At 52.6% G+C, this 67,899-nt stretch overlaps 15 protein-coding genes across 15 annotated transcripts; 10 read left to right on the plus strand and 5 right to left on the minus strand.

Annotated features, from left to right (window-relative positions):
• Positions 1-2,642: 2,642 nt before the first annotated feature.
• MIND_00559300 (Fungal-trans domain-containing protein) lies at positions 2,643-5,504 on the plus strand (the record flags this gene model as incomplete). The annotated part of the gene is made up of 14 exons (XM_037362367.1): positions 2,643-2,708; positions 2,758-2,763; positions 2,813-3,412; positions 3,459-3,806; positions 3,855-4,078; positions 4,127-4,238; positions 4,284-4,333; positions 4,378-4,418; positions 4,462-4,532; positions 4,578-4,688; positions 4,739-4,849; positions 4,899-5,322; positions 5,371-5,413; positions 5,468-5,504. The coding sequence occupies 14 exons, from the start codon at positions 2,643-2,645 to the stop codon at positions 5,502-5,504; spliced, it is 2,244 nt and encodes a 747-aa protein (XP_037222659.1).
• A 1,292-nt stretch (positions 5,505-6,796) lies between these two features.
• Positions 6,797-8,071, plus strand: MIND_00559400 (uncharacterized protein; the record flags this gene model as incomplete). Its single annotated transcript, XM_037362368.1, has 2 exons — positions 6,797-7,568; positions 7,620-8,071. The coding sequence occupies exons 1-2, from the start codon at positions 6,815-6,817 to the stop codon at positions 8,069-8,071; spliced, it is 1,206 nt and encodes a 401-aa protein (XP_037222660.1). The 5' UTR covers positions 6,797-6,814.
• A 156-nt stretch (positions 8,072-8,227) lies between these two features.
• On the minus strand, positions 8,228-9,468 carry MIND_00559500 (uncharacterized protein; the record flags this gene model as incomplete). Its single annotated transcript, XM_037362369.1, has 2 exons — positions 8,691-9,468; positions 8,228-8,640 (listed from the first exon to the last, which is right to left on the minus strand). Exons 1-2 carry the CDS (start codon positions 9,106-9,108, stop codon positions 8,228-8,230), a joined length of 831 nt encoding a protein of 276 aa, XP_037222661.1. The 5' UTR covers positions 9,109-9,468.
• A 1,367-nt stretch (positions 9,469-10,835) lies between these two features.
• On the minus strand, positions 10,836-12,302 carry MIND_00559600 (Membrane metallo-endopeptidase-like 1; the record flags this gene model as incomplete). Its single annotated transcript, XM_037362370.1, has 7 exons — positions 10,836-10,866; positions 10,919-11,228; positions 11,278-11,360; positions 11,783-11,878; positions 11,940-12,064; positions 12,120-12,227; positions 12,276-12,302. 7 exons carry the CDS (start codon positions 12,300-12,302, stop codon positions 10,836-10,838), a joined length of 780 nt encoding a protein of 259 aa, XP_037222662.1.
• Positions 12,303-12,645: 343 nt separating this feature from the next.
• On the plus strand, positions 12,646-13,921 carry MIND_00559700 (uncharacterized protein; the record flags this gene model as incomplete). Its single annotated transcript, XM_037362371.1, has 2 exons — positions 12,646-13,414; positions 13,464-13,921. 2 exons carry the CDS (start codon positions 12,646-12,648, stop codon positions 13,919-13,921), a joined length of 1,227 nt encoding a protein of 408 aa, XP_037222663.1.
• Positions 13,922-14,743: 822 nt separating this feature from the next.
• Positions 14,744-16,093, plus strand: MIND_00559800 (uncharacterized protein; the record flags this gene model as incomplete). Its single annotated transcript, XM_037362372.1, has 2 exons — positions 14,744-15,512; positions 15,564-16,093. 2 exons carry the CDS (start codon positions 14,744-14,746, stop codon positions 16,091-16,093), a joined length of 1,299 nt encoding a protein of 432 aa, XP_037222664.1.
• A 187-nt stretch (positions 16,094-16,280) lies between these two features.
• MIND_00559900 (uncharacterized protein) lies at positions 16,281-16,666 on the minus strand (the record flags this gene model as incomplete). Its single annotated transcript, XM_037362373.1, has 2 exons — positions 16,281-16,320; positions 16,374-16,666. 2 exons carry the CDS (start codon positions 16,664-16,666, stop codon positions 16,281-16,283), a joined length of 333 nt encoding a protein of 110 aa, XP_037222665.1.
• A 2,433-nt stretch (positions 16,667-19,099) lies between these two features.
• MIND_00560000 (uncharacterized protein) lies at positions 19,100-22,213 on the minus strand (the record flags this gene model as incomplete). Its single annotated transcript, XM_037362374.1, has 16 exons — positions 22,136-22,213; positions 21,675-22,085; positions 21,280-21,627; positions 21,005-21,231; positions 20,764-20,956; positions 20,664-20,713; positions 20,571-20,611; positions 20,493-20,521; positions 20,423-20,448; positions 20,352-20,371; positions 20,248-20,306; positions 20,087-20,197; positions 19,886-20,037; positions 19,346-19,839; positions 19,218-19,293; positions 19,100-19,163 (listed from the first exon to the last, which is right to left on the minus strand). Exons 1-16 carry the CDS (start codon positions 22,199-22,201, stop codon positions 19,100-19,102), a joined length of 2,367 nt encoding a protein of 788 aa, XP_037222666.1. The 5' UTR covers positions 22,202-22,213.
• Positions 22,214-22,558: 345 nt separating this feature from the next.
• On the plus strand, positions 22,559-24,581 carry MIND_00560100 (Leucine aminopeptidase; the record flags this gene model as incomplete). Its single annotated transcript, XM_037362375.1, has 13 exons — positions 22,559-22,847; positions 22,894-23,042; positions 23,141-23,198; positions 23,244-23,322; positions 23,375-23,474; positions 23,521-23,648; positions 23,702-23,773; positions 23,821-23,891; positions 23,940-24,006; positions 24,057-24,102; positions 24,150-24,275; positions 24,320-24,486; positions 24,536-24,581. The coding sequence occupies 13 exons, from the start codon at positions 22,559-22,561 to the stop codon at positions 24,579-24,581; spliced, it is 1,398 nt and encodes a 465-aa protein (XP_037222667.1).
• A 2,162-nt stretch (positions 24,582-26,743) lies between these two features.
• On the plus strand, positions 26,744-27,204 carry MIND_00560200 (uncharacterized protein; the record flags this gene model as incomplete). Its single annotated transcript, XM_037362376.1, has 3 exons — positions 26,744-26,797; positions 26,852-27,070; positions 27,118-27,204. The coding sequence occupies 3 exons, from the start codon at positions 26,744-26,746 to the stop codon at positions 27,202-27,204; spliced, it is 360 nt and encodes a 119-aa protein (XP_037222668.1).
• A 927-nt stretch (positions 27,205-28,131) lies between these two features.
• Positions 28,132-28,683, plus strand: MIND_00560300 (uncharacterized protein; the record flags this gene model as incomplete). The annotated part of the gene is made up of 1 exon (XM_037362377.1): positions 28,132-28,683. One exon carries the CDS (start codon positions 28,132-28,134, stop codon positions 28,681-28,683), a length of 552 nt encoding a protein of 183 aa, XP_037222669.1.
• Positions 28,684-40,710: 12,027 nt separating this feature from the next.
• MIND_00560400 (uncharacterized protein) lies at positions 40,711-41,237 on the minus strand (the record flags this gene model as incomplete). Its single annotated transcript, XM_037362378.1, has 4 exons — positions 40,711-40,798; positions 40,851-41,017; positions 41,063-41,148; positions 41,186-41,237. The coding sequence occupies 4 exons, from the start codon at positions 41,235-41,237 to the stop codon at positions 40,711-40,713; spliced, it is 393 nt and encodes a 130-aa protein (XP_037222670.1).
• A 283-nt stretch (positions 41,238-41,520) lies between these two features.
• On the plus strand, positions 41,521-43,933 carry MIND_00560500 (uncharacterized protein; the record flags this gene model as incomplete). Its single annotated transcript, XM_037362379.1, has 5 exons — positions 41,521-41,853; positions 41,903-42,334; positions 42,387-42,408; positions 43,273-43,433; positions 43,487-43,933. The coding sequence occupies 5 exons, from the start codon at positions 41,521-41,523 to the stop codon at positions 43,931-43,933; spliced, it is 1,395 nt and encodes a 464-aa protein (XP_037222671.1).
• Positions 43,934-54,505: 10,572 nt separating this feature from the next.
• Positions 54,506-55,969, plus strand: MIND_00560600 (F-box domain-containing protein; the record flags this gene model as incomplete). Its single annotated transcript, XM_037362380.1, has 1 exon — positions 54,506-55,969. One exon carries the CDS (start codon positions 54,506-54,508, stop codon positions 55,967-55,969), a length of 1,464 nt encoding a protein of 487 aa, XP_037222672.1.
• A 1,506-nt stretch (positions 55,970-57,475) lies between these two features.
• On the plus strand, positions 57,476-58,321 carry MIND_00560700 (uncharacterized protein; the record flags this gene model as incomplete). Its single annotated transcript, XM_037362381.1, has 4 exons — positions 57,476-57,697; positions 57,745-57,890; positions 57,942-58,000; positions 58,050-58,321. The coding sequence occupies exons 1-4, from the start codon at positions 57,578-57,580 to the stop codon at positions 58,319-58,321; spliced, it is 597 nt and encodes a 198-aa protein (XP_037222673.1). The 5' UTR covers positions 57,476-57,577.
• Positions 58,322-67,899: the final 9,578 nt, after the last annotated feature.

A 67,899-nucleotide genomic window follows, 5' to 3' on the forward strand; every position in this document is an offset into this window, starting at 1 on the left:
GTCACTTCGGCGATCTCCAATTGGATTGAGCAACTTTCTGGAGCACTGGACACTCTTGTGCTGCTGCGACTGAGGATGATCCCATTCCCGATCATGCTGCGGATGGTCACAATGACCCGCTCATTATCTATCGTGGACAGCAGTTTGGAAACCCCCAAATCAGCCCCTTCCTTACCGGATGTCAAAACCGACCTCCATCATCTTAACTTTGTGCGGAGCCCAAGTTTTGCAACGTTCATCCTCCGACGAGAATATCGAACGCTTGCCAATCATATTCGCTCTCTCGTTGTCCAACCGGAGGATAATGACACTGCAATTCTGTGCTCACTCGTGGCCCCGAATATTGAACGCCTTCGCATTACATTTATGGGCAAGTTTGAACTCCACCATTCTAATCCTATTTCTGATACTTTCGGTAGAGGTCAACAAAGTGCCGCCCTCCATTTTTCCCTCCCATTGCCCGAATCTGACCCATCTTCGACTGACCATCCATTCCCACCTAATGAATGACAATCTCGTCTCCAACTTTTCGTTCTCTCCGCTCCTCCGTGTCGCCTTAGACCCTGCTTCCACCCGCGGGTTCCGGTCCTTGACCTTCTATATCATAACGCATGTCGATGCTCACTACCGCTCCCGACGATTTGCGCGCTACACGTTTCCCAAAGCCATCGCGATGATGCGCCTGGACAGTCTCCTTGAGCGGCATCCAACGGTCAAGTCTGTCAAGTGTTTTGCTGCGTTCGACTCCCGCGACGACCCAATCTAATGCTTTGAGCCCTTCGCCGCAGCCGTGAGGCAACAGCTCCCTGGGGTCTCGGCAAAGGGAATGCTTGACATTGTCTCAGGTGAGAAGTACTTGATCCGGTTGTTTTCTGTGCTCAACAATATGATAGCAATAACAGCACCGACTCGGGTTTGAATGGGTTGGCTCGTGCCTAGTTGGCCAATACAGAAACGAGCGTGCAGGGAACAAAATCATTCGATTTTTCTACCAAGCGGAGTGTTCTTCAGCGGCGCTAAAAACTACGCTACTCGTACAGTATCTGCATGTCGTCGGCGACTTTTGTTAAGAGACATATTATAGCTGGTCACGGAAGGAGGGAAAAAAGGATGAGAATGAACTATTAGTCTTTCATCCACTATCACACTCGACTACCAGCAATCCTTTGGCTACGGTCTTGGGTAAGGCGCTCTGTAAAGCTGCTAAAAACGCGCTTTCGGCCGAGGCCGCCTCTTCTCCAAGCAACCATATGCTCGCAACCCAGAGTATGGTGGGTGACTGGGGGTGAGCGTCGATAAAAGCATCTAGCTCCGACAAAGCTGATGTCGTCAAGCTATCAGAGCGTTCATTGGGATCTTCCATGAAGCGGACCTTGATTGTGATGTGAGCGAGCGATGGGGCTTTTATGGGGGGGAAAGATCGCGCAATAGTAGTGCAGCCATGATCAAATTGCGAACGGAAGGTGCCTGCATCAATATATGCCACTGAACCAAGTTGACATTCGATTCGAACTGTGAGCTGACGCAAATGTGGCAATGAGTCTAGATCTGGGAGTACAAGTGGTTGACGTTGGTCTGCTATGCTCTATGTGAGTCATGGTCGCCAGCGGTCCGTTTTCTCTGGGACTTACAGGTGATATCAAGGTCCAGACGCTGAAGAGTATTACCAACGGCGAGGCATAGATGTACGACATCGCGGGGAATGTTGAAAACGGTGTCGATGGAAAGATGGCGTAGAGTGGGAATGCACCGTTTGAGCTCCGGTTGCAGCAGGATTTTAGCCACACCGTTGCTTTGGTCCAAGCCCAAGTGTCGGAGGAGGGAATTTTCCACGAATTGTGCCTTCGTCTGACGGTCCGCCAAATTTGTAGATGAAAACGTAGCGGAAGAGACGAATGGCAGGATGTGGTAGATGATTGAAGGCGGGACCTCTACCAGGAGCGACATTCGAATATAGCGAAGAGATCCTCGTATATGGAGTAACCATTCGAAGAGTACCTTTTGCATGCTTTGAGGAAGAGCGCCCCAAGAGGCGTCATGATTGAACGATGGACCCCCTCCTTCCATACGGAGAGTCGCCACACGAGTGAATTTGTCTAATACTAAGCCCATAGCCAGCGCACATTCTTCCGGAGATTCAGATTGTCCCTTCCGAGTGTATGGAGATATTTGGAGCAAGACTTCCCGAACATAGCCGCCCAGATGAGGGGACTTTGAAAAATGGGCTACAGCGTCTATCCACTGGTTAGAGTTGACACTGAATTTGAAGACGCATTCCCCGTAGAGCCTCTCTTGGCAGGGGGAGCAGAATTTGGAGCATACAAGGGATGTCGTCTTCAGAGATTTCCTGCCCTCAATGTTACTAACGATGAGCCGCGTGAGTTCCGGAGGGAGTTGGTCCATGCCTTTGCCCTTGCTGAAACCCGCCGAGACCGATGGCACTGTCTGGCTACGGGAGCGGCAACGGGGATCGAGGATGAGCAAAAGGAGCGTGAGGAATTCTAAAAACTAGAACGTGACTGACGATCGGCGCTGGATTACGTCACCATACCTCGGATTTCTTTCCTCCGCCATGCCGGTCGACCCTGAAGCTCAACCAATCTCCTCGTCATCCAAGGCATCCAAGGCAACAAATTCAGCTCATGGTCCACCCAAGACTAAACGTCGACGCCTTCCGAATGCCTGTGATATATGTAGAAGGCAAAAAGGTCGGCGCTCCTTAAATAGCTCACAACAACTGGACTGAATGGCATCCAGCTCGATGTACCACGACATCTTAAACTTTCTTATTGCGCACTAAAGCTCCCTGTAGGCGATAGCGCGGAGATGCCAGGTGGACGATGTTCGAACTGCATTGCTTTTGGGTCAGAGTGCACACATTCGTATTTGGGGAAAGAGGCACGTTAATTCTCCCAGTCTGACTCTAAGATTCACCTTGTCCTTTCAGATTGGAGCTAGAACTATCGCGAGCTCCATCCCCCAACGATCTGCCAAAGACCACATCTCTGCCATCCTCTCGGGCTCCCAAGAATATACGACAGGAGACTACCAAGTCCTGGTTGCCATCGCGCAATATGCAAGGAGGCTTGAAGAGGCCTTTAGTATCAAGACAACTCTCGCAACACCCGAAGATGCAGCTGCTTCACCAGCCTATCCATCACCAGAATCATCCTCCGGCGAAACCGACGGCGACGGCTCGTTGGACAGCGACGATGAGGGAGTGCTTCTGGACGAGAATGTACCCGACAGATTGCGCGAAGTTGCGCGAAATGCGTCTACCAATCGATTCTATGGACGGTCAAGTAGCATCAACTTCGTCAAAGCATTAATGCGGGTCAAAATTGAAGCAACCGGTGAGGGAATAGCTCCTCGGGTCCAGTGGGCGCGTCCTCAGTTTTGGGGAATAAAGCCTGTTCGTGTTCTTGATTCACTCGACCTGACTCTGACTCAGTCGCTAGTGGGAGCGACCTACCGAGATTTACGTGCCTCAAATCTTCCCCGAACCCGACCTCTTCGACTCCCTCGTGAAGCTTTATTTCCTTCATGTCAACCCTCTCACGTATATTCTCCACGCTGCTACTTTCCATCGCGCTGTTGCTGCCGGTCTTCATCTGGTCGATCAGAAGTTCGGCTCTGTCGTGCTCGCTGTGTGTGCGATTGGAGCTAAGCTGTCTAACGACCCACGAGCGCTATTGGAAGGAACCGATGACTGGAACAGTGCTGGATGGAGATGGTGGAGCCAAGTCCGACCCATACCAAAGAGTTTTGTTCAATGCGCGACTTTGCATGATTTGCAGCTTATCAGTGTTTGTGAACACTGTCTCCGTTGATTTGTCTTAATCATGTTCTTATAGCTCGCCGCGTTCTATTTAGGCTCATCCTCGACACCGGAAGTTTGCTGGACAACAATCGGTGCAGGGCTTCGAATGGCAACAGACGTTGGAGCTCATAAACGTATGCGGTCCAGTGGAGACACCATTCGATCCGAGCTCTACAAACGAACATTCTGGACGCTGCTCTGGTCGGACGCTATCATGTGTAACCTGTTGGGACGGCCGCGAGGCGCTTCTTGGAAGGAGTCGGTCATATTGGTTGCCTTCTAACGGTTTGATTGACGGTTTCCCAGTATCGATCTGGACTATCATGCTGTTCTCGAAGGAGAAAATCCACTGGTTCGACCATATGCCGCGTGCCTTATCAAGTTGCTCAATATCCAGGCCCAAGTCCAAGACATCATCGTAAGACTTTCCTTTCGCCGTTTTGTCTATTTACCATTGCCGCAGTATGGGTCGAAGGACGCGCAATATCGCCAAGGAATGGTTTCTGAACTCGAGTAGGTGTTTTCGATTGCGGTTTTCTCTGGATAACTTGGTGTAGCTCCGCTCTAAATCAATGGGCCGATACTATTCCTCAAGACTGTGTGTCTCCATCCGCTTCAATGCGTCGTCTCACTTTCTTCAGTACGATGGGACCCGAGTCAACCGGATCCAGTCCAAATGAATCAATCTGCCGTTCTCTATACTATCTATTATGTGAGTGGTACAACCTTCTTTTGCAAGCATTGACCGTCGTCGCAGCACAGTAACGGTTTTCCTTCCTGCTATGGTATCATCGTCTTTGACCAAGTTACAGCTCAAATCCATCTCCATCGCCCGTTCATCCAACCGAAAAGCCCTTCGTTATCGGCTGTCAGCGAATATTTTACAACTTTTTTAGCCAAAGACTGACCCGACGACAGACCTCATTCCCCTCACTGGCCATATGCTGGAACGCAGCAAGATCGTGCGGGCATGTGATGGAAATGCAGTGCAAGAACGGTCTGGGGTTGCTTTGGAGCCCGCATGTCATGGTATTGTATCTTTTCATTTGGGCTTGGGAGACTGATTTGACACAACCAGGGTGCCATGTTCGACTCCGCAACCGTCTTGCTCATGAGTGGCTTCCATCAATCGCGGCCGACGACGGACGAAAATCTCTTGCGATGCCTGAAGGTTTTGCGGCAGTACGAATCGCGTTGGCACACAGCTGGTCAGATGGTGGACATCCTCCAAGGGATGCTGGAGGTCGACAAGATGCCTGCCTCCCTCAAGCGCTCGCGAAGCACTGAAGACGAAGCAGACTATGTCGAGGCGACCCCGATCAACGCGCCGACCCAGCTTGGCCCTATTCCGGCCATCGAGGAGCAGTTTTACATGCCCTTGCGAACAGAAGACCTGGGGCGACTGCCTACATACCCGCAGTATGACGTGGACTCGTTTTTGTTCTACCCGGACGCGTTTAATGCGCTGCAAGTCATGAACGCCAATAGCCCGGAGCAGAATGGTCAGCACGATTGCGAGAATGGCTTTGTTTTTGGCTAACGATGGGCAGATTATGGGTTAAGCGGGGCGTCTGCGGGTGTGGATACTAATGGGTTAGCTTTCTTTGTTTTTTGTATTTCGAAAGCGCTGACGAATGGGTTGGTTAGGTGGGACGGCTGGACTACGTATCCGAATGGCTATTGAAATGAGTATTAGACATAGAAGTGTTGTGGATGTAAACGGAGGACCATTAATGTTAGCTTTATCACTCAGACTGGCCCTAGTGCTTGACAGTCGGAGAATGGTTATGGCCGCAAGGCGCGCCAAGGACTTGAGTTTACAGTCGTGGTGCTTATCTGATCCTCATTGTTTGCACGAGGCTTCACGGAAATGAAACGATGCCGACAAATGAGGCTGTTTGGGAACTTGAGTCAGAAGCGGAGACCCTCGAGGGAACGTTAACGAACGAGAACGGTAGAGTCAAGTATTCACACTGGCAGACGGAACTGAATCGACGGGTATAGAATATTTTCCTTTGCTCACTGACAAGTTTTACGGGTGATAACCTTGGAATTCTTGGATCTCAGCGCCCACCTGTCAAGAATTAAGGGCCAAACGTCACGAATCGGCATCGCCCTACATGCAGGAAACATAAAGGAGAAACCTTGTCGACTTCACGACACTACTAGTAGCAGTAACCCCCTCGAAGCTATTCTGCGTTAGAGCCAATGCTGACGAGGATTCTCCTGTGAGCTTCCCCTGCTCCACAAGCTGGTTTCGTCAGTGACGTGGACTGCAGTATAGTGGGTCTTCTGGTGCTCGTGATTGTCGCGTTCGTGGTTCTGGTGGTCGCTTCTTCCGAACGACGAAAGCGGAACGACAATAACGAGGTGCTGGTTTCCGTCTGGAGGAATGAACGAAGCTGACAACACACACAGGTGCTTCCAACAGTTCGGTTGGAGGTCAAGCTGAGTTCGGAGGCTCGTCTTCCGGTTATTTGGCTCCAATTGTTATTCACGACTCGAACAGTTGGATGAGAAACGAGTAGCAAGCACGACCGCGTCGAAAACAGACTATTCGGCGCCGCACGTAGCGTTGCCAACACCCGCAGTCGCCTATGGCATCCGTCGATGATGAGAAAGCATTTCTTGGAATTCGTCCACGGAGAAGACTCAGATTCCGTCAATACCTGCCGATTGGGAGAGTATGGTCGAGGGCATCGTGATGAGAAAGAGTACTAGTTCAAGAGAATAGGATACATCGTACTGAAGGTGTTTCAGTCAGTGTCAAACGAAACGAGCAGTTTCGAGCTATTTAAGGAGTCTCCCTGTTTGTTCTCGACATATATCGCAGGCATTCGGAAGACGACGACGTTTAGTTTTGGATGGGCCAAGAGCTGTTGCTTTAGAGATGAGGCAACTGGTTCGTTGACTGGCAATTGCGGAAGAAAGAAACCCGAAGTCTGATGACGTAACGAGATCACTGCCCTTTTGACTCGACTCCTCCCTCATCTCATGGACCAGCTTCCTCTGGAACTACTTGTGCTCATCATCGATGACATTCGGGGTATCAAATCCTTGAAAGCAGCATCCCTTCTGTGCTCCAGATTTCGCGACCCTTGTCAGAAAAAACTCTACGAGGAACACACCATCAGATTTGGCGTGCATACCAACGACTGGATCGACGCTGCTACTCATTTCTCGAAGGCTCCTCATTTGGGCCGCTATGTCCGGCAAGTCTTACTTCAAATATCTCCCGTTGGGAAGCCCGACTCTGTGGAGGAATGTGCATCTGCCATGAGCTCGGTATTGGACAGATTCACTCGTGTCGTGACCGTTCGCATGGAAGGAGGGAACCAGTCGCTTGCCCAGGAAGCCTATTGGAGTATCCCTGAATGCCTGCAGAACAGAATCTTCAAATGGCTACTCGGTCTACGAGGGTCTCTTCGCCATGTTCGGATGTCGCTCCTTTCACGGGTCCCGCCTTCGATTCTTTGCTGCATATTGTCAGTCGTCTCGTCCCTCGTACTCAATCATATCGACTTGGCGGATGGTCAACCGGTTGGAGAATTATCACAGGACACCCATCTCCGACATCTATGCCTGAACAGCAGTAGTGTGGCGAGTTTCTTGCTTCTTCCAGAGCTCAAACATTACACTCACGCTCTACGCCATCTCTCTATCGACACTTTCTACATGCCGACCGTGTTCACGTCCTTTTGCCGCCTCGTTGCGGGTACTCTTAAACGTCTGGATCTTAATGTCCCCCGTCAGTTCTCACGAAAAACGAGCAGTATTTCGTCACTCACATTAACCATAGCATACACTCGTTATTCGCACAAGATTCGAGTCGCGCCCTGGTTCCCAAAGTTACGCAAGCTTGCGATTCGGATTGAGTATTACGGTGCTTCATTGGCATTTACCGACACAGCAAACAATGACATTCTCCGGTCGCAGTTTGACAGGGGCTGCCTCGCTATCACAAAATCGTTCTCCCCTGCACGCGCTCCACTACTCTCCCGCATTACATTTAAGTTCAGCTTCAATGAACTGCAACCAAATACGCCGCCCTATAGCCTCACCACAACCGCTATGTCAGAGCTAGACGACTTCATCGACACCCATCCTGGCTCGCCGACCGTGATTTGGGTTGCGAAGATATGGGTGCGTGGGGGGGACGCTGCTCAAGTCCAGGCCACGTTTTCAGCAGCTTTACATGGAGCTTTGCCAAAGATTGTAGCCAAAGGGTTGCTTGTCATCAAGTACAAATAATAACTTTTCGTATCCGAGTCCCGCTAGAACTGGCTATGTCCTGCTCATCAAGTTTCAGCTACCCAAGAAATATTTCGTGTTAAAGTACTACCTCGAACAAGACGACACTCTGCAGCCCAAGGCCACTTTTCAATCCTCCTTCCAATACCCTAGTGCTCAATAATCGTCTTCGGAGGGTATCACCACTTCATTCCATCTGACAAGCCGGTGCTCCGCAGCCCACGGCATACTCTGCAGTACCCGTTCTCCAATTGTCTCCACTGGTTCGAATCCAAAGTCGATTTCCCAAAGGCAGAGCGGTGGTTTCGGATGGACCTTCAGTTTGCGGTCCACTGCCTTGGCGACCTGCGCTAGTAACATCAGGTCTTGAGTATTTATGAACAGATGCCATCGCAGCTCAATGACGAGCGTTTCCAGGACCGGGCAGGTAGCGGGGGAAAGAACGGTGGGGAGCAGGGAGGACGTAGATTGGGTGAAGTGGACACACGCCGCTTGGTTGAGCATCATGGACAGCCGCACCTCCCGAAGGCGAGGGAAAGAGGAGGGAAAACGAGCATTTATATCGGTGTCTGTAGCTTGGTTAAGTGCTGATTGACTCAGAGTCATGGGAACGACTGACCAACAAGATTGAGAGTCAAGTGTTCAAGAGTGGGGGCGGTCATCGAGGTCAAAGCAATGTCGTCCTCCGTTCTGAGTGCCAAAGACAGTCGGCGAACGGCGCGTATATGGGAGACAAATTCCGGTAGGCAGAGCAGCTGGCATGCTATGATGGACTTGTGAACCTCCAACTCCTCTAACGCAGGTGTTTCCGCAGTCTTTTCTTGTTCAAGCTCACGGAGGATGTCGCGCGTGAGTCTTGTGAATGAATATGAGAGACAGACGCGTGGGGAACCGGAGAGAAGGGTCCGAATGACGGAGAGTGGTGCAGCTTCGAGGTATCGCGCCGTTATGCGGACCAGACTGCCCTTCTGGCTGTTGAGAAAAGACTGGACAAGCAGAAGGCGCTCGAGTGCACTATTCTCTGGATGCCCCAGCATAAGGTGGGTTCCAGACAAAGTCACTGAATGGACAGACGAGAAGAGGCCCAAAATCTGCTTCACCGTGGCATGGACCGCTTGCGGATTCGAAAGATGCCAACTTGAAGTCGGATTTCCGACGTGGATATTAAGCCGCGTTATGAATGATGCAAGTCTACCCCCACTGGACTGGAAGTGTTGTAGAATCTGTTCAGCAGTGCGTTTCCTTGGATGGTTGTCCTCATCATATGCAACAGTTATCGTTCGAAGGCAAGCGCGTTGGCTCGATTCACGGAATCTTGTGTGAGTGAGGGAGAAGTTGCGGAGGGTAGGGAGATCGGCGTGCACAGCGATATTGTCAAAGAGCTCGAGTGGTAAGTTGAAGATATAGGCCATGATCAAGGCTTTTTGGATCACGTGCTGCATAGTATCTTGACCTTGACGTCCCCATCCACCACCCTTAATTCGCCTCATCTACCTCGAAAAAGAACAAAGGAGAAGAGCCCCAAGCCCTGATAAATGTTTCATACTCGCCGGGGCAGATAGCAGCGCTCGCGTTTTGGTCTATTGTGCGTCCTTTGAGTCAAGGCTCGTTTTGTCGGTTAATTAACGCAGTATGATACACCCTGGTAGCACTCAACCAAACAGTGGCTTCTTAAATCCACCCGAAGACGCACACAAACATCCTCGACCCGTTCGTCGCCAAACTCAAGCCACCACCAGGCGTCGTTTTTCTCAAACGCTGACCATCATCCTCGACCAGGACAGCGAGAAGGGAACGGGGCTTATTGTTGTCAATGCGCATGTGTTCAAGCCGTATGACCTCATTGCGCTCATGTCACCCTCACAGAACACTGTCGCATATCATGGCTTCAGCACTTCAAGCCCATATAATCGCCATCCCACTCACGCTCCGCATGGACTATCGATTAAGACGCACGCTGGTTCGAAGGGCATTGGAGGACGGGGCCGTCTTCGACGACTGGTGGGCGATAGAGAAAGAGATTGTGAGGGTTACAAAGGGGAAAGCCTTGTTGTCAGCGGTGGGGACGTCGCTGAGACTACCGAAAGATGTGGCCAACTTGTGCGTGGTGTTTCTTTCTGTGCCTCTATCTAACTTCTGCGAAGAGTATATGTGCTCCCTCAAAATATTGCTCAAGCTGCATCGACTAAAATACTCTGTTGTTCTGGGGAACTGTACCTACTACGCACTTCAAGTTCATGTCTACCACTACTTATAAGTACTCTTCCAATCGGCACGTATTGGTCTGAAGCTGAATCTCTTCCGCCGGCGTGGACGAATGACAGGATTGAAGACTTAACCTCCGGACTCTTGACCCCAGTCGAACTGTTGAAAGTTTGTGTTGTCGGCTTCGTTTACCTCTCCAAAGGAGAACCAGCACATCGCGCGTGTCCCTCCGCCTTTGTCGCTCGGAAGCAACGACCACCAGGACAACGAATGCGACAATTACTAGTACGAGGACCAGAAGACTCACTAGTCTGCAGTCTACTCGCGAAGTCAATGTGTGGAACAGGGAAGCTCTGAAGTACCAACTTTGGTATAACGTGACCATGAGAAGACGCGAAGGAGGAAACGCAAATGGCGGGCTATGGCCCGCTTTGGACACAGATGAATTAACACGAAAAAAATGGCGGGAAAAGGCACGAGTCTTGTCGCAAACACTTGTATTTCAAGACAATTTCCTCAAACTTCTACTTATCGCTTTCTCTAATCGACGTTCCAAGCTTTAGGTGAGCTTGACACTCTCCCAGTTGTGGCTAAGTTGCGTGCATCAGCAAAGCTCCTGGTAGGAAATAATGGGACACCCACCCGGTAGGCGCAGTCGAGCAGCCCGAGCTCTTAGAGCTGGTGAACTGGGGCTTGCCCTTGCACTTGTCACTCCCCCCGCCGGACTGGAAGAACTGGATTTCGTGGGGGACACCGCTCCACGAGATGCTACGCGCGCTGCCTCCGTTTGTGAGGAAGATACAGTCGCCTGAGCCCGCGCCGTTACTGGTGGTGAGAAGAGTGCCGGTGCAGTCCGCGCCTTCGAACCACTTGACGGTCGCAGCGTTGGCCGACGCGACAAGCATGACGGAAGTCAAAAGGGTGAAGAGTTGCATGGTTGGGTTGGATGTTTCTGCACCGAGTTAGTTTGAGTTGGGCTGGTGAATGAGATGTCGACCCACCTGCTTGTTTCAGGAGGAGGAACTGGGGAAATATCGTCGAAGCTGCGAGGTATTTATCCAAGTGGGTGAAAAGGGCAGTGTAGCTGGAGAACAAAGCAAGTCCGTTGTCTGCGGGCTCGCTCCCGCGAAACCAAGCTCATCCCGTGGCCAGAGTTGTGGTTTCCCGCAAGCGGAGACGTAAACACGCCTGCTGATCCAAGCCAGCTCCAACGTTGAATAGCAGCATCGAGTTATGCCCGCATGTTGTCTTTATTGCAGACCTCAGAAACCAAACAATGTCGGGAACAACCCCACATGCTCTCTTCTACCGCATTTAGAGTTCTTGAAACTTTTGGGGAAGCGGGAGAGTTTCCACACGCCGCGGCGAGCCAAGCAGATTGAATTGCTGGTGCTTAAACTCGCTGTGGATGACCGTCAGCAAGTATTTCCGAGAAGCATGCATGTTCGCTGACCGACTTGACAATCGTCACACGAGGACAGCAATCAGGGTCGGAAATACGATTACAGTCTCTTTGTTATGCCAACGATGACTACGATTAGCACGATTGAATACGCTCTCAGAGCTGCGACAAGATTGGGAGTTGCAATGGCACAACTTGAGCTGTGAACGATTGGGTCAGTAGTTGCGAGGAGCGAACGAGACTACAAACACTGGCACGCACCGGTAACTGTAACCGAGAGGCGGGAAACCAACGGTGTTGCTCTCCAACAGCCAACTCCATACTATGCTTGCCAGGACTAAGAGGTCATCCCGATGACTCCACATAGAAGTAACGCTACACGGCGCCTGGTAAATGGTTAACAATGAGATGACAGACATGAGCACGCGTATTAGGGCACACCAGAAGACCTGGTGACGAAAACCAGAGACTTGATTCTCGAGCGGCTGGATGTTTGTCTGAAGTCGGTGAGTATTGCTTCTGTTGGTATTGCTCGCGGGTGTCGACGGCCTGTATTACAGGGAGGGGTGGGAATGAAGCAGAAATAAGAACACATACCCGTCTATGCCGACATACTAACAGCATCTCGATTCCGCAAACGTGTTGAGCACCTCGCTTTCTTGAGGTATGAGACTAGCCAGAAGGAAATGGCCTTGTCATTTATCTGCAGCAAATTCCTCTGTTAGACATGGAATAACCACGCGATACCCAACTTGAAACTTGAAGGACATACCAGAATCGCATTTCTCATTTCCTCTCAGTCTGCTAGTGCCGCAGCAGGTACCGCGTGTTTTCGTACAGTGAGACTCCGGATAGTCACCCGAAAGGATGCCCGCAGCGGGTTCATTTGGATGGGGTTGTGGTGGTGGTTGGTGAGAGCAAAGATCCGAGGTCTCGTGACCGCAGCTTTTCTTGCACAACAACTACCATGTTGCCCCCCGAACTTGTCGACACCATCGTGGAAAAGATTGGGGGCATGTCCGACCTCAAATCATGCTCTTTGGCTGCCTCAGTCTTCCGTTACGCTTGCCAAAAGCGTCTCCTGGCCACACTTTCACTCGGGGGCCCGGACATGTACGCACGCGCAAAAGGTTATGACGAGGCAGCGGCGCGTTTCGAGGCAACACCTTCTCTAGCGCTGCTCGTCGTAAACCTTAATATCTGGCTTTCGACCAAACCCATCGCAGCCCCCGTGGTCAACGCGCTTTTCTCCGCCTTGGTGCGAGTTAGCTCGTGTACTATTTCTGGTCAGGGCAATACATATGGTCGCCCCTTTAAATGGAAAGCTATCACCAATGGTCTTTCTCTGGCAGTAAGCCACTGGCTCTCTGCTGTTCCAGACGGCACCATGCGCTACTTCCACGTCTCTAACCTTGCCAACGTTCCCCAACGCTTCCTTCATGACATTTTCAGGGTGTTAGGGCCACGTTGCTTCCTGTCCTTCACGATGATGTCGGTAGACCAGGCGAGATCTGTGGTCTCGCCTCCGCATACTCCGCCGCCATTCCACTTCCTTTTCTCTGGCCACACCAACGTTCATCAACTATTGACCACACCCGACTCGGGCTTCGTCCAGTACTCGCAATCCATTCGCAAGCTCACTGCATTAGTCAACTTTGACACAGAACTCGACGCGGCTCTGCTCATTTGTGCTGCTGCGACACACAGCCTTGAGCACCTCCAGCTCACCCTCTCCGGTATGTATTATCCACCCATTTGTACTATTGCTTATGCTTTTTTTTTCAGCGCAAAGACTCCGCCAGCGCGACACGATAAATGAAGATGCTATCCCACGCCTTTTCTCTCTTCGACTCCTGGAGGTTGTCTGCACTGGATTCGACAACCAGCTCGAACACGACCACAGCTTTTCCTGGTTCCTCTCCCAGGTCCTCGCTCCGATGCTGCGCCCCGGGGCCACGCCATGCCTCGCGCAAATCCAATTGACACTAGCCGTAGACACGCTGGAGCAAGCGGTCAACGTGTACGTTCCATCAATCCGAGGCCTGCGAAAAGCCCATCTATTGCTTCATCACCTGGATAAGCTCCTGGCGGGACATAATATTCTTCTCCGCTTCATGTTCCGGACCGGTCACCTTCAGGCCGGGGCGGCAGAGCATCTGGAGGCGATTTTCAATGCGTTGAAGGAGAAGCTACCGAGTCAGGCGCGGAAGAATTTGCTCAAGGTTGTGGCAGAGCCCTCGTAGGACTAAATGTAAATTTTCATTGTTGCCCGTATTAGCCTGAACGGACTCTTGGAACAACGAGGACTGTGTGTGTGTGGACCCGATTACCCGACGCATCCCCATAGCTCAAGGCCCAGTTGCTAAAATGAGAGCCCATCTTCTTCGCAGCATTACAGAGGTTAACCGCATAGCATCTAGTAAATGGTTAACGATGACAAGTCCTGGTGCGAATTTGAGCCCACCAGAACAATAGCAACAAGATCGAGCATGATGGCGCTGGCGGGCTTGACTTTTGCTTGGTCTTTGAGGCCGCTACAGCCGAACGAGAGATTCTTAAAAAACTTTGCTGACCGCTGGGTTGACAAGGCCGTGTCGAGGAGAACGGGGAGGCTGGCCAAGTCGGTGAGTATTGCGGCCCAGAAAAGTGCGTTGCTAGAGCCTGAGAGCAGCAGCAGTCAGGCAATGAAGCGTTTGACAAGAAGTTATAACGCACAATTGTATTCCAACAGCCTTCTCGTAGACGACTCTTGTCGAGCATGGTGGCCCTGTGGCTTTGAGTTCGCTTGAAGAAGTCCATTGCGTAGGAGACTGTGGGCATTAGACAGGAAATAACCACACGAAGAGGACACACCAAGGTCCACCGTCCAATCGTGGATTTCAAAGACCACCCCCCTCTCCCTGCATCAGGTTAAGACCGCCGCTGTTCGTTTGTTGCCGGCATCTCTGGTAAGCATGCGTAGATAGTTCCATCCGGACAGGTTGAGCAATGTGTTGTGGTGGTCGAGGTCTGAGTCAAAGCTTTGAAGATCTCGTGATCGTACATACTCTCAAACAACTACGACCATGTTTCCACCCGAACTCATCGACACCATCGTGGATAAGGTAGAGGTAATGGCTGACCTCAAGTCATGCTGTCTGGCAGCCTCAGTCTTCCGCTACGCATCCCAATCGCGTCTACTCGCCAATCTCTCGCTCGGCTTTGAACATTATACAGGCACTGGGAAGCGTTATGACGAAGCAGTAGCCCGTTTTGAAGCGGCTCCGCATTTAGCCTCGCTTGTTGTCAACCTCACCATTTTTGTTTCCAAGTCGAGTGGGACCAGCGAGGTTATTACCGCCACCCCAACGCAGCTCAAGTCGCTTTTCGCCGCCTTGACACGAGTTGGCTCATGCACGATGGCGAGTTTCAATCATAGATGGGAAGATATACCTGAGAGGCTTTCTGTTGCTGTCGGCCACTGGATTTCGCTCGTTCCAAGCGGCACATTTCACCGCTTCCACATTGAAGGCATTAACAATGTTCCACAACAGCTCATTCACGATATTTTCAAGGCCATAGCGCTGCATTGTTCGCTCTCCTTCACGATGACCTCCACAACCTCGCTTGCATGCGTCAAAATGCCTTCATATACTCCCCCACCATTTCACCTCCGGCTCTGCTCCCGTTATGCTGACCCTCACCTCCTATTGACCGAACCAAGCTTCCTTCGATATGCACAATGTGTTTCCCGGCTCACTGTGTCTGCAGCTCACTCCACGGAAATTGAAACAGCTTTCCGCATTTGTGACGCTGCAACCCGCCGTCTGGAGCACATTCGACTGATACTTTCTAGTATGTGGTAACTGCGCTCGTGTACTTCTGTGCGATTCAAGCCCTTTTCAGATGGAATGAGGCCGCCCCAAAACGACGTCCATATCAAAACCCCACCATGCCTCCCTTCCCTCAGACTGTTGGAGGTTAACTGGACTCGAACCGACAAGCAACTCAAATTTGACCATAATTTCTCTTGGTTCCTCTCCGAGATTCTGGCTCCGATCCTACGCCCCGAAGTTACGCCAAACCTCGCTCAGGTCAACTTGGAGATAGTACTATATCCAGCAGAGCTCGACCGAGCTTTCCCTGTGCTCATCCAGGTCAAAATGTTCCCCTCCCCAATCGATCTCGCGTTGCTTCGCCAGCTGGACGATATTCTTGCAGGACGGGATGTCCTTCTCTGTTTCGTTTTTAGCACCAACTGTGTGGAGGGGGTTGCAAGAGATGTTGGAGACCTTCTCGAGGCGCTGAAGGACAAACTACCCAATCACGCTCGTAGGAATTTACTCTCTGTTGTTGCTCAGTCGTTGTGTGAGAGTAGCTCTGCGTTGCTAACTCTCAATATGCTGAAAAAGCTTCAGGCCTCGAGGACTGAATAAGCGCAACGGAAGAAGGAATTTCTCGGGGAAGTCGAATGCATACGGAAGAATGCCCACAACATTTCGGAAGAGGTGCAGATAGCAGGCAGAGAGGGTGGCTCGGGCAACTTCGTGAACACATAAAACATATATTTCTCAATTGTACCAATCGTGTTCTGTCTCTCGTTTCCGATTCAGTCTTCCCAGTTTATGCTCGTTTGACTACCTTGACACTTCGCCAATCGAAGCTGCAGTAGAAGCATCAGCAAACACCCCCAAGGTACGACGTTACCCCACTCACCCAGTTGGAGCGGTTGTGCATCCAGAGCTGTCCAAACTGACGAGAGGCTTGTTGCCACAGAGGAGGTTGGATCCTCCCGTCGAGAAGAACTCGATCTTCATGTTGTTCTTGACACCAGTCCACGCGATGCTCCGCGCGCCTCCTTTGAATTGGGTAATGCATTCGTCGGAAGGGACGTCGCTGCTCGTCTCGATGAGAGCGCCAGTGCAGTTCTCCCCGGCGAACCATTTGAGTGTGGTCGCGTTGGCGGACACGATGAGTATGAGAGGGGCGAAGAGGTGGAGGAATTGCATGGTTGTGAGTCTGTGTTCAAGTGAATGGGGTGGTAGATGGAAAAGTACTTTGACCCACTGGTTAAGTACTAATAGGCCTCAGAGCGAGGCTTGACATTCATCGAGAGCGGGAGACGCCACAGCCGATCTCATCTCGTTTCCCGAAATCGTGGAGTTCCCGTACTGAGAACTATTTGAGACGACTCCACATAGAACACCTGGTAAATGGTTAACAATAGCAACCCCGAGTAGAATTGTAAACCCACAACAGCCAATACCCCGCTTGCCTCCAGCTTGCCTCCCGTAATACCAGCCGAGAAGTTGGGTGGATGGCGGGCAAATGACGATTGACGAAATCGGAAAGCAATGATGTTTGTCGAGTTAGGTCGAGTAGTATTTCCCCCGGTGGAATCTAGCGTTAGCCCGCGCTCGATATCATCCTTGGAAAGAGGTCAGGGCACTGAGCGCAGGAGGTTTCGACGATACGCACGGCTCGATGCGCTGGTCCAAACTGCCTCTCATGATACCAGCCGGGAAAGACCGAGAAGTTGGTGGGATAGCGGGTACATTGGCATGACGATTGAATGAAATTGGGGGGAAACCAATTTCGTCCAGTTAACTTGAGCGGTAAGCATCCTCCTCCCAGGGAAATCTAGCGTAAGACACACATTGCTAGCTGCGAGAGGGTTCAGGTGACGAGAATATTGTCTGAAAGTGAGAACATACGACAATGCCAATAGCTATGGGGATCTTGTCGTCCTTCGATGACCTCTCTCGTTTTCTTCATTAGTACCACCGGTATTCGATTGAGCCAGTATGTTGCGAGTTGCTGAGGACCGCTTAGAAGTAGATTCCTCTCAGTGTTCATCTGGATGAAACGTCGTGCGAGGTGGTCGTGGTCAAAAAGATTTGGAGTCTCGTGACTAACCACGGCATTTCTGAATCTTGCAAAAAACAGCAATGATGTTTCCTCCTGAACTAATCGACCTCATCGTGGATAACATCCAGAGCGCATCCGACCTCAAATCATGCTGCCTGGCTGCCTCATTCTTCCGTTATGCATGTCAAAAGCGGCTCCTAGCCACACTCTCACTCGGCTACGATTTGGACAGAGGGGGAAAATGTTACGAACAAGCAGTAGCCCGTTTTGCAGCGAGTCCCCGTCTCGCGTTGTTTGTGATCAGAGTTGAAATCCAGCTTTCCACTGCGAAACTTTTCGCCACTGCTACGCAGCTCAATTCGCTTTTTGCCGCGTTGTCGCGAGTTCGCTCATTCACTATTCAAGATCGTGGTCACAACAAGGAATGGGAAGACATACCCAACGAACTTTCTGGCGCAATGAGCCACTGGCTGTCTTCCCTTCCAAGGCGCACAATACGCCACTTCCACATCAGCGGCATTCAAAACATCCCACAACGCCTTATTCACGATATCTTTCGAGCCATAGAGCCGTGTTGCTCTCTGGGCTTCACGGTGATGTCTGTAGATGATTCTAGTCTTATCTTAGAGTCAGGCTCCTCCTGGCCTCTATTTACTCTGCCACCCTTTGAGTTGTTTTGCTTTTTCAGCACCAAGCTTTCTCAGCTATTGACTCAGCCCAACTTTATCCAATATTCCAAGTCCATTCGCAAACTCACCGCGGTTGCAAATCACAAAGCGGAGGTCGTCGCGGCGCTGAAAATCTGTGCCGCTGCGAGCCGTAGTCTCAAGCAACTCTCGTTCATACTTTACGGTATGTCACGACTCCGCTCAAGTGTTCGTTATTCAACTCTCTTTAGCAGGGAGAACTAACTCCCAGCCCGACGTGCACTGTGCACAACCACATTCCCCAGGCTCTTCCCTGCCTTACCGTGTTGGAGGTCCACTGCAGTCGATTTTATCGTCAGCTCGAACACTTGTCTGATTTCTCCTGCAGCTGGTTTCTCTCCAAACTGCTGGCCCCGCTACTGTGTCCGGGGGTCACACCAAACCTCGCGCGCATCAACCTGCAACTGCGTGAAGAGCAGTCAGCTAGTGAATTCCTGGGCTCCCTCTCCTATGCGGCCAATCTGCAGGCGTTGCTTCGTCAATTGGACAATCTCGCAGCAAGGCATGAGACGAAGAATGTTGCTATCACCTTCGTCTTGCGGGTCGGTGCTGCAGATCCACGCACCATGGCGGCGATTCTCAAGAAATTGAGCGCGGGACTGCCGCGGCAGGCGCGAAAGAATCTGCTGAGCGTTGTTACCGAGCCGTTGTAAACATGCCAATGGCTCCGAGGCGTCCCGATTTTCACCATTGAATCTGAATTTTCTGAACAACTCCACTCTGAAATACTGATTTGACAAGGCGGAACCCATTTTCGCTCATTGCTCAATTGCTCCCTAGATGTGATGTAAAAAAAGTCAATTGCTACTAGTATGCTATAGTGTCTTTCTTGAACTGTGCAATCTGCGCTTGAAAGCAAAAAATGCCTCAAAAATGCAGGCCCTCGCTCATTCCGCCGACGTTCTCCAAATACGAGCTCCACTGCTCCCAGCTAATATCCCGAATCAACACACAGTCTGATAACAAGAGGCAGAACGGGACATACTAAGGGTTTATCGGAACGTCAAACGCTTTCGCGGCAGGCGCGCGTGGCACGGGAGTCATCGGGTCATTCAAAGCCGCTGTGTGAGCGCTTAGTCGGAGAGAACAAGTAACAGCTGCCGAAACACACACCTTGTGCGAGATAGACAATTTCTAGGGGCAATGTCCCGGGAACCTCGTCGAACTGGGCGTCAAGATGAGACGATGGCTGGTACAGCGACTGTTGCTCTCGAGACACGGCAAAATGCGGGTGAATTGGCGTGTTGCTGTTTTCGAATTGCGGATGGACAGGGAGGCTGCCCAGTTCTGTGGCGTAAAGCGGCATGCGACCCATATACGTGTCGGCAAAGTCCAGCGAGATATGTTCGTTGGAGGGGTTAGCTGTGGCAGGCGAGAACAAGTGCGTTGTCTCCGCAAGGGATCGTTCTAGCGCCTCCATTTGCTCGTCCACGAACTGAGGCGAAGAACCTTCGGAGCCAACCGACAATGACGGAGGTGAATCTGCTGGACGTTCCGGCTGCATTTGCTGGTCTTCTTCGTCCTGCTCCCGTGGTCGCTTCGACTTGTGCTTGCTCAAGTTGAGCATGGCATCGATAATGTCACAGGAGCGACCGGCAAGTCTCCATCTAAACTCCCAATCAGCACCGTTGACCACCAAGAAAAGCTCCATACCGCCGCTCATACAACCGCAGTACCATGACGCAGTTCTTCACATCTGCTGTCGCGCGATCAAAGTTATCATGGCCGTCTGTCCTTGACCTCCCCGAATCCCCCAAACGCCAGACATTGATGAGGAGAATAACCGCTGCATCGAACAAGATGCTCTGTGCCGTATGATGAGAACGAGTCGATAGATCGGCAAAGAGGCCTCACAATCATGCTTGCGGCGCAGATTACGCCCCGGCCCCGCCTCGCTTGAACCTCCAGCACATGTCCGATGGAACGAGCAGCGTTGGCGCAAATTGCCATGGACGGGAAAGAGATCTATGGCCTGCATTAGCTCGAGTCACAAGCAACAAAGGAAAAGATCAAACGGTTGTTGGGGACTCCTTGCCTGGCGCGGTAATAAACGGTCGATGGATCAGTATTTGCGCTGGTGGTAGGTCAATCCAAGATATTGGGTCCTCGGAGCACTTACAGTGGTAATACGACGCATATCTGAAGGGCCCAGTTAGAGTATGCTTCTAACACAAAGTGGAAAGCACAAACAACACGGCTGACTGGTCCAAGAAAATCTGCAAAAAGTGAGCGCCAAGCGGAACGGGCTTCAAGACGTTACCTGGTTCTCCTGTTGCGGATTCCATTTCACTACCTCCATTTCGTTAGATTTGTCCTCAAAAGATGGTCCGCAACACACGATGCACTGGAATGGCATCGATCCATTGGTTGACTGCCGAGCTAATAATATGTCAGCAAAACCGAAGACAAGGACACCATTGAGAAAACACACTCCAAAGCGATGATATCGTCATTACTCGGCTCCCTTCGGTCCACAGGATACTGTTGAAAAGAGTTGTGATAAAGTTTCCCCAGCAGAAGAAAACACTAACCACACGAGTTTGAATGTTCACATAAAGGTCGACCAGCTTGAAGTACGGGTGGAAAAAGGCGTGAATAGACGGTTTGGATGATGATGATGTATTTCCTAGTTCAAGCTGCTGTTGTTCCTGGATTGTTGCGGATTTGCTTGGAGACACAGTCCAGTATTGGTCGTCGAGCGGGGTAGGAAGAGGGGCTTTGAAACTTTTCAGGCTTGTAAGTTTTGGTTTCGTGTGAGTAGATCGAACAGACCTCGCCACGGAGCGGACTCGTCCCTTAAACGCCGACATGAGCGTTTCCCAGAAAACGAAGATCCAGAACACGCGTTTGTATAGCTCGACATCCAGCGGCTCAAGCTGCGTGTTGTAATACCACGCTTCGTGTTGGGCCGCTACCGCATGGAGGAAACGGAGTCCGACACCGATATGGAACCAGCATTCGTCTGGAGTGGAGGACGCGGAGAAGTACAAGACACCGAGCTGTAGAAGTTGAGCTGAACAGTGGTGAGAGACAAGGGAAAAACGCACCGCCAGTCGTTGCAGCCGCAATAAGGACTTAGTAGCATCGAATGACGCACTGGTTGGCCGAATTTGGGAGAAGTATTTCCAGCCTGCACTGTGCTCTGAATCTTTCTCCTCAAGAAAGACGCGCCGGTCATCGCTATACTTGCTCGCGACAGCACAGACGGCAAGCACCACTTCCCCAAACGCCCGCTCGCTCAGATGTCGTTTCGAATCTAGCGACCGTTCAAACGAAGTTCGGTGGAGGATGCCGATAATAGGATTAATTTGTTCGAAGTAGATGTGGACAAGTGTTTTGAGGAGATCAGGTTCGGGGAATTCCAGCGGGGGATACTTGATGGTACATATTTCCCACTATAGACAATCGTTATGAGGGACAAGAGCAAGGACACGAAACACACTGAGGGCGGGGTCCAGAATTCTGTTCGTTGGAGACCAAGGACGTAGACTTGCCCGTGGTGGATATGCTTAATCGCCGTCTTGACGAAGTTGGAGGCATCGGATTTGCTGCCGTGCTTCTGGTAAGGGTCGAAGAGGTTGTTGACGCAGCTGGTAATAAGAGGGTTATGATATTCGACCCCCGCATCGTCGGGAGAAGGAGATTCCGATTCTTTTGGGCTGGAATGGTTCCGCAGCTTGGCCTCAGCTTCCGCTAATCTTTCCTCCAGGTCGCGAGCGTAGTGGCAGACCTCCAACAGCATATGATTTGACGCGGTTAGGTCGATTGGTGGGGCGTAGGATGGGGACACAGCGCCAGCCACGTAGTTCTGGGCCGACTTCACTCGGTCGGCAGACATCCTTCTTTGGTTTCCCTGTAGGCAAGATGAGAACCAGCCCATAATCCAGGCTGTTGCTAACGCACCTTGGTCCTCAAATGCATACAAGCAATGCCTGCTGATATGCAGTTCGTACATCGGTTGTTGGGCATTTCCCCGCTGTCGCCTGAGATTGGTGAGTGTCGATTTCAGCAAAAGAAGGCGTTGGGTACATCGAACTACGGCGTTTAGAAGTTTGAGCGAGGGATGGTCAGAAAGACGCACTTTTCTTCCTCCTGCAAGCATCACAGCTGCCCTGCAGCCTGCGCCGTTTGTTGGAGCCATTCTCTTCAGCATTTGGCATGGGGGTCAGCGGCGATCATGGGTTACCAAATCGACGTCACAGGCTTTTTCCTAACCTCAAGCTTCAAGCTTGACACGGCGAACGTTGGGTGAGCCAGCTGTCTCTCAAACCCATCCAACACATGCTGCAGCGCACCCTCCTCAACGCGCGAAACATATCCCGCTCCATGTCTACCGCAACAATCCATCTTTTCGACCCTACCGCGCCAACCGAGCCCGCTAGAAAGCTCTGGCCAAATCCATCCCCAAAAGCAGGCTCATCGCGCGTCTTCCACAACGGAGAGCAAGACTCTATCACTGCGCTGGCATCGCTGGGCCCGGACTTCGCCTCGAAAACGGCTAATGAGCGGAGGGAGGCAGTGAGGCGGCAAGTCGGGGGTTTGGTGAAAGAGCTAGCGTCGAAGGACTACGTTGAGCGGGTGGTGGTTGATACAACGCATGACGCGCATGCCTCAGGTACGTTGTCGCTGCCTTTTTCTTGCTTCTCTAACCTGTTCAATAGCCGTTGCCGCCCATTTAGCGACCTACAAGTTCACCCTCAAAACAGAGCCTGCTCATCGGCTCAAAGCGAACGGTTTAAAGCCGCTTGATGCGTCCGCCGAATGGGACCGTGGGGTTGTTTACGCAGAGGCCCAAAATTTGGCCCGGACTGTGCGTGCTTTTTTTCTTCCTGCTCGTCCTCGACTAATCGGTTTTGCAGCTCATGGAACTCCCTGCAAATATGCTTACGCCAACGCCTCTTCGCGCAGCGAATACAAGCCGAGTTTTCTGAAGTCGAAAAGACAGAGGTGATAGTAAGGGACGAAGGTGTGTTCTCCGTTGCTTTCAATTCCCAAAACTGATAGTTTCAAGCTTGGGCGAAGGAAAAGGGCATGCGGACATTCTTGTCTGTCTGCGGCGGGACTTCTGAACCGGGAAAAATTGTCGAAATGTACGCCAATCCATCATAATCCTTCAGTGTTCACCGTCCCGCTTTCAATCAGTCACTATAACGGTGCTTCCTCTAAAGACGCCGCCCCATTAGTTCTCGTTGGTAAAGGCATTACTTTCGATAGTGGGGGAATCAGCCTCAAGCCTTCTGCTGTGAGTTTCATTCGCTCTTATCGACAGTATCTGACAATCGTTGCAGGATATGAAGCTTATGCGTGGAGATATGGGTAAGGGCACGCATCCATTTTTCCTCGCGGCTCACGTTGCACCAGGCGGAGCCGCATCCGTAGTTTCTGCCATCCTCGCCATCGCCAAACTCAAGCTCCCGTTTGTACACCTTTCCGAGTTCTTTTAACCCACTTTTCTGACTTTGCGTGCAGTATCAACGTTGTAGCGCTCACACCGTTAGCGGAGAACATGCCGAGTGGAACTGCTACTAGACCAGGCGATGTGTCAGTTGTCCAGCAGCTCTGGGTGGATGTTGCTCATATGGTTATAGAATCTACGCGATGAACGGCAAGTCCGTCGAAGTCGACAACACGGATGCTGAAGGTCGATTGGTGTTGGCTGGTGAGTTTCGACTATCTTGAAGGAATGAGTTGCTAACGCACACACAAGACGCTATTTACTATGGTTCAACCGAATTTAAGGCTCACACATTGATTGATGTCGCGACGTTGACTTAGTAAGTGCTTCTTTCGGTCATTAAATTTCAGTCCTTGACCTTTTTCTTAGTGCTATGGATATAGCCTTGGGCGAAGTCTTCACCGGCGTCTTCTCCGTGAGTTGCCCGGTTTGTTAAACGGCTGGTTTCTCACATCTCTCAAGTCCTCCGATGCGCTCTGGGAAAAGCTCCACGCCGCTGGCGAGACCGAATACGACCGGTTCTGGCGGATGCCCCTCGACGAAGATTACGGCCCGCAGATCTACAGCAGCAACGCGGATCTCTGCAATGTCCTCCCTTCTCCGTTGTTGATACCTACCTGACACGAATCCAGACCGGCGGTAAACCCGGAGGAAGCGCGACTGCTGCACTTTTCCTGAAACATTTCGTTCATGGCCTGGGCACGACGATCGAGTGGGCCCACATCGATATCGCGGGCACGATGGAGGCGACGCGGGAGAAGCCGTACTTGCTGACGGGGATGACGGGGTCGTCTGTGCGGTATGTAATCTCGCTCTTTCATGGATTTGGCCTGAAGTAAAGTCTTTAGTGGGCTGATTGAGTATGCGAGGAATTTGGGGCAGAGGACAACTTGATCAGCATGAGCTCGTTAGTGGAGAGGAGTGTCAAATGAACTGAATGCATTCAGGACTCGCGCGGTCAATTCGTTCAGCGTCCATTTCTGCGTTTGCATTAGATGTCTTGGAACAAATTCTGCGTTGTTTCAAGACCTTCGAAGTGTATTCGAATTACGGAACGTTACAATGGTTCAAGCAACAACATTGAGTAAATCTTTGCGGGCCTGATTCGGTAGTTTATCACGCAATACCCCGCGAATCGCCTCGACATATGCATGCTCCTCGGACGCTTTCATGGCGACATTCCGAAAAGCAAAGGTAAGGAGGACATCATGACCGTGTCCTGCTACAGTATCGTCCAATTGGCGGAGTAGAGTGTGCGCACTTGCGGAGCGTAACAGCCGAATCAAAGCTCGGATGCTCGTTCCTTGCTCAGTATTTAGCTGTATTTTGAGCTGCGCCAGGTTTGGGGTAACTCCGGGCCGCATGAGCGGACACAAGAGTTTGAAGAGGAGCCACGAAAAAGTTAAAACCATAGTCGTGCGAAATGGTGATCATAGGACAGCGGACCCCCAACAGTTGAAGTGACAAAAGGGGCGGGATAAACTCAGCATCATGGTCGGGCTGCCAGTGAGAGAGTGATTCAGAGGCTAAAAAGCACTTGAATTATGAGAATCCGGGTATGATAGAGTCTGGGTCACATACCGTACATTGATAACTGGAGATGCTCGAGAGTGCGGGTTGCAGTGGCGCAAGTCTGGAGAGCCGCAACAAGTTCCGCCTGGTAGTTGACGGTCACAGTAACTGTGCGAATACCATGGGAGTATTGTACGAAGTTGGGCTTCGTCAATAAAGGAAAAAAGTTGGCGTTAGAGCAAGATAAATTGAAGGGCGGTGGAGTATGTGAAGGCCAGTCGATGGGATTAGCCTCGTCTACCGACATTAAGGTGAAAGACAATGAACAGCGTGGCGCTATGACCCTGAAGATATCATGGATGAACTGCTGTGGGACCTTGTAAATACCATGCAGACTGATTTTCTGCATTGCGCTGCCGGGAATGGAAGAGATCCAGTGGCTGAGAGCGAAGGAAAGGTCGCGTGGTATTTTTTCCCATTGACGATCGTCACAACAAATAGTGAATGAGCAAATTTGCGTCAAGGCGGCAAAAAGCGAATGGAGCTGCGCAGGGGTGGCTAAAAGTTTCGCAGTGGAAGGGTAGATTCTGAGTGTGATAACAAACAACGCGAGACGGGGGTTGGCTTCAAAACGGGCTGCTGCTTGTTCGTAACATTTTTCCCCTCTGTCTGGATAAGAACATCCGAGTGAGAGTGTGGCCAGGAGCCGCTTTTGACATGCATAACGGAAGGACAAGGCAGCCAGCCTCATGATTTGAGGTCGGATACGCTCTCGATGTCATGCACGATGATGTCGACAAGTTCGGGAGGAAGCATGGTCGCGGTTTCCTGCGAGAAATATTGTGGTCACGAGACTCCAAATCTTCAAGTCGTTGACCACGACCAACAGTCACTGGCACGACGCATGAACCTACTCACGAGCGGTTATCAGCAACTCGCAACATACTGGTGGTACTAATGAAGAAACCGAGCTAGAAGTCATCGAAGGACGGCAAAATCCCCGTAGCCAACCCATAGCTATGCTTGGCATTGTCGAGTATGTCCTAACTTTTTGACCTGAGCTGTCTCACAGCCAGAAAGCGTGTCTAGTGCTACATTTCACTGGGGGGAGGATACTGCTCAAGCCTCATGGTTAACTGGACGAAATTCAAGTTGCTTCAAGTTCCCCCAGGGGCCCAACTTCATTTAATCGTTATGTACCCGCCATCCAACCAACGTTTTGCTGGCATTATGGGAGTCAGGTTGGGACCAGCGGACCGAACCGTGCGTATCATCGAAACCTTCTGCGTTCGGTGCCCTGACTTCTTTCCAAGGATGATATCGAGAGCCGCTCAGAGCGCTGACTTCTCTTTCGTCAGGGAACCTACCTATGTACCTATTGCATCAAGGGCCTGTGTTTCTCCCGAATGCCGAGGGTGCGGACCTTTGACCTTGGTGTGTTGACGTCCTCTTCGTGTGGTTATTTCATGTCTGACAGAATACCATCCCCACAGTCTCCTACGCAATGAACTTCTTCAAGCAAATTCAAAGCCACAGACGGCGATATGGGCCACTTGAAAAGAGTCGTCTACGAGAACGCTGTTGACGTTGAAATGCGAGTGCGTTATAACTTCTGGTCAAACGCTTCATTGCCTGACTGCTGCTGCTCTCAGGCTCTAGCAACACACTTTGCTGGGCCGCAATACGCATCGGCTTGCTTCGTCAGCCGAAAATGGCCTGTTCTCCTCGACACGGTGTTGTCAAGCCCGCATGTACCCAGCTGTCAGCAACAAGAATCTCTCGTTCGGCTTTGGCTGAACGGCCTCAAAGACCAAGCAAACGTCAAGCCCGCCAGCGCCATGCCCGACAACATCCTTGTTGCTGTTGTTCCGGTGGGCTCAAATTCGCGCAAGGACGTGTTATCGTTAACATTTACCAGATGACATGCGGCGGTTTATGTTTGGTGATATCTAGCATTGTTTGCAGCGAGGGCGGCGTGAGCACTAGTGCGAGTACTACAGTATAGCTAGTACTACAGTAGGTGGACAAGACAATCGCGAAGGAAGAATCAAAAATGACGCGTGACCTTCTCTTCTTTCGTCGACCGCCACAAACATCCACTCTGCCCTCCCATCCTCCGTAATCTACCCTTTCTAACCCCGAAGCACCTAAGCCGTCATACATGAGCCCCCCGCACGGTCCGGTGTGTTGGACAACCAGCAGCACGACGGCTTACTGACTACCCTCCTCCAGGCCAGCGGTTGCCTCCTGGCTCATGCGACGTGGCAATCGTGCCAAAGCGTCGAAAACGGTGCACTCCGAGAAGAATGGGCCCTGTGAGACTCAGAGGGATGAGGAGATAATGGTCTTTTTGGTGCGTCAAACGCGACATTTTCCCTTCCCTGCGTCTGACGTGTTCTCGCCGCAGATACTCCCCTGTAACTCTCTTCCGGCCCTTCAAGCGCTCGATACTACGCCCTCAGCTCATTCTTGAGCGGTATATTGCTACTCGCCCAGCCAGCTGTTGGACGATATCGGCAACAGAGCCAAAGATAGAGCAGGGCTGAAGGCCCACCTGAGGTTGACCATATAGTGCGTGGTCTCGCAATACATTAACCCTATCCACTCACATCTGTTCTGCAGCGGCTGTCTCCTCACGAGGAATCAAGTGGGGGGCAAGATGACTGACGCCAGAGTCATTCGTTCTCGCGGGTCTTTTCGTCTCCCCGCAATGTCTGGTACTTCCAGGCAAGCATAGAATGCTAGTATTGAGACAGTTCAAGAGCTGAATGGTGTCAATGAGCGGCAAAGGTCGCAAGGCACAAATCGTGTCAACGTCGCCGATACATGAAGTGAATATATGGCTGGAGTCATCACGGATGTCTGAACCGCGGCAGGTGTGTTCTTCGTCTGCCTTTCGAGTAATTTTGCTTATTCTTGTAGCTACCGCGGAATGCCGCGCCAACCCCGTCTCTCCAAGTCGATATCGTTTCTTTGTCTCCCAGAACTGCCGCCTGACCACAACCATACCGCCTCATCTTCGCTGTCGCAAAAACGACTTCCGCACACCATCACCACTTTTTTCGCGCATATAGCACCACCAAAAACCTTCTGCTCGACCGCACTCAGGAGAAGACCATCATCGTCAACTCGAGACACCAACAACTCGCCTGTGTTATCCTCCAACATCCATAGACATCCCCAAGTGTCATTCCTTACTGTTCGAAGCCTTTGCGCATGCACCGCCGACACCAGCGACACTTCTCGTTCCCTTCTTCCGCATGCCACATCTGTCACGCCGAAACGACTTTGCAGGTCTGCCCATGCACCACATACGCATCTGTCGAGTTTATCTCGTGGTGCAGTACCATTCCGTTGCGCCACCCAATTCTTTCTGGGCGACGATATGCCTGGGAAGGCCTTCGTTGACACCGTTTTCTCCGACGTCGCCTTAAAGACTGTCGAAGACTTTTTACACCAGACCTGGACAATACGCGGCGTATAACCTATATCTAGTCATGCGCGGGCGTCTTCTCCCCCGTCTTTCGTTGTCATGGGGAGGATTTGGGCCTCCCCTCGTTCCTTCGTCGTCGTTTGGGGCTGGGTCTCGTTATTCGTCGGCCCGAAGTCGTAAGCGAGCAGGGGCGCTGGCCTGTTGGTTGTCCCTGCGTCACGAGCGACGCAGCATTGTGTTCCTTGGCCCTTTGGAGACTCGTAGGCTCGGCGGGCGTGTCATACCCGTCAAGCAGGCTTTTGCTACTTCTCTCTTTCTTTGCTACTTGTCTCTTATTGGTTTCATCCTGTACTATGGCAAGCCTTCGGTGTATCATGGTAGATGTAGGAAATGAGATACAGAGACAGAACGAGACTGGTATGATAGAGAAATATATAATTCTGGGGGCACTCTTCCATTGGAACTCCCGGCAAAAATCAGTTGCCATTCAGATTTCAAGGCCTCAAGCTACTTATCCAGCAACGCATAGCTACCAGTACTCTGACCACAGTGGCCACGACTCTGCGACAACAGAGAGCAAATTCCGACGAGCCTGGTTGGGTAGTTTGTTCCTCAATGCCTCGAGAAGCGCATCGACATGCTTTGCAAACTCCCTCACACGGGCACTGTTTGTCCTGAATACGAAGCAGAGAGCGACACCACTGCCAGTGGCACGTCCTGCCAGAATATCGTCGAGCTGGCGAAGCAATGCAAGATCGGTTGTAGAGGGGAACAGCCCTAGGACAACTTGGTCGACTTTTTCTAAGGATAGTAGTAGGGATATGTCCAAGTTAATCTGAGCTAGGTTTGGCGTAACTCCGGGGCGTAGCAGTGGAGCCAGAACCTCGGAGAGGATCCAAGAGAAATTATGGTCAAATTTGAGGTGCACGTCTAATCGAGTCCAACGAAGCTCCAACAGTGTGAGGGAAAGGAGGCGCAGTGGAGTTTCAATAGTAGCGTCGTTCCGGGGCGACTTCATTGCGTCTGAAAAAGGCTCGGAGAGCACACATCCAAGCGCAGTGATGACGTACCGAGAAATATTAGCCGAAGCTGTTCCAAAGTGCGGGTTGCAGCGGCACAAATACGGAGAGCTGTAAAAATCTCCTTGTAGTGAGCCACATATGCAGTGAGCTGGGCAACGCATTCTGCATATCGAAGGAAACTCGGTTCGGTCAATAGCAGGTGAGGGTCGGTGTGACTGGAGAAGAGTCGGAGGTGAAATGGTGGGGGAGTATATGAATGCCCGTTCGCCGACTCGGATTCCGCTATTGAAATGTCCGTGAAGGAGAGCGAACAATGCGGCGCTATGGCCTTGAAGATATCATGAATGAGCTGTTGTGGAACGTTGTGAATGTATTCAATGCGGAAGCGATGGATTGTGCCGCTTGGAATGAGGGAAACCCAGTGGCCGACAGCAACAGAAAGCTTCTGAGGTATTTCTCCCCATCTACCATTGTAACTCGAAATCGTGCAGGAGTCAACTCGTGTCAATACGGCGAAAAGCGAATTGAGCTGCGGTGGGGTGGCAGCGATAACGTCGGTGGTCAAAATATTGATGCGGAGGTTGACAACAAGCGATGCTAGATGAGGGGCCGCCCCGAAATGAGCCACCGCTTCGTCGTAAGTTCTGCGAGTCGTGTCCAGATGAGAGCCCAGTGAAAGGGTGGCGAGGAGACGCTTCTGGCATGCGTAGCGGAAGACCGAGGCAGCCAAAGAGCATGACTTGAGGTCTTCGGTGTCCTCTATCTCTTCCACAATGGTGTCGACAAGTTCGGGAGGAAGCATGGTTGTTGTGTGAGAAAAGAATTGTCCGAGTCACGAGACCTCTCAGGCTGATCTTTACCCACAACAACGCAAGACCCCTTCACTCAACCGATCTCGCTGTGAGCATCCTTGCCGGCGACTCTTCCTCACTGGCAGTGGTAAGGGAAGACCGGAGTAGCTGCCGCGGTACTAGCAGACTGAGAGGGAGAGGAAATGAGATTATGAGAAATGCGATTCGGTCCTTGCTGCTGGTATGTCCTTTGGGTATCGCGTGGTTACTACATGACTAACAGGAGAATTTGCTGCAGATAAGTGCCAAGGCCACTCCCTTCCAGCGAGTCTCATAGCTCAAGAACGTTTGCGGAATTGAGATGATTCCTAGTGTACTATGTCGGCATAGACGGGTATGTGTTCTTACTTCTGGGCCATTCCGTTTTCACTGACTTGTGTTGAAAGCCGACAACTCCCGCTGGTAATACCAAGGGGAATACTCGCCGACTTCAAGATTCCACCGTGACAAACGTCCAGCTGCTTGATAATAGTCTCTTGTTTTCGTCACCAGGTCTTTTGGTGTGCTTATACTAGTACGAGGGTTAATGCCATTTCATTGTTGACCATTTACCAGGTGCCGTGTGGCGTTACTTCTATGCGGAGTCGTGGAAGGTTACGGTGACCTCTTAGTCCGGGCACCATTGTGTGGAGTTGGCTGTTGGGGAGCAACAGCGTTAGCTTCCCGCCTCTCGATTACAGCGCTTTTGCATTGGTCACCGTGTACGTGGGCTCTCCCGGTGCGTACTTGTAGTCTCGTCCGCTCCTTACAACCACTAACCTAATCGCAAGTTGTGCCATTCCAGTCATGCGACCACTCTCGTCGCTCTTGAAGGGAATTTTGTGCTAATCGGACCCTGTTTTGGCATAACAAAGAGACCGGAACCGTATTGGCTTTCTGATCCTCAATTTCTACTAATTGCTGTCCGAGTCCTCGTGTGACGATTGTCAAGTCGGTCAGCGAACGTGCATGCTTTTCAGAAATACTTGCTGATCGTTTGTGAAGGTCACTCACAGCGGGTTGGAGCACCAAAAGCGGAATCTTCTTGGCTCGCCGCGGCATGCAGGAACTCTCCCGCTTCGGTATAACCTCCGACTCTAACTGCGGGAGAAGTCAGAGTTGAGAACGATATTTTGTTGACCGACTTCAACTTGAAGTTTGGCTGCACGAACGCTAGCGGCGGCTTCCTCGATGCTCTGCTCACAGTGCGAGCCCACGACTTTGACTGCATTTCCCACAAGCCCTTTACGATTACCCTTCCAACACTGTACGCTTGATTTCGTTCTTGAACTTCAAGTTGCTATTGATAACCGTTTAAAATTTGCCGGGCGTGACTTCGACGTGCCATACTTGGAAAGTTGGAACAAAAATAGCGATGACGATGTCTTGTTAGTCCCAACCTGCAAAAAAAAGTAGCTTGGGGAGCGATGATGTTGCCTTCCCGGCGACGCCTCGTCCCTCACTCGCTCATATTATGAGCTTGACCGGCGTGGTGCTATTTCGCCCTTGGGCCCGGGGGCCTCTGGTGGAATAACCTGGACACGTGCTTGCGCGCGGACGGGAGAACATCCGTTGGGCCATAGGGCACGAGCGTAGCCCTCGATGGCGTCCCCGACCCTTTTGTCAGGCCCCGGGTCGGCAAATATCCATGTTCTTAGACGTATTTACTGACAATTTTTGAAGGCCGTAGCCATGCAAAGCGAATATACGGCTAGCAGCATGGACTTCGCCGCGGCGTCGCGATCACCTTAGCATCCACATTCACGGACGCTTCCACTTCGATTGAACATTCATGCGCATGCATGCGAGCGCTGAACGGTGTCCCAATATACCCCGCAGGCGGACTTAACGAGGTCTTATGAAGTAAACTTGGAATATCTGAGATTCTGAGGTGAGGACGTCTATACCTATCCCAATGTGGTCCGGTTGCTCCACGACTCACGAGTCACGAGCATCATAGTGCGCGGACATTATTGTTTGGCGCTAACTGGTGCAGCTGGCCCGGGAACGAATCAGCGCGCGAGGCTTTCGACTCTCTGCCTGCTGGAAGATGTATTGTTAACCACAGGATGAGGTTGACTTTTGTGGGAGCAAGTCCGCGCTAAAGCGCGGACCCACTTTTTCTCTTTTCTCTGTCTACACCGCCATTGCGGACCCCAGCTGGATAAATACCCCCAGTTCCTCTTCCTGCAACGAATAGGTGGGTGAATAAGTACTGAACAGGCCATCTACTTTCTAACTTGACTCGGTACAGAAACTATTACCAACGCACTGGCAGTATGCAATTTTCCACACTCTTCACCACTATCGCACTCATCGTGACTGCCTATGCGGTCACGATTGAGGGATTCGCTGGCGCCGATTGCACTGGCGCGGTGATTGGGACGAGCACCGGCGACGGGGCGGGCGACTGTGTTTTCTTCACTAACGGAGGCAGCTCTCGCAGCATGTCATGGAGCGGCATCACCGGCCAGATCCAGTTCTTCGAGTCGGGCGGGCAGCACGACATATGCACGGGGAGTCCCCAGTTCACCAGCTCCAGCAGCTCGGGCTGTTCCACCGCGCCAGACGGGTTGGTTCCGTGCTATTTTGTCCAACGAATATTGCTGATGTGGACTTAGCTTCAACTGGGAGAGTGTTAGACTCACCTAGGATAGCCTGGCCCCGGGCCCTAGGACAACAAAGGTCGTTTATCGAGAGAAAGACACTAGGAAAGGCACAGAAACTATATTAAAATATAAACATTCGAGTTTTTGGGAATACTGAATTGTGAGATGAACTGGTAAGTAAAGTCTAGTCCTACGAGGGCTTTGTAACAACCTCGAGCAAATTCTTGCGCGCCTGATTCGGGAGCTTTTCTTTCAAAGCAATGCGAATTGCATTCACATGCTCTGCCGATTCGAGGGTCTTCACAAGATCTGCCTCGAAGACGAAGCTGAAAAGGACATTGCACCCCGCCAGAATCCCGTCCAACTGATGAAGTAGCAGATATGCAGTTGGAGATCTCAACGATCTAAGCATTCTTTCGGCCGCTCGCTTGAGTGGCAATAACCTGATTGATAGTTTGATATGAGCAAGATTTGGCGTGGTGCCAGATTGCAACAGTGGTGTTAGGACTTTGGAGAGGAACCCGGAAAAGCTGATGTCCTTATCCAACTGAGCGTCGAATTGATTACAGACAATATCCAGTAGGCGAAGGGAGAGCAGGGGCGGGAAGTTTGGGGCGCTCAAGCCGGACTTCAAGGGCAGGTGGTGGACTGAAAACATCAACAACACTTGTGAATGGAAACTTGAATCTGAACAGGCATACCAAAGAGTAATAGCTCGAGGTGGTCGAGGCTGTGTGTTACAGCGGAACAGATGTGCACCACCGCAGAGAGGTCCATGTAGTAGTCGACGAGCACGGCGAGTCGGTACACGCGCTGTGAATATTGGATAAAGTTGGGGGAAGTCAAAATTCGATGAAGGTTGGTGTTGCCGGAGGAAAATAACCTGAATGGTGGCGGCGTATGTGCGGGCGTGACGACATGCTCAGTCTTGTCCACTGACATCGTGCTGAAGCCCAAGTAGCCCCGCGGCCCTATCACCCGGAAAATGTCATGCATGAAGGGCTGGGGGACGTTCTCGATGTCGTTGAGGCTGAAGCGGCGCATTGTATCGCTTGGAACAAGAGACAGCCAGCGGGTTAATGCCACAGAGAGGCCATGCGGGACATCCTCCCATCCATAGCGCCCACTCTCCATGGAGCCGGAAATGGTGCATGAGCTCACCTGTGGCATGGCGGCAAAAAGCGAGTTCAGGACGTGAGTCGGGATGGGCAAGCTGGTGGCCGACAGGGAGATGTTAAGGTGGACGACTAGTAACCCCAGAGACGGCGTCGCTTCGAAACGGGCTGCCGCTTCGTGGTAACCTTTCCCATTGACTGGGTGACCCATGCTCCCGTGACGAGTCCCGTCGAGTGAAAGTCTGGCCAGGAGGCGCTTTTGGCAAGCGTAGCGAAAGACTGAGGCGGCCAAGCAGCATGACTTGAGGTCGGACTTTCTCTTAATCTTTTTGACGATGGCGTCGATGAGTTCCGGGGGAAGCATGGTTGTTGCCTGCGAGAAGCAGCGGCTGCGGCGATCCGAGTCACGAGACCTCCGATCTTTGCCCATGGCCACCACGATACTTCGCGCATCCGATTGGATGTTCGACTTCGAGCAACCCTCTCAGTACATTCGACAGTGCAAAGGATTGGAGGCTTTGTCACGGAGTACTTGGGTGTCGCGGTGCAAAAAGTAGAGGAACTTGAAGGGGGCGGAATTGACATCGTCAAGTGTGGTCCTGGTCTGTCTTTGTCGCGCTAGTTATCCGTCTAAGCCTCAAAACACCATGCTACAGATTGCTTTCCGACTCATGACTTGCGCCTTCCCGTTCAACTCCAGGATCCAGAAGCGAGGATATGGTTTTCAATGTTTGCGGAGATTCTGCCAGTGCCACTGGCTGGCGGCATAGTGGTAGACGGGTATTTGTTTTTGCGTCTGGTTCATTCCTTGTCTCTTGACCCTTTTCAAGAGCGGGAACAGCCTATGTCCTACTGGAAAACACACTCTTCGACTTCCAGTTGATCAGCGACAACTTGAAAGCTGCGCGATTGGGCTCGTGCTGAGGGACCACTCTGATGTTTGGCGCGGCGGAGAAAGAGCATGCTGTCGGTGAGTGTGGGCAGTCCGAGTCCGCTTCTATACTCGCTAAACCTCACACAGCGCTTTGCACATTTGACGCTTGAGGCGTAAAAATGCAGTGGCTAAAGATTCGAGCGGCATGCGTTCGCCCCAACTTATCGTTTCAACTCAGAGCTGCTGCTGCTCTTCCTTTCCTATCTTGGGTTGTAGCGGACCCTCAAGGTACACATCTATCCGCAGCGGCTCATACCTGCTCTAACAACTTGTTTGCTGCAGCATCTATACCTCGCCGTGGTACCAAGCAACTGCTTACCGGGCGTGGATACGAGTAGCCAAAGCGAGTGAACTGGCGAGTTGGAAGGAAATTTTAGGATGATGCTAGATCTCGGGTGAGTCCTCTTCTCGTATACTTTCCTTCAGTTTGACTGGACTCGACCATCGCAGCGTCAGAGTCGGACAGACGTTTGCCCGCTGCTGAATATGTGGCCTTCTTCAAAACTGGAGACTCTGGATACCTGCAACCGACCAATATCTCCTTCTTTGTCTGCGTTTCACGCAGCCTCACCAAACCCACATCGCAGTCCCTTTGGTCTGGGTGCCCAACGAGTCAACGACGAGCTTTTCCATCTCCGAGTCAACTTTTCATGATCGATTTTCCGGACTCGGTTTCGGTATCTGTTTACGCCCTGAACTCCTTCAACACCGCCTATGGCCCTCTCAACTCGTTCTTACACCACTCGTCTGCCCACCGATCGCGTTACCTCTGCCACGCCTTCCAAGACGGCAATAAAGACGATCTCGCGCCTTGCGGCTCTATTAACGCGCCGTCGAGCTGCCCGCATAGATAGACATGACACCTATTTAATATTTCATGGGATATATGCGGCCAGACGCCCCGCGTTGGTCGCACTTTCGCTCGCAATTGGACTTGGTCGCGGAGGTGGTCGCAAAGTTGGGGGCAGGCTGTAGCGCGGAACCGCGGGGACCTTGTCGTGGGTGCGGTGTAGGGGAACATGTTTGTGCGGCTTCCAAGGGCTAGGGGTGCCTGGCCCAAGACCGAGGATGTGCAGAACTTTTGCGGTGCCCGTGCATAATACCCCGCTGTGTTTCTCTGGAAGTGGCTCGATATTCTGAGAAGAATCAGTGTCAAAGCGGACTGTCTCCGGAAGGGTTAGGATGACGGTCATGACCTTTCAGATTCCGGGCAAGCATACTATAACACTTGGTCGCCCGCTGGGTAAAGAGGTTTCAAGTTTGGATTGGTCACCGTGTTAGTCTGTGTGCTCTCCCGCCGATGCGTATCTGCAGTCTCGTTCGCTCCTTACAACTACTAAATCGTTCACAGCTCAAGTTGTGCCATTTCCGTGGCGCAACCCTCGATCTCGTCGCAGCTCTTCCAGTTAACGGACATTTGTTTGTGCTAACCGGAGCTGGCGCTGGCATAACGAAGAGACTGGAACCATACATGGATTTCTGACCTTCAATTTCGATCGATTGCTGTCCGCGTGTGACGATTGTCAAGACGGTCAGCGAACGTGCATGCTTGTCGGAAATACCTGCTGACCATTTGCGAAGGTCACTCACAGCGGGTTGGAGCACCAACAATGCAGTCTTCTTGGCTCGCCGCAGCATGCAGGAACTCTCCCACTTCGATGCATCCTCCGAAATGTGAAAAACTCTAACTGCGGGAGAATTAAGAGTCCGAGTCAAGAACTACATTTTGTTGACCGACTTTGGCTGCACAAACGCTAGCGGCGGCTTCCTCGATGCTTTGCTTTGCCCACAGTGCGAGCAGCAGCCAGCTCCGGCCCACGACTTTGACTGCATTTCCGACAAGACCTTTACGATTACCATCCCGACACTGTACGCTCGAATTTGTTCTTTACCTTGCTATTGATAACCGTTTAAATTTGCCGGGCGTCTTTTCGACGTGCGATACTTGGAAAGTCGGAACAAAAATAGCGATGACGATGTCTTGTCCCAAGCTGCGAAAAATAGCTTGAGGAGCGATGATGTTGCCTTCCCGGCGCCGCCTCGTCCCTCACTGGCTCGTATTATGAGCCTGACTGGCTGGTGCAGTTATCTCCCCCCTGGGCCCGGGGACTGCTAGCGGGAGAACATTCATTGGAATGGTGGGGCCTGCCATGCTAGCGGTGAATATGCACGTTGGCAGAAGAATTTGCTGATAATTTTTGAAGGCCGTGTTGGAATCAATATTGGCTCGCCGCGGCATCGCGGCCACCTCTAGTAGGTGTCTACGGTGCGGAGACGCTTCCCCTTTGATTGAACATTCATGCGCTCGCATCCGAGTGCTGGACGGTGTTTTAACTCACCCCCGCAGGCTGAGCCGGGCTTAATTGGGACATACGAATTGAATTTGGACTATTTGAGGTGAGCAAATCTATTCCTGCCTTGCATCACCGTTTCTCCACGAGCATTATAGTGTGCCCATATTGTTTGGTGCTAACTGGTGAAGCTGGCCCGGGCACGAATCAGCGAGCGAGTTTTTGGACTCCGCTTATGGTAAGACATATTGTTAACGACGGGATGAGGTTGGCTTTTGCGGGAACGAGCCCGCAGAGCGCGGACCCCCTTGTTCTTTTTCTCTAGCTACACCGCCATCGCACCCACTACTCGTTGGATAAATACCCCCCAGCTTGGACGATATTTCCCCAGTTCCTCTTCCTGCAACGAATAGGTGGGCGGCGACAATACTAGGCCATGTACTTTTGACCTGACTCGGTACAGAAACTACCAACACAAACATGCAGTTCAAGTTCTCCACCCTCTTGACTTCCGTCATGCTTGTCGCGTCGGCCAACGCCGCGACGCTGCAGTGGTTCGCTGGCGCGGGCTGCAGCGGCTCTATTATCGACACGAGCAACGGCGCTGGATCGGGCGAGTGCATTTTCCTCACCAACGGAGGCAGCGCACGCAGCATCTCGTGGAGCGGCATCACCGGCCAGATCCAGTTCTTCGAGTCGGGCGGGCAGAACGACATATGCACGGGAAGTCCCCAGTTCACCAGTTCCAGCGGCTCGGGCTGCTCCACCGCGCCGGACGGGTGGGTTGTCGTGCTGTTTTGTCTGATGGGTATTGCTGATGCAGACTTATTAGCTTTAACTGGGAGAGCGCATCAGGAAAATAAAAATGGGCTGGGGGCACTGGGCGAGCTGGAGAGCTGGGGCACTGGGCCCAGAGTTTCCAGAATCAAAAATTTACTCACCTGAGTCTAGGATGCCAAAGGTCGTTGATCAAGAAAGAAACAAGTAAAGGCACGAATATACTGAAATATAAGCGTTTTGAAATCTTTCATTGTGAGATGCTTCCGAGTCGATATATTGGCACTCTACAAGTAGAGCAAGTCCGATCTGTGAAGGGGCTACTAACTTCAAGTTTTATTTGAGTTGTGCAGTTGAACTTGAAATCGGGATCCCTCTCTTCGCGGCTCTGATGGATTGTCATTCTATGGGTTCTCTGTTCAGCATATACACGTTGGATCTAGTCTAGCCCAACTTCGAGGGCTCTGTAACAACCTCGAGCAAATTCTTGCGCGCCTGATTCGGTAGCCTCTCTTTCAACGCAGTGAGAATCGCCTGCACATACTCTGCCGATTCGGCGAGATCGACAGGACCCCCCTCGAAGACGAAGCTGAGAAGGACATCATGGTCACGCCCCGCCAAAATTTCATCCAGCCGGTGGAGTAGTCGTTGTGCGGTCCGATCGCGAGAGCCCAGCGAGGCAGGGAATATTTCGGCTGCTTGCGTGAGCGGCGAAAAACCGAGAGGTTTGGCGTGGTCCCAGATTGCAGTAATGGAGTCAGAACGTCGGAAAGGAACCAGGAAAAGCTGATATCCCGAGCAAGCTGGAAGGCGAGTTGATTACAGAAAATGTTCAATAGTCGAAGGGAGGGAAGGGGCGGGAAATTTAGGTTGTTTGGGTCGGATTGCGAGCGCCTTCGTTCGGCTAAAAACATCAACAACATTGTCAAAACTAGTGTATATGTGGACGGGCATACCGAAGAGTATGAGCTCGAGGTGCTCAAGACTATGCGTTGCAGCGGAACAAATCCGTAGAGCTGCGGAGATGTCCTCGTTGTGAGTGAGATCCACAAGGAGTTGGTAAACGCGACGTGAATAGTGGACAAAGTTGGGGGAAGTCAAAACGAGATCAAGGTTGGCGTTGCGAGAGGAATACAAGCCAAAGGGTGGCGGAGTATGTGCAGGCGGAATGACAAGGGCAGTCTCATCGACGGACATCCTACTGAAGTCCAAGAAGCCACGTGGCGCTATTACCCCGAAAATATCGTGGATGAAGCTTTGGGGAACATTGAGTTCTGTGGCTGGTCTACTGTACTATTACGATGCTAAGTTCAGAGCGTCTTACGCATTACACAATTAACTTACCAAGTTAGAAGTTCAGAGCCGGGTCTTACGCATTACGCATTTGTTGGAGTTCAGTTCAGTCAGGCGTAGTCGAAGGTTTCGATGGAGAAAGTTGACATTGAATGGGGGTATTATTTCAAAGATTTTCATACGTCTTTGATTGTAGATCAGACTAAGATCGAGTACCTGAATCAATGTGAAAATTTCTGCAGTCCCAAGCTACTCCCCACCTTGCGCCCATGTCTGACTCGTCCGACTCCGAAGCCGAGTCCCTTCAGCTCGACATTGAAGACTTCCGTGGTTGTGGAAAGACGATGAAAGATGTCCCAAGACGAGTGCGCCGTGCTGCCAAACAAGCATTCTCCATCCCCCTACCCACTGCCGCCGAGATAACCCCCGTGTCGACTCTTCCGATTCCCGAGTTCCTGCGATTCCCACTTCCCCTCATTTCCAACATAACGGGTAACAAGCCTGTCGAGTTCTTCAGTCAATATGAGCCGGACACGTTGGACAAAGGCACATTCCTCCGAATGCGTTATCTGGCAGTTCCGAATGAGAAACTAGCTCGGGAGATCTTGGAACACAGTCGACAGGCGTGGCTGGATGGGAACCGCTCAATTGTATATGCCCATCTGGATGGCACAACGAAGCGCTTCCCGATATGGGTCGTATCGTTCTGGATGGATGTCATCGAGGCGAGGAAGGTGCGAGCGAGATGGACAAAGTCGTGGGACTTCGTTAGGAAGGAGCAGGAACGAGTAAAGCGTAGTGCTCGTGGGCAGGATACTCTTCGAGCAAACCTTCTCGAGGAGACGAAGCAGCTTATCTCGATGATTCCCTGGGCCACCGCAAAACCGGCAGGGTTGTCAGACACGGAGCCTTTCCATCAGCTCTCGCGTCTTGTGGGACCAAGCTGGCTGACGGACTCACAAATCAATGACATGCTCGAGTTGCTGCGGCAGAAAATAGAGGATGAGGTCGAGGGAGAGGTTGGTGCGAGGTTTCGGGTGAAGAGTGCTGCATTCATGGAGTCACTGTCAAAAGCCTACGAGAAAGGAAGCGACCACTACAATTCAGACTCTGGTTGCCGGTGGCTGAGAGAGATTGGAGATGAGTTGGCGGAGGAGAATGGCACGTTGCTCACGATAGCACATCTGGGAAGGATCGAAAATAATCCTCACTGGACGTCACTTGTCATCGAGTTCTCCGACGAGCGGGTGCGCGTCTTGTATGGCGACTCGTTCAAGCAACCGATACCGCCAAAGCTGCGCGAAATATGTGAGTGGTGGGTGTTGATGCATTCGGGGCGGGACGTACAAGTCGAGAGCTTGGCTATTGGCCATCAGGAGGATGGATTCTCGTGCGGTCCGCTGGCTATCAACAGCCTGCAGCATTACGTCGACCCAGCGGTGTCGTTGACGAAGGCGGGAGAAAAGTGGATTGTAGCGAGGCTCGAGGCTTTCAATGAGTTGGCAAGATGGACCCTGGAGAGGGTGAGGCTCTTTGAATGTTGTTTTGGCTATGCTAACGTGTCTTGTAGCGCGAAGCAGACAGGCTGGAAGCAGAGATGGATGCGAAAGAAGATCGTGAGAGTCACTCGGGTCACGGCCCGGCTCTTGACGATGACAACGACAATGACAACGGCGACTCACCCAGCTTTGGACGTCGCGAGGACGGCTCTCCCCATGCATTCACCTTCTCCATCGACAACCAGACCTCGTCTGGGCCTATCTCTTCGGGTGTGAAACGACCAAAGGGCCATCCTGAGGCACCTACGCCCAACGCCACTCCCGAGCGGCGTCGAATCTTCAAATACGACGATAACCGGCTTGACGAATCCAACGAGGACGCTCCAGGGCCCCTTCTCCTCTTTCCACAAGACTCGCCGTTGTCTACCAACGACAATTATGACGTATTTGGTAGTTCTCCACCCGCAGTCGATTCACTCTCCCTTCCATCTTCCACCGACTCTTTTCCCTCCGACCCAATGCTTCGCCCCATTGCTCCTCTTCCTCGACGACCATCTCCAGTCGCATCTTCCAGCAATGAATTTCCAAAGTCGAAGGCGAAGGCGAAGACAAATTCAATTTTGGCCTATTTCAGCAAGGAAACACCAGCGGAGAAGGAAGTGCGTCTCGAACGCGAGCATCGTGAATATGCGGAGAAGTCGGAACGAAGGAAATGGGAGATACAGAGTCAAGAGCGGGTTCTGCTTGAGGAAAAGCGGGCAAAGAACGCAGCATACATGAAGGCTTATCGTGCTAAGCTTCGAGATGAGCGAATTGCGAGAGGCGATATACCAAAACGAGGACGGAAACGGGTGCGTGTCATGTCTTCAAAGATTGTTTTCTGCTCTAACTTCACGACAGAAAGCGGCTGAGGCCGAACTTCTCGACAACGACCTTAATGGCCCCAACAAACGACTACCCGAGTTCTCCCGCCCATTCCGCCAGTTCGCTGAAGAAGCGCGGGAGGGCAATAAGCCGTCGGGACGCAAGCGCTTGACCAAGAACATACCCACCGATGCTGTGCGAATCCGCTGGCAGAACCCGCTCATCTGGCAGCAATTCCTGCTGGCGGTAGATAGGGTGCGGTGGCCGTGGCGACCTTGCGACATCATTCGAGAAGCACGCAAGGTTAACGAGCCTCTCTTTGGTCGACTTCGGGAACAGGTGGTTGGGCGATGGATTGACCGCAAGCAAACGACGCAGAAGGGTGGTATCGTATGGACGGAAGCCGTCAGTAAGGCATTGGCTCTGCAGAGTCGCAGTGCCAATTCTACCAGCCGTGTCGGTATCCTGGTACGTGCTTCTCATACCCTTCATTGCATCTTCTTACTTATTGACTTTGAAGACACCATTCCCTGAAACACGCCGTAAAATCAACACCCAGCTAACATCCCTTCGTGCCGCTGGCATTCCTGTCAATCTCCTTACCGCTCGCGGCCTCATGGTTGCGCATATCGAGCACGACCAACCCCATCTGTTCCAGAAACGTCTTGGTGTGGGCAACACGACCTTTCGGTGCTCTGAAAGCTTTGTACGCAAATATCTTAGGGAGGAACTGGGCTGGAGCGAGAGACGAGCGACCAAGGCAGCTCAAAAGCTTCCCGAGAACCACGAGAAGATCCTTGAGCAGGCGTTTCTGCGAGAAGCGTGGCTGATCCACCAATACAGCATTCCTGCGGCCTTGCGAGTCAACACAGACCAGACACAAGTCATCTACTCCCAGGGGAGCGCTTCGACGTGGAACACTCGCGGTGCCAAACAGGTTGCAGCAGTTGGGTTGGAAGAGAAGCGTGCTTTTACGCTGGTTCCATCGATCTCTGCAAACGGCGACGTCCTTCCTGCCCAAGTAATCTATGGAGGAAAGACCAAACTTTCCGCACCATCGGTGTTCTGTCGTGGACACAGCGAGGCTACACGTGCTGGCCATGCTTTCATTCATTCTGGCAACGACTCATACTGGTCTAATCACGACACCATGCATAGTCTCGTCGACGATATCATCGCTCCATTCTTTGAGCGTCAAAAGGCCTTACTCAAACTCCCCTCGTCGCAGGTTTCCATGTGGAAAATAGACTGCTGGTCCGTGCATCGCTCGACAGACTTCATCGACTGGATGCGCATCAATCACCCAAATATCGTGGTTGTCTTTGTCCCTGGCGGGTGCACCGGTGTTTGGCAGCCGCTAGATGTTGGTATACAGCGGCCTTTGAAGCTGAGCATCAAACGCTCAGCCCACCGCGACGTGGTTGACGAGGCTATCCACCAGCTTGCCTCCGACTGCTCTCCAGCCAAGGTCAGGCTTGACACGACGATTGGTAACCTGCGGAATCGGTCAGTCCAGTGGGTGCTACAGGCATTGAAAGAGATATCTCAGCCAGACCTCGTTAAGAAAGTGCGAGTTTTGTCCACTGTAATCTTGTTTCTGTTCTCTGACATGATATATAGGCATTCGAAATGTGTGAAGTCGGCGATTTTAACTGCTCGCAAGAGAGCCTGACATCACCCTCTACCCTCGCCAAGCTTCGACGTCTCTCAAAAGAGCATCCCAGCCTTCACGCAGAGCTCACACGTGCGACTGAGAACGACACTCCAGAAATCATTGCACCAACATCTACTGGGGTTGACGAGGAGATATATTCACGGGAAACGGTCTACGACGACAGCGACACCCCAATAGAGGTCGCGTTTACCATTGTACAGGGCAAGACATCTTCCACGACGTTTGTAGTGGGCGACGATGGTGGAATCCAGCGGGATGACGATGCAGAGACATTGGAGTTGGACGTAGATGACCTGGTAGCCGAGGAGCCACAGGAGCTGGGTCGTGGGAGACGTCGTAAGACTACAAATAAGCTGTACTCTGCGCGCTTGTGGGAGGAAGGTGAAATCTAGCCGAAAAATGCATTTTGATCAAAATTTCCTTTTTTGAAAGAAATATGTAAGAGATTCAGCCCGGCTCTTTACGCATTACACATTTGGTGGGGTTCAGTTCAGAAGGTGATATTACGCATTACGCGAACTTGACATCGGAATACTACAGTAAGAGTTAGGCAGCCGGCCCGGGCTCCGTTCCCCATTAGGAAGCTGCCACTACTACCTACACCGTCATGTACGCTTTGAAATCCAACAGCTTGCCCGGTGTGCCCAGTTCCAACAACTCAGACAATGCGCAACAATGGACTTTTGCCCGCCTTCTGTCTCTTTGCCACCACCACCACCTGCCGCCGTTGTTGTAGTGATGCCCGCCGCCGTCGACGACCAATTGCAACCTGCCACTGCCGTCAAAAAAACTCGTAGAAAACGCGAGCACCTCCTGAACAATAGCGGAATCCCACTCTTGACTCCTCAAGACCTTCGCTCCAAGGTCTATGTGAGCGCGCTTGTAGTATCCAAAGCCCACAAGACGGCTCTGGAATGCCTATACCAGACCCCATCGGATAAGAGCGTCATTTTCGAAGCAGTATACGACCACGACCATGATCCCGACGCCCAAACGAAAGCCCTTGAACAGCTCAAATCACTAGGGTTCTCTTCTGTTTCGGAGTGCCCTTCAAAGCGCTTCTTCCGCGCCTGGGGCAAGAACAAGGATGGCACACCAATGCGAGGTGATGCAATCCCCGCAGAATGGAGCTTTCAACGACTGCTATACCAATGGTAAGCTCCCCATTGTGTCTGCCATCTGAGCAAACTATTGAACTCATCCGCTTTCAGTGCTTCTAGCTATGACCATGCAGTAGCCAAGTCAAAGGAGCGGCAAGCGCCGTACCCTTACACCGAGTGTAACGCGCACTTCGAGCTGTCATTGCATCAACCCACCAATACTGTGCTCCGTATTCGCGGAATTCTTGAGCATAGCACCGCATGTGCTGCGGGAAAGATCGACCACCTACCTCGCAAGTCAGTTGCACCCGTCGTTTATGAGCGCGCCATCAAAACACTGCAAACCGGAAAACTTCATGATGTCAAGGTCGAAAACTCGCAGCTGTACCATTCACGGGCCTATCCCGGCTTCCCTCGCGACCCCGATGCATCCCAGCATCGTTGGCTGCTTGAACCTAAAGACACCCGAGCCTTATATCGCATCTTTCATCGGGCAGGTGGTGTTCAGATTGAGAACCGTGCCGAAATCAACATCCACAACTGGCTTGACCCAACCTCTTCTGGCTACAATCGTGACTTCGCTGCAGTCATCTTTCATTACTCAGCTCGTAAGACGCGCGAGGAGCGACTTGAGCTGGCCATCTCAACGCCAGAGATGGATGCACTGGCATGGAAATTCGCACATCAAAACCAGTTTATTGTCGATGGAACATTTGGCTTCTCCAATTCCCGCCTGCTTCTTTTCATTGCAATGGCCCTTGATGAGGAGCGGAAAGGAGTGCCGATCGCCCTCTTCATATTCTCGGCTCCTTCGGGTAACCGCCAATCGTCAGCGGGATACAACACCAAGATCCTTGCCAAGCTCTTTCAGACCTGGCGCACCCATCTCGACACTGTTGGCCATGACCTTCGTCACACGGGCGACCCAGAGCAGTCCTTCAGACCTGTCGTTGCCATCACTGACACCGACATGAAGGAGCGGGCAGCGTTGCTCCAGGTCTGGCCTCAACTCTGGTTGCTCATCTGCCGTTTTCACCTCAAGCAGTGCTGGCGCAATGCTCGGAACAAGATCAAGCAGTCGGGCAGCGACTTTGAGAAGCTAGTGTCAGATCTCAAGGCACGGTTGCTTGGTCTTGAGCAGGCACTGTTGATGCAGCCGGACACTGCATCTGCGCGTGAATTCCTTGCTACTGAGCGGAAGACATTAGAACAGGCATTGAAGAGTTGGGGCAATGGAAAACTGCCAGAAGTCGCACAGCTGGTGTTTCATCATCTTGACTATCTGGGAGATGAATATTGGCTGACATTCTTCGACAGTTGGTCAGACGCGTCTCGCGTTGAGGCTGCCAGACGTTTGGGCTGTCCTGTCTCCGATGTTCTCAACACTACCAACCATCTCGAGCGCTTCAATGGTGAGCTGAAGAACACCCAGCTGTCGCGGGAGAAGCGTAATGGGCGGCGGCTCCGCCCAGACGTGCTGCTTGTCAGAAATCGGCACTTATTAACCAGGCCGCACGCTCCCGATCGAGTGCCACAGACGAATAGCTTAACCACTACCCGAGGGTACAAAGGGAACGAAGGGAGATAAAAGCGTGCCCGACAGGCACGCGGACTGCACTATATATATGCCACTCCGGTACAGCCCTAACCCGGGCTCCGGCCGGTCCCGCAATCATATGCGAGATGCGCATCACCGCGCGTCTGCTCTTCCCGCTACCGCTAACACACCCCCTCGCGCGTGAGGCGCGAACCCACCCCACCCTGCGAGTCCAAGACCACCGACCAATCCAGCCGGTCCACATCCACCGCACGTTGAGACCAGACCACCGCGCACCTGCGCAGCTAAGACTCTCCGCACGTCCAACAACCTGCGCTACCACCAGCGCCACCCGTCCCGGCAAGCCAAATCCGCCCACCATGATGCACACCCCCTGAATCGGTGTACCGGCCCATCCCATCCCAGAGCCTAGCCAACCCAGGTGTAAACCCAATCCTCCAGGCCGTATTGCGCAAGACCAGCACTGTGACCAAGACCGAGTTGAAGACCAGCAGCATGCCACCACTGAAAAGTCGCCGTCCTGCCAAGTTGATGTTCCCGGAGCCACCCAGCCATCCAACCTGACCCGACGCCAATCGCACCCCCTCCGCGAGTAGTCCCATCCGCCACCGGCGTGTCGAGTACGCCTGAAACCCACGGATATCCGAAACTGGCGATAGCCGCCCCTCACTGAGTGCGCCCCGCGTATCCGACCCACACCCGCAGCCGTCTGAGTATCCGGCGCCACGCACCACCCATCGAGTACTGCCGCACTTAGTCGTAACGCAGTTGTGAGCCTGAGCGCCCACGTCGCCCGGCTGAGCCTCCGAGCCAATCCGTAAGTCGTCGGATGAGTGTGTCGCGCCAAAGAAGAGCCGCGCCGACACCACTGCCGCAAGAGACCAAGTCCGGGATAATTCCTTCGTCCAGAGAAGTCGCCCAAGCTAAGCAGTCGAAGCAGAGGTACAGGGATGCCAGCCCGGACGCTTTTATGTCAGAAATCGGCACTTATTAACCAGGCCGCACGCTCCCGATCGAGTGCCACAGACGAATAGCTTAACCACTACCCGAGGGTACAAAGGGAACGAAGGGAGATAAAAGCGTGCCCGACAGGCACGCGGACTGCACTATATATATGCCACTCCGGTACAGCCCTAACCCGGGCTCCGGCCGGTCCCGCAATCATATGCGAGATGCGCATCACCGCGCGTCTGCTCTTCCCGCTACCGCTAACACTGCTCAATGTTCTTGTTTTCAAAATCCTTCCCCGCATCTCTCAAAATCGTCACGATCGCATCATTCGACGGCAACAATACCTTCGTCGCTTCGCCAACTTCCCAGGTGGTGAAGAACTGCTTCAAAAACTCGAAACAAAAATGGACGAGACGGTCCCACTCCTTGCATATTACCCCGAAGATCTTCAGCGCCAAATTCGGGGAGCAGAGATGGTGCTTGCCAAACAGATCGGTGTTCCGACCTGCACAACGAACGCCGACGGCACCCTCCGCCTGTATGAATTTGACTGTTTATCGTCGCTGGCTCTAGATGGGGAGACCCATGGTGGCAGGTATACAGTCCAGATTGCATCTAATGGGGCGAGCAACTGTCAATGTACCGATTTCCTTCTTCGTGGGGCAGCCTGCAAGCATTGCCGCGGGGCTCGGGCTAATCTGGATCTTCTGTTTCGCATGAAAATGATTGGCATCATTCATCCTGATGCCATCCCTTTCCCAACAACCCGACGCGAGGCCATTGAGCTTCAACTCAAACTTGGTGTCATGCCTGGCCGAACACGACTAACCATCGATGGCCTTCTTGAGCAATCAGCAGAGGAAGATGCTCACAGTCGTATCAACAGCGATGAACGTGCATCTGCAGCGAGCGAGCAGCTGGATGCAGCTGACGAAACGGATTCCGATGGTGAGGACGAAGACTCCTCCGATGATGACAACGAGGAGTCTTTATTGGACTACGACATTGATGTAGCCCGTCGACGGATGCTCTCTGGACTTGATCTTCCACCAATCCCCCTCCCATCGTCATCAGCCTTGACCTCCTCCCCTTCATCATCAGCTGAAGCTCTGGAAAACCAGGCTGTCGCGCGTCTCTTGTTTGAGACCCGTGCTCATGGGAACACCTGGAGCATCATTGCAGATGCTCTGGACAGCTCCACGGCAGTAGCTGCATTGGACTCACAGACATTGGCTGTTCTGGATCCGCTCGAGAGCAGTCTTCGTCGCGTGCTTGCCGCCATTGATCTGCGGCGCCGAGCTTCGGGCCCAAGCTCATCCGAGTCGTCAGTTGTGGTTGTCCCGCCAACTCCTACCAACGAAGACAGCAATCCGCGTCCTCGGAAACGGGTCCGAGGACCACTGCAAGTTCCGAATGTCCTTCCGCCGTCACCGGAGAAAGCACAAAAACGTCAACAGTCTTATTCTGCAACCTAGCTATAGCCTATTTGTACAATATTATCAACTTTTTTTGACTTATGAAATCAAGCGGGGCGGGCGTCGGGGCGTCGGGGCGTCGGGACAGTGTCGGGGCATGCGCTCCCTCGGGGCTCGGCCTTTCGGTGTTCTTGGGTGCCCGGCAGACGGAGAAGGTCAGAAAATAACAACCTCGTGTCGACCAAAGCGTTGGACTTGGCGTGGGAATGTTCTTAATCCTTAGATGAGCCACACGACCGGAACATTGCTAATGTCGTGTATGTTGAAGCGGCGCATTGTGGCACTGGGAACAAGAGAGAGCCAGCGGGTTAGAGCCAGGGAGAGCGCATGGGGTATATCTTCCCATCGGTCTTGCCCGCTAACCCTGTTGCCAGAGATAGCGCATGAACTGCCAGTGACTCGAGGCATGGCGGCGAAAAGCGAGTTCAGGACGTGGGTGGCGATAGGTAAGGGTTGGGCAGTTGGAAGACAGAGCGAGATATTGAGGTGGACAACTAGCAGCCCTAGAGAAGGGGTTGCTACGAAACGGGCTGCCGCTTCGTCATAACCTTTCCCATTGACATACATACTCCCCAGTGAAAGTCTGGCCAGGAGGCGCTTTTGACAAGGGTAGCGGAAGACTGAGGCGGCCAAACAGCACGACTTGAGGTCGACCATGCCCTTAATCTCCTCCACGACGGCGTCGATAAGTTCCGGGGGAAACATGGTGGTTGATTGTGAGAAGAAGCTGCGATCACGAGACTTCCGATTCTTGCTCACAACCACCACGATACTTACTTCGCTCATCCCAATGGCTCTTCAACACTCCCGGATTCATTCGACAGTAACTTACGGAGGAGCAGTGGCTTCATTACCGACCACTTGCCTGTCGCGGTGCAAGTAGAGGGAGGGGAGGGAATGGACGTCGTCAAGTGGGTTCTTGGGTACTGCTGGTGTGTCTTCACCGCGTTGGCAATCTCGTGTCTGGGCCTCACAATGCCATACTCCAGATCGATCTCATGACCTTGTACACCTTCCCGTCCAAGTGCAGGATCCTAAAGCGAGAGCATGGCTCCAGAGCTCCCGGCGCGTTTGGGTAGATGTGGCCGTTGGTAGATTCGCATGCTGGCAGACGGGTATGTGTTCTTGTTTCTGGCTCATTTCTTGTCTCCTGACAGGTTTCAAGAGCGGCAGTACCCCAAGAATTTCACTAGAAAACAATACTCTTCGACTTCAAGTCGATGCAGCAAACTTGAAGCTCTCTCCAAACCACATCCGAGTTGCGAATCACTGCCGTTTGCATGCTTGTCGAACCGCTCGAGTCGAAGAACACATGTGTGCCGCCCCACTTCGTGTGCTAATACTCCCACTGACCTTTCTCAAGGCCGCCGATAGTGGACACGGTGTTCGGAGTCGGCCTGACCTTTGGCTCCGGCGCCTTGCCCATTAGATTCCAACTTCTGAGGCATAGAAACGGGCCAGAACTATGCGTGCTCGTTCTCTTCCCATTCACGACCGACGTTTTCGACTACAATTCAATCATCTCCCATTCATCGGATTCAACGACTACGTTAAGCTCCTGCGAACGACGCGACGAGCAAAAACCAACTCTTCTGCAACCTCTCTTCCTATCCCGCCCTCGCCATCCCGATATTTTGCACCCGCATTCCACATTTTCTGCCAGTGCACGCCATTCGAGACGACAAAATAAAACTCCTCCACCGTGCGTCGTATGGCTCTGTCGAGCGGGTCTCAAGCTGCCCTTATATCTCCCTACCATGCCGATTTAGTGTAACCTGGGCTAGATGGGCACAAAGACTCCGTTGAGCGCGGTTTCGCTCGGAATGGGACTTAGCATCAGCGTGGTCGTCAGGTCGGAAACACGGTGTGGGCCGGGAAGAAGAACATATTGTGGTGGGAGCGGTATTGGGTGATGCAAATGAGGGTATTTGCAGAGGCTTGTGTGGATATCTGAAGAGCAAGCAATACCTTCTCGGCGCATCCGCTACCCCGTCTTCATTAGTTCTCCCGTGCTGAGGCAGCTGGGGTTATACCAACTTGATATTCTGTCCCTTGAGACGGTTTTTTGCATCATATCCATTCTAATATATTCCTCTCCTGCCTGCTTTACTGCCCCAGACGATGTCGGAAAGCATGCTGCCAGGGGTGCGTGCGTTGACGCGAGTGCGAGAAGCAAGATCATGATTGCAGCGATATCGATGCGTGACACTTTCTCTTCTGGACCACGACTACCACTTTGCTGCGCGCAACCGAATCTCTACCCGCACGACCGGACTGCCACGCGTACCTCGAAGGAGACAAAGAGATGAACTGGTAGCCAGAGAATGCAGTCACGGTGAAAGGTGCGCGATTTGGCTTGACAATCCATGCTCGTGCTGACCACCTTTGCAGCTTCTGCTACGACTTGACGACGCGAAAACTGTGAATCCTACTCTCGCTGGCACCCGTGCTGTTCTACCCGATGGTGCGTGTGACGTGTTCGCTCGTCGCAAGCCCCGGCTCTGGCGGCTTATTACCTTTTTTCAGCTCAGCTCTGTTGCTACCCCCGCAAAACGGATAGGCCATCTGGCTCCCATCCAACGGAGGAGAGGACGGAGGAGAGGACCAGGCAGGAGCACGAGATGAATCAAGGCGAAGTTGGCGGTGCGGCGGCGTTGATTCACAGGCCATTCGCGTTGGGAGTAAACGCGTTTGAAGCTCAGCCGCGTCCTTCAATAAATCTTCACTTCTCCGGAGAATTGCCGCCGCCTACTGCTCGCCACCCTCAACCCTTTGAAGTCGACCTCCTTGCATTGCTGCATGGGCTTCGTGGCCATTTCGACGAGGAGCGCAGAACCTCCACGTTGGCTTCGGTGGACAGAGGAGACAGAGAGGCTGGGCCATCGCGCACGTAAGTACGGCAGAAACATCTTAGGTTGCGCCTTATTAATTCAGTCATAGACATTCTGCATCCTGTCGGCATCTCTTGCATGAACGAATAGGTCGTGCTTGCCCCATGCTTCTCACTCAATCCCCCTGTTCTTGGGCGAATTCCTCGTCCCGTCCTCGTCTTCACCATCGACAAACACCCATTCTTGAGCCTCTCCCTGCTTGCTAAGTCGTTCGTAGCGCCAAGTTGGTCAAATCGTCGTCGCAGTCATTATCGGCGTTATATCAATCTTAGAACTTGCGCCGAACTCGTGGAATTCAGAATGTGGGACTGGAAGGGTTTTGTCAAGCCCGATGACGAGGTACGTGTCCGATAGACTCCGTCTGCATACAGTATGCTCTAACGCGATTCAGGGCCCAGGCACCGATCCGGGCTCTTGCAACGACAATCGTTTTGCATTGACCTGCCAGTGCAGTAGGTGTCCTAGGCCTTTCCTCGTTCAAGACAAGAGACTGACTCGGATGGTGTGTGTTAGTTGGGAGCAGTGGAGCTCGTATCTCGGGAACGTCAGTGGGTTGGAAGACTCGGAGGAGGCGGCGTCTGGTTTGTGATTGTGGGACTGTGAAACGTCTAATCACTGACGAGCGGCGCATTCGATCCAAATCCATCGTTTTTGCAATCTATGCTGCTCATTTCGTAGAATCAGACGAGTTGACACGCCTCGAAACAAGTGATACGTGAGCTTGAGACTGAGAGGCCAGTGGGCCCCCCTTGAATGTTTGGGAGTGGTCTTCGGAATCGAGCTACTAGTATCATGGCCACCTGAGAAGGGACTAGTCACCCCCGGAAGCATACGAGTAAATGCTGAATGGCCAGCATTGGCACACTTGTCGTTGGGCGAAACAACTTAACAAGAGCCTGAGCGAGAGATGTGGAATCACGTTAGTATCCTTCCTTTCCTTCTTTTGCACGGTCAATCATCGGAGTTGCCCACTACCTCTTGGGCTCAACGCGCGGCCGCGACTCGGATCAAGCTGAAGAACCCCAAACCGCATCGACCAACAACTTTGGTTTGCGCTGCTTGCTCGTTGGACGTGGGAGGTTCCTCGTAGGATGCCCTCCCCGTATTCGTGAAGAAATCTGGTGTGTAACACCTTGTTCCTGCTCTAACTGCTAATCAATTTGCAAGGCTCGTGTCTCCAACTGTAAAGGCGTACACCTATATATAACATGCCCTGTCCTCAGGAACAACCGCCAGAATTGGAGAGCACTCGTTCCCCTCCCCCCTAAAAAGCTCTACCGCGCCTTCTATCCATCCATCCACATCTATAATCAGCCTCTTCCGACGGTCTTCAAAGCTGTACGGGCTCTGTTCTCACATCCTCGCCTGATTCCAACCCCGCGACAACCTCCACGTCGGAGTCGAGCCGTGAGCGAAAGTGGGCCCATCGAAGGGCTTCTGCTCGTCGAGCCCGGACGAGCTAAATATATGTCATCATAGGATGGTTGGCCAGCTCGAGGAGCGGTCGATAGAGCCGCAGATCGCGATGTGGGGGAGATTTATCGAAGTCTTTGGACGGCGATGAAATCACGTGATCACATGGAAGAGAGGCTGGGAACGGGGGAGTGGAGCGGCTAGTGAGGCTGAGTGCGTGGGTTACCTGGTCATGGAGGGGTTGGAGCAGGTCCGCAAGTGTTCTTGAAGGAGCTAATTCATTGTGTCGTTTCCGCCAACTTCACCCAGTTAGTGAATCCGAGATGGCCCAGATGGGGCGTCCGACAATGGAGGAGTGAAGAGCGGGAGGGAAGAGTTAGAAGTTAAGGGTGCGTAGTGCAGCTTCCCGAGGTTGCATGTGCATGTTGGCGCCAGGATAATGCACGAATCTTTGAAACCAATTAGACGCTGATGTACTAGTTCGTGTAGTAGACCGGACTACACACTTGCGCTCTATGTCTCCTTGCGTTTTGAGTGCTTGCAGGCAGCTAAATGCTTTTTCGTTAGGCAGCTTGAAGGCGGTTGGTTATTCGACGGATTAGCTACCAGAAACCAGTGCTGTCAGAAGTAGCGAGTAGGGCGGAGTGGAAATGTTTAACGGACCTCCGAGCCAGACTGATGTGGCACTCCGAGTTCGATATGCGAGCCGGTAAGAGAGAGGCGAAGTTGGGCGTGGATGAAGGAGCAGGAGGAGGCAGTAACAAGGAGTGGTTTCGTAGGCAGTGGTAGCGACGACGAGCATGGGTCTTTGTAGATGGCCAACCATGTTCGAAGGAGTTTTTACTGTTGGTATAGACGGGAAAGGACAGCCTGGAACGATGAGTTTGGGGCAAGGAAAAGAGGGTTGGAGGACGGACCTTCATCCCGCGAAATGGCCTCCGTCGTTTATCCCAGACAGCTCCAGCTCCCTTGTCCGTATTTGAGGTCCGTCAGCCACGATGCCGCGAGCTGCGGCATCTCTGTCGAGTCAGTGTCGACCCAAGCCCCCAAGAAACACCACCCCAATGCGCCGCTTGTCTCTCTGCGTGTTGCGAAGTTGGGAGGTAAACTGGTGCAGATTGCGGCGCTGCACGACCCGCACCAGCGAGGGATCGTGCCTCCATTGGGGAAAAGCGGGTGAGGAGCTTCAGGCGGCTGTAGACTTTGCCGGCAAGTGGCGGGTGCTGAGATGTCGAGGAGGAGGAGTGATGCGGTATATACGCGGAAGGATTCAGCCCTACCCCATTGGCGGAGAGCAAGCGTCTGAGGATAGGATCGTCCTGGGGCAGACGTGGTCGAGCGAAAGAAGAGAGTCGCGGTCACGTCATGCCCACGTGGTGCTGACTCACCCGACCTTACCTTGGCTCAAACCACCATCTGGCAAGTCCCGCGCAATTGGAGGAGGTGGACAGCCAAACACATTGCGTATTTCTCGTCCTTGTTGGTCTTATACTTACGCTATCAATACTTATCCTGACTTGATCCTGCCAGCGGCTCAAGTTCTCACGTCTTGCCTCTTGTTGCCACCTCACTCGACATGCCCTCCTCCTCTACTCTACCGCACGATAACCACTTTCATTCCCAGCTTAATCCGTCACAAAATGTGCCTGCCTCCACCCCGATTCTCCGCCTGCCAACAGAACTGCTTATCTCGATTCTCGAGCGCTGTGTCGATGACAAGCCGGAAGACCGTGACGACGATGAACCGCTTCCCGTTCTGGTCAAGGATCAGTGGCTGGCTCTTTCCACTGTCTGCTCCCACTGGCACAGTGTTGTTATGGGGACACCGACGATTTGGACAGACATCCATGTCTGGTCGATACCCACACGACAAGATGCTCTTTCCGTCGAGCTGGTCCAGCGCGCTCTGCTGCGAGCCGGGAATGCCCCGCTCCGCCTCAAGCTTGACGTAGCACAGACCTATGACGCACAAACAGGCCAGCCTATCCAACGACAACTCTTCACCGTCTTGCGCGCGACTTCAGAGCGCTGGCGATCACTCTCATTGCGTGTTGCACCACTTCAGCTACTGAACCTTGCGCCTATTCGCGGGAAACTGCCTCTTCTCGAGCGGCTGGAGCTGTCCAGCAGTAACGCTGCCCACGACAGACAATTCCTCGCAGACTGCAATCTCTTCGAATTCGCCCCCGCCTTGCGGAGTCTCACATTCGAAGACTTCCCTCCTCGCGTTGCGTGGCACCAGCTCACAGAAGCGCGCCTGACCTTCCCCTTTGGATTCTACAGCCATTTCCATAAGGCGGTTTATCGTGCGCTTGTGTTTGTCGAGCGCTGCTCCGCTTCATGCAGCGTGACGGTCTGGGGTGTCAGCCCTCCTTACCACCAGGACCACTGGCAGCAGCAACTCGCCGACTGGCCTACCGACCCGCTATTCACATCACCAATCAGGTCGTTTACTCTTGCGCCGTTCTCCCGCGACGACGAGCAGGTCCAGTTGGCCGGGCGACTCCTCCGCCTGCTCGACCTCCCTAATCTCACTGAGTTGAAGCTCCAGTCGGCATGGCGCGCGGCCAGCTTCTGGGACCCAGCTGCCTTTGCCATGTTCGCTCGTCGCTCGCCGAACATCACCGTTCTGCATCTGCGGCGGACCTATATATCCCCGCCGGCGCTTCTCCAGGCGCTCCGCCAGGTGCCGCTGTTGGAGGATCTTGCTGTTGGGGATATGCACCGTAAGGAGGCGTACCATTTTGCGATAACCGACGAGGTCTTGCGCGAGCTGCTCGAGCCTGGTTTGGTGCGGAACCTTTGCCGCCTGGAGGTCACGTCGTTTCTCCATTTCGACCATGGCCTGCTGCTCCAAGTTCTCAGGGACCGTGCGCAGCGGACAGAGACTTTTGTCGTCCATGCTGTGGTGCTGGCGATGACGAAGGAGGAAGCGGAGTATGGTTTGCTGGCCAATGAAGGGAGACGCCGGCTTGCGGAGACGCTCGCGCTGGGCTATCGGGATGGGTTGCGGTACACGATTGTCGTTGATGTATTGTAGGGTGCAACTGGGTGTTGGCTCTCAATTTCTTGTAACTACTGGTGGATGATTTTACTACTAGTAGTACACAGGAGTGATATGAAACAACAGAACAACCTCTGGACTCAGCTTCCTTACTTCCCATACACCAAGTTTAGAGGCCTTTTTAGACTTGAAGTCTAAAAAGGCCTCTAGACCGCGACCATCCTCATCGTCCAGCACAATGGGGCTGTATTCGCTGGCCGAACCGTTTCGGAAGCGGTAAAGTCCGAATGCTCATGACTTCTGGCGCTAAATAATGTCTATGTACCTGGAAAGTCGGTCAGCAAAAGGTAAGAGCGGCAGCCGAGCGACTGACTTGATTTCCGTCTGGCCGGAAAAACCAAGGATGTCGCAGCGTGTGCACGGGGGAGTCTATCAGACGGTCATAAAGATGAGAGTCTTTAAGCATTGAAGAAGGAAAAAACTCGCCACGACACCATTTGCCGAAAGGGAGCAAGAATTCAATCACTTGGAGCCATCGACTGAGATTGAGAATTGCGATGAGCGATAGCGGGATGTACAGGGTCTTGGAATTGGAACCGAGACATTAGTATTAGTAGACGCATCGTGGCCTAACCTTATATTGTCGTTGGGGTGAATTATGCTCTGCCGAGCCTCAGATGCCACAGAATTTTGGGCGATCATCAGACTTGTCATGGTCAGACTTGGAACACCGAGTTCGGTGGGAGGTGATGGGCTTCTGGGTCCGGTAGTAAGAGTGGCTTGATAATCCTGTTGTAAGACGGCCTCTAAGCCCTCATGGAGCGTCACGGTCTTGTCCAGCTTCGAATCTGTCGTTCATCAACATTGGATAGAAGAGCAGCACAAAGTGTACTAGGACGCACACAGTGGAGAGTTTGCCTCGCTTTTCACGTACAACGTCTGCGACTCGAGTCTTAATGCGTCGCCTCTGAATCGCTCCCACATCTCGCTGGTCATCGCAGTAGGATCAGCGGGCGCGTTGTCAGAGACATCAACGCCACCGGTGCAGAGAAAGCGAACTCGGAGAGACACGGGTTGTCCATGAATGAAGATAGGTATGCTCAAACGGAACGAGCTGACTACTACTAAATAGTTATTAATGTATTTGAAAAGAGCAAGCAACACAATGCACCTATCGACGTCTGGGTGAAAGTTTCCACGCATCGGCATTCGACCACCAAGGAGTATATGGCCATGTATGCCACAAGTGCCAAAGGCTAAGAAATCAAAGGGCGCTTTGCGACGCAAGTTTTGAAAAGCTAAGCTGAATTCAAGTTGTCCATGGCGCGCCCTTGACTGTTTGTCGTGTGGCAGGCAATACCCAGCTCAATAAGTTGTCATCAGGGTAGAGCGCTCGAGCTTTAGTGAGAGTGGAAAGGCCCTGTTACTATTAGTGGGCATGAAGCAAAGACGATTGATTTGTGATCAAGAGTGTGACCGCGAAAATCATCACTCTCATTCCGCCCACCACGACGAGTCCGGTTGTCCGTCGTCTTTCTACTCCAATTCACCCGCCTTGCCGCCACTCGTATCCATGCTCGCGCAGACTTGCTGTTGGACCACTCGACGGAGAGCCACGTTGTGTCTTTGAAGCCGCAGAGCCGCATGACAGACTCTTTTCGTGGAGGTGGGCTGGTTATGGGGCGATCTGCAGGCGGACTTCGTGCAGGCGCCGGTGTGGGACGAATGCTTAGAATGGGCAGAACCAAGACCGGCTTGGTAAAGGTGCGTGTCGGTCTCTTTTTGCGTCTTTATTGCTAAGTGTCGGAAAGCCAGCTGTTGGGCTCAGTTCCACCAGCTACCCGGTCAAATACAGCCAGCGTGTCGACGAAGATGTAGGAGGGGTGCTAGACCGCCTGCCATGCTTGACTCCAGTCGACGCGAACGAAGGAAATACGGTCAAGGTACCGGGTCTTCGGTACGTTTTTCGCTTCATCTACTCTCCCCACGTTCGACTAGATCGTTGCAGTCTATCGCGAAGAAAAGATGATGATGGAGACGGGACTAGATGCGGGGCTTGCTCGAGTGGTGAGTCTTTTTCCTTTTCCGCACGTTGGTGTCTCATGTCGGTTGGAAGTTTGGAGCTTCCGCCAATGCGCCAGGCCAACACGCAAGATGACCCGCGTAATTATCTTCAGGCTTCATCTCCTTCGTGGACTTCGCTATCTCCACACCAGCCTGAGGGCTTTTCGGCGACAATCTTTCCCCATGTCAGTCAGCGGCAACATGAACTGGACGCTCCCTTCCAGTTTCGCTGCATCTGCACAGTCGCATCAAAAGGACCACCACACTGCCTCTCGCGCTGCCCTTTGGACTCCACATAGCCTTCGTCAACGCCACTTGCACTAGTCGCTTTCTACCTCATTTCATCGGCATGTCTCGTCGCCATACATCCTGCCCGCCAAGTGCTCATCCAACAGCTTCCAAATACTGTGCCAACAGTCCTTGACCTCCACTCGCAGCGTGCTGCTCCCGCGCCTTCGATCCAGACGCCCGTCTCAGAATAGGAAGTCACGTGCTTCTTGCCTACCAAAACGACCTTGTATCGCGGCGGAAACGGGGAATATAGCTCTATCGACTGCATCTCATTATCCCCCGTCTCAATTCCGAGCTCTCCAATTCTTTTGGCCCCGGTATTCGACGCGCAAGGCAGTTGTTGCACGCGTTTGTGGTGAAGACTACCGGGACGGCATGGGCGATGGTTGTGAGATGGAGAGCGAGAAATGGGCTGGCGTTGGTGGCCTTCCCGAGTGTGCAGATGACGGGGAGCGTGTGGAGCCGCTCCGAAGACGGTCTGCTGGGTCGTTGGTGGTCTGGAGGCGTAATCTGTCACCCCAAGGATGCCCTACGGTGGATGCAAAGGGCCGCCTGGGCTGTCTGTCAAGTTTCCCGAACCCTGCGCTTTATCTACCATCGCATTATATCCTCTTTCCTTGGATATCTACCGAGCCATTTCTCTTGCCGATGCCGTTCTTACTGTGTTTCCCCGTTCTTTCTTCGAATTTCTTCGTGACTTTGATTCATTTTGTTTACGACAATATTATAATCTCACATCTTGCTCTCTTCCAGAGAGCATGCACAACTGCACAACTAAGACACTATCTGTCCCCACCATCTGCAAATTTCGATCTCGCGACTGGCCACACAACAAGTCTTCGTACTCGCGAAAGTATGTCCGAGTCCAGGGAAGGGGTTCGACGGATCCACCGGGGAACACATTGTATATGAGTGCTGTATAGCGTGCAGTGGAGGTCGGCACGGGACGGGAACTGAAAGAGTATTATCGTCGTCTCGAATAGAGTGACGATGTAACCCGTGGCGACACGTGCAAAACAAGGGACAGCGATAGTAGCGATAGTGGAAGTGTGCCGTTGAGGGCGTGGCAAGTTGGCGAGTGTCGGGAATGAGAGAGAGAGGAAGGTGTGTTGGCCGTGTCGGATCTGGTGAAGTATTCTGTGCAGCGACTCCACATCTGCGAACGCATCGCGCGCTACTTTTGAGCGAAGCTCCTTCATTACGACTTGAAATGCATCGAGACGACACAAATGAGCAAGTGGTTGCTGCATTGGAAGCCGAATACAAGCCATGTACAGCTGAGAAAAAGACTACAATATTGTAGCAGTGGGGACAGAAGCCAAAGCATCTCGAATCGAGTCAGTACGACCGGGAAGGTTGTGGAAGGACTCACCCTCGATTCTGTTCCACCTCTTTTGTTCCGCCTCTCAGCGCTCTTCCCCATTCTCAGAGTTCTGCCTGTCGCGGAAGACAAGAAGGTCCTGCAGCATCACACGCCCGAAAAGCTAGAGCCCAATGTCTAGTAACTGAGCCAGGCGGAAGATAACGGCGTACCCCAACACAATCGGAAAAGCCGCTCAGACTCTGGTTCCCGAGCTCTGCAGCGCCTCGTAGGTATGGCCCCTCCACCATAGTCTTTAAGCACCAGTGTAGCGGGAGACGACTTCGACGAGTCGGTATGTTGGTTTTCAGTTGAATGTGGCGAGGGAGGGTGGCAAATCGGAGGAGAGAAGACGGGTGGAGGGCGAGGAGAGGAGCTGCAAACACAGTTAGTAGAACCAAGGCAAATGGCGAGCATAATGCGGCACCTTCTTGGTTTCCTTCATCACCTGTTCCGCGCACTCGAATTCAGCGGACGATACGCTCATATTCTAGCCCTGCGCCCGGTTACCGGTGGTGAAAAAAACGATGTGATTCGTCTTGTCAATGATGGGCGGTCAAGGCATTGACAAGACGAATCGTTGTATTATCGGAGAATGAGTGAGGGTGTGCCATATTAGAGACTATTATCTAAAAAGCCCAGTGAGAACAGGCCAGAAAACAAGTGCAAAAGGCGCACCCCGACCGACACCAGCTCCGCTTTTGCTCCAAAGCCTTCGCTTCACCCGCTCTGTTGAGTTGTCATTCCATCGTCGACTAGCTCCAGCATTCGTTTGCCGCGGTACAATGGTGAATATGGAGGCTGTAGCTGCCGGGGTGGTTGCTTGGAAGTGGTGTGAATGATAGAAAGAGGCAAGAGTAGCAACGCGTGACAATCCTCAGGCTCTGACGTTGACGCAAACTGCGACAGCGACAATACTGACCACAGATTCACCATCTCTCCAAGGACTAGAGTACTGTATACTTGCACTTGCAAGCTACATAAAGCCTCATCTGTCCCAGATCTGCAAATCGAATGCTCGACACATGCTATCAGGACACTGCCGAAGCGACTGCGTTTTTGCGTCGACTGTGCGGACTGAGACCCGACTTTCTTGATTGTCCTACCAAATCTAAGCTCCGAGAAGAGGCAGCACAACTCAAATCACATATTGACGAGCTGAAGACAAAGCTGCAAACCCTTGAAGACCGTCTCGCCGAGGTCCAGCACGACTTATCCAGCCTCGTTTACCCAGTCAACACTCTCCCTGCCGAGGCTCTATGCCACATCTTTGCGGCAGCTACCTTGTCTGGGGGGCCTCCTCATGTCGAAACTACCCGCATGCTCTTAGGGATTACCGCCGTGTGTCGGTATTGGCGGAGCGTCGCGATTGCAGACCCGCACTTGTGGGCGGAAACATGCTACTTGGTCCGTGCTAGTGACACCAAGCACGACTTACTATTTGAGCACTTCCTGCCACGGACACACGGCCTACCTATCAATGCCACCCTGATCATGGACCGCGACTTGGCTCCCAGTTTCATATTTGATTCTGCTGAGCGGTGGGCGGAAGCCTCGCTAAGGAGCGCGTGTTGGCCAGGTGCTCTAATAGAGGGAAGAATCGATTGCCCGCACCTGACAAAACTTACGTTCGACGTACGGTTCACAGAGTTGGGGATTGAGTCCAACGACTTGTTGATGAACCTTCCCCGTCTGCGCGAGCTGTCTATCGGTACTTTCACCGGCTTACTCTCCCGCCTGTCGTTTCCTACTCATCGATTGAAGAAATTGACCCTTCTTCGACGCATACATTATCCGGAGGTTCTCCTCCTACTCGCACAACTGGTGGGCTTGGAAGCGCTCTCGATACGCGTACCATTCGACAAGGACTTTATGGACGACGAGAGCTCGACGCCGCCCATACGATTGCCCCGCTTGTCGACATTGGTGCTGGGCCTGGGCGAGGACGTCATCTTGCAATTTCTTGACTTGCCTGCACTGACAACACTCCATTTCTCACCCACAAATGAGGATGATGCACAGTTCCTGGGCCCCTGCGTTTTTCGATCGTCTGCGCCCGTAACATCTCTGACCTTTGCGCCATTGAGCTACGGCGCTTACCGCACCACTTTGTCTCCTACTACGCTCAACTCAGTCAAACACTTGACTCTAACCCTCTTCTTCATGCACCCGCATGAAGAAGAGCAATGTTCGGCGGACCTCGCGCGCCTCGATTACCTCCCCAACCTCGAGTCGATCTCCTTCATTGAAAGGAGACTCACCAGAATTCGGCCGTTCCTGGAGGGAATTGCTAGGAGAGCTGCGAATGCGCTGCTCAGCGGTGTCGCACACAAGATGAAGCTTACTCGTCTTGTTCTCAACTCCCTGCGCGTGCGGGGCCCCGGGATGATTCCGGCCAAGGACATGCGCGACTTTGCCTACCTGCAAAGAAGCTTGCAGTCGATGCTCGCGAAGCAGGACGAGCTATAATAAATCCAAATTGTCTTAGTACTGTTCGATTCAATAGAGTTGTTGCTTTCAATAAAAAGTCTGTCGAATCTCGATATGTAGATCCAAAAAGTCCGTGAACTTCTACCTCAGTTTGTTATCAGCGGGGGCTTAAGAAGAGGGTGGCAGAGCTCAAAGTCATACACGTTAGCGTTGAACGGTGTCCTTCGGCGCGACGACAGACGAGCAATGTGTGTGACATCACACGATCCTCGTTCTTCTGCACTGTCATGTCGTTGGCCAGGCTTGCTCGTACCGACACCGCTTCTGCTCGACACACGGCCGCGAATGGCGATGGAGCATAAGAACAGTATGCTGATGCGGGAGAGGATGTTTCGTGGAGAGAAGGGGTGGATTCGAAGGAGGGCGGTCAAATGGGTCTTTACAGGCACTGGTGCGTTGTCCTCATTTGCTTCAGCGTTCGCTATCCTTATCATTCGCTCAGTGCTAGTCGTACTCTCATCACTCGCTGAATCGGGCAGGGCAGCCCGAGAACTGCGTCTCTTCAAGATCTCCCCAGCGCGTTGCCCTCGCCGGCAAACCGCAATAACTACCTTCTGCCTCACCATACATATCATCCACGCGCCAATCGATCCTATCGCGAGCCTCTCGTCTCAGCACAGTATGCCACATGTCTTCATCCCCAACATCTTTGTCGACAACACCTTCCCATTTGTCGCAACCCGACCGTGGCTTTCACGTAGTGCTCTTTCCTGGACCGCTCTAGTTTCCGCCACGACGTGCTCGATACTGACTCGGAGGAGCTGCTCGCGGTAGCAGATGAAGGCACCGACAAGGGTATTGGGCAAGGCTGTGCTGGTGACTTTCGCGAAGCGACAGGCTGTTGGGAAGAATTCCCAGTCGAAATCTTCGGAGTATGTACTATGGTACGTATTGTCTTGAGCCTATCTTCTGCTACTTGACAACGAATGCACAGGCCTATCGTTACAAGCATCTTTGTTAACTCTGATAAATCATGCCTCGCTTTCCCTCACTCACGAGCGGTCATCTGAATTGGAGAAAGCTGCTTGTTGGTTCTAACCAACCGTCCCCGATTTACTTCAAAATCGGACACGAACGAGCTTGAGGAGGTCTTTTCGCGCCACTTTTGTTTCGTGCTGTCACCCCCTCGGCATGCGACTTTGTGTCTCCGCGTACTAGTCCGGGCTCGACAAACCGCTTGAGGACGATATCTTCGTCATCCCCCATTTCTTTTCCCGCCACCCTTTGGCCGTTCAGGCCCTGGTCGAGCATGTTTTCTCGATTTGCGGGAGAATCGACCACAGGCTCTCGAAGTTCCATTATCAGCCCTTGGTATGGGGCGTCGTCCTGTGCGAAAATGAGTGGCTTTCTGGCTGTCGGCGTTCTTAAAATGCTTTCGCCACTTTGCATCTCAGAAATCAGTCTGCCGAACGTCTGCGGCTCGCTCATGGCGCTTGAACGGTTTTCGGTTGTCCTTGCAGCTGCCGTTGCATTGGCTTTTGGATTCAGTTCTTCACGCGGAGTATCTGCCCGTCTTTTTATTTGACTTAAACTCAATTGCCCGCAGTGCCTGTCCAGATTGGCCCCGGAGTCGTCCTGGCTCTTAGGATCTTGTTCCCGCTTTGCCAAAATTGTCTGTGCTAAAATGCAAATACGACGGAGCAGACGAAAGTCTGGGGAAGCTGCGCGGGCGCGGTGACACGATTACAAAGGTTTTCCTCTTGCTTGTCAAAATCATTTCGCTGACCTGGCTCTAGATCAAACTTGAACTGCTCGATATGTGTGGCGAAGCGGCATTGATTGCACGGACATAGATTTGTCCAAATCTGGTACCCAAAGTGAGATTTCGGCATGGGTGAATGCAATTCATAGTCTATTCCGCGTTTCTTATACAGCTCTTAGGATGGTTTGTGGCAACGTGGATATGCATAGCATTGGCGGCAAGATAGACTACACTAGTCTTCCACCACAGACAGGATGCCGTCGGCGATGAGCTTGGCTTTCATGTCGGCCACTTCCTCGCTCCAACTAGTGGTTGAATGCCCCAGCTCAATGACTGCCTCTTTCAAGCCCGAATTGAATTGGACACGAGAGTAGATGGCGCGGACAAGCAGCGCCCCGTTGTCCTGCGTTGCGGCCAGCATAGTCGCGATACCCAGTGTGGTCATGCACGGGAGCGCGTTTATGTGGCCGCTCTTCCAAACCAGATGCTCGATGAGCAAGGCAGGTAGGGCGCCTGATAGGCTATACATGTTTTGTTTGCTGATTGTTCGCAGATAGAGCGTCTCGATGCGACTGTCGCTTCTCAGCAGCGCAGCGGACAGCAACACAGCCTCCTCATCGTCCAGCCAGCCCACGTCCAAATCCAGTGCGCGCAGGGTAGCCAGGCCGGCAGAGTTTGTTGTGAATTGAAGCAGCGGGCCCAGCACAAGCTCGTGCACGACGAGGGTTTCGAGGCTGGGGGCGAGCAGGAACGGGAGGACGGTGTGGGTAGAACGGCCGAGCAGGAGTTTTGTCAGGGCGGGGAGGCGGATTGGCTTGGAAACAAGGGTTTGTAAAGAATTACGGTTTCCAGGCAGCCACTCGAGAAGCAGGTCCGCCAGGTTCCGACATCTGCCGAGCATGTCGAGGATGAGCATGGTGACCCGGAGGTGGTCGTATTGGAAGTGTCGGTAGACGAGACGGAGGCGGGAAAGCTGGGCCCATGGGAATTGGGGTGCATAACTTGAAATCACCGACGGTTCTGGGGGCCGTTTCTGCGACAGTTGTAGGTTCAGGTTCCTCAGTTGTGGGGCATTGCGGAAGGTTTCGAGAATCACAAGGCTTGGATGGCCATCGTAATCCGTCTCGATATGGAGTGTTGCCAGCTGCGTAAACCGTGGTGGCGGATCGGAAAATGACCTTGCGGGCACTGATGATATTGACAGCGACTGCACGCGAGAAGTAAAGCCCTCCGCACTGAGAAGCAATTCAATGGTATTCTACAGTGGAAAATGTGAGCATCGGTCCGAATCTGAATCATGGTTGTTACCGTACTTTGAAGCAAAGCCTATCTGGCTCAGTGTTGAATTTTTGCACTGACTCGGAGACGGGCCGATCCGGCCCGGGCTTCACCACCACGTCCAGCGGAAGGACCCCCGACCGAGCAAGCAATTCTTCGGGGCTGGGTGCAGATGAAGAATGTCTTTGGTAGACGCAGAGGACAAGCTGGCGCCAAAGCTGCGGCGCATTCAAAACCGTCTTTCGCCACAGCGAGCAGACATGCATCAGCACAAGCGGCACTGTCGTCGCGTCGTTCGTGAAATGTTCAGCGGGGGCTTCATCGCGACGGCTGGCGGGGATGCAGTGCTCGAATATGTCGACCAGGAGTTCGGCCGGAACGGCGTGTATTGGCGCGAGGAAGGCGCTGAGGACGGAGTTGTCGCGCTGCCTTTTCACCAGCAGGGCGTCCGCCTCCCGGAGGCGTGCGCGGGCGGCGACAATGTCATTTTCCAGGGCAACCTCCTCGTTGTGGCCGTGTATAAGCAAAGCTTCTATTTGTTGTTTTTGCGCAGGGGTGAGTGGAGTGTACATCGAAGGCAGATCCAAAGGCAGCACTGGAAGGAGAATGGTAAGTGGTTCCGCTGGTATTGGAAGTCGAATGGCCAACCGATGTGGTTATCTGACTCGTCTTGCATGACAGTGAGAACGAAAGGAGAGGGTGCCAGTGGGCACGTGGACGGCAAAGAGTCATTCTTCTTCTCCGTCATTCTTCCGGTGCCCGCACCCTCCACTTTTGCCGTTGCACATTACTCTCCAAATGGTTCGAGTTCACCCTACCCCCTCCATCGACATCGAATCGCAAACCATCTCGACTGTCCAGTGTCGACAGCAGCCCTTTTCGAGCAGCGTCGCACGACAGACCTCCTTCTCGGCCCTTTCGACACCTTCGTCTTGATCCTCTGTCACAACGAAGACCACAACATAGGAATAAGAAAGGTCCACTCTAGAGTCTGCTGTGCGCGCGGCTGAAGCACTAGTAGGAGAAGGAGACTGTGGTCGAATTGGAGTTTCGAGGCGGCGAGGATTTGGCATCGGCCTGTGCTCGCACACTGTTGGTTATCGCCAAGTTAGTACACAGGCGAGTATTCCATCGTGATCACTATTGCGAGCTTGGTGAGGACTAGCGAACGGTTATTGCTCCAATCGGAGGCGGCTCAGGGCTGGCAGTCGATAGAGGGAAGACCTCGCTCGGGAGTCGGGAGAGGCTAGAGCCCACCAAATGGGTCCGAAGACGACATTATATGCAAACGTACACGGGTACTAAACAGCACTATAGAAGTGTTCAGAGAGGGAGAGTCGTAAACGAAGGAACGATCTACGCGACGGCGGTCAGGCAGAGTATGCATGCGGCAGTGAGGGCCGGGGAGGCCCAGCCCGACCAGAATTGCATTACCTGGAAAGCGGTCAGCATTACTACTATATGAGAGGATAGCAAGGTAAAAACTCACAGGATGGCAATGAGGGGACGCGAGAACGGGGGACTGCAGATAATGAAGTTAGAGTCGAGTAAAAAGACGACGACCTACTATTTTGCATGAAGAATCCGATGCAAAAGCGAACGACAGCTCGAAGCTTAGCCCGCTTATCGACGCGAAGAACGCGTAGTGCCAGTGGTCGTGCCCACAACTAGCGGAGCCCAGAGAGCCATGACTGTAAGTATGCGACGAGTCTCCAGCGACTCCGACTCCAGAGTCCGTGCTTGTTTGGAGGGAAGGGAGTAGACGGCTATGTGCTGTGGTGTACTTGTCGGATTCGCGGGGAAGGACAACGGGGATCGTCGTTTGGAGGGGGTCGTCGTTGGGAAGGGCGCACAGTTGCTTGGCGAGAAATAGTCCCTGTTAGAAATGAAGCTGTGTTGTCGGGTCATCATCGCCAGCAGTGTGTGTCCGTGTCTTCGGCAGCGAGTACCGGTATTCCATGGTTTCGAGTGCCATATTGCCCCCGTTTCCGGACACCCTGCATGTACTAGTACCTGAAATTCAAAACGCTTGGAGACAGAGCTCGGAGTCGACGCACCTGGAGCCAGCTCTGCCATTCTCTGGGTTAACCTTCCTCTTCGTTGTCTGCGCCATCATCGTCATCGAGGATGTTTCTGAGGCAGCAAGTTCGGGCAAAGAAACTTGAAGAGGCGGATACCTAAGCGCTGACGCTTATAGGCAGTTGTTCTATCTGATGATGGGCTGTCGATTGCGAGTATGAGCGTCGACGCTTGTGTGCAGGCTCGAGTCTATCCTGCTCGTGGTGGAGGAGGAAAGAGTGCCGGCGAGTTGTCACATGTCAAGTCGGGCCGATTGCCCTTGCTTCTTCCCCACCACGACGAATATGGCCGCTAGCACTGGTTTTCACCCCAGTTCTCGCTCAGCTATCGTCATAGACGGGCACTGGTCACCGCCTTGAGACCCGAGGGCAGAAGACTGTGGCGCGCTGGTGAATCCTTCTGGAATATTCGTCGCTTTTACTGACTGTCCTGCCCAGAGCTTTTCTCCCCGCAGATGACCCCGCGCTCTCTGTTCCTACCCGCCACGTCACCCTTGTCCTCCCCCGCATCCTGCCCAAACGCCACGTATTGCTTGCATGCTGGACAATTCCCAATGAATCGCGATGTATGGCGTTAGAAGGCACGGCCGCTCGCCGGCGACCGGTGCGTGGAGCGACTGTACCGTCTCGTCCTCCATATCTGAAGGCACTCTTCTGCTTCTAGATTCCGCCGGAGCGCCTCGTTTCAAAGTCGGTCCCATTC

Source organism: Mycena indigotica (genome assembly GCF_014461135.1).
Source record: "Mycena indigotica strain 171206Taipei chromosome Unknown Mind.scaff0004, whole genome shotgun sequence".
NCBI lineage: Eukaryota > Fungi > Basidiomycota > Agaricomycetes > Agaricales > Mycenaceae > Mycena > Mycena indigotica.